We start from the raw sequence: 66698 nt of genomic DNA, 5'->3' as shown, positions 1-66698 counted from the left end.
AGGAAAAATAGTAAATTTTGAAGCAATTACTCCAAAATTCCTACTGACGATCAGAGAAGCATTATTGCAAGGAATGCATGAGCAAGACAAGAGAATTAAGATTACATGGATAATTGAATGGATTACAGGATCATTTCCCTCTCTAAAACCTACACATTTGTTTTATGCAATATGTCCATTATTTTTTCTTACCAAACATTTTGTCTTCTTCTCTAAAACTGCTAAAATTCGAAATCCAGAGATGGCTGAGAAGTTCTTTTTCTTTCAGTTATTCATCTTTAGGACTATTATCTTCAACGGTGAATTAATGCCACATATTTAATTACTGAAAGCTGGATTTTGTGTGTAGAATCATCCCCACAAACAATGATTTAAAAATACTTGTATTTGGTCTAGTTTGGTCCAGGGAATGAGACCTTTTCCTTTTCCTTTTCCTTTTCCTTTTCCTTTTCCTTTTCCTTTTCCTTTTCCTTTTCCTTTTCCTTTTCCTTCTCCTTCTCCTTCTCCTTCTCCTTCTCCTTCTCCTTCTCCTTCTCCTTCTCCTTTTTAAATTTTCTTAGTACAAGTTCTCTCCTTAAGCACAGCTCATCTACTGTTCATTTTATATTTCAGGAACTTTCTGGGATTAATCAGCTGTAAGCAGGTCATTTTGTTCGCCTATAATTGTGGCTGTGTTTGCACTGAGATACATACACAATTTTGGTCTTCAATATAAACAAAATGTCTTGGATTAAAAGCTGGACCTTGTGCCTGTAGATTTTACTGCACTTTTCAGAAGAAGGAAATATCATGAGTAGAAATCTGGCTTTTCTGTAAACTCCCACTGTGCACTTGAACAGTTTGATTGGATTGAGAGAGATTTTCCAGGAGATCCTTTTCGAAACATAGAGGTTCCCAAAATTTCTGCTTACATATGACCCCCCATAAACCATCTTTCTTCTAGATGAACATTCAGAGGTTTTTTTCCTAGCTCAAAAAAGGGTAAAAGTTTGCTACCATCACTGGTTATTGGTAAATTCTGGCAAAAAAACTACTATACTAATCAGTGTTTTAAACTTCAACATTAAAACAGAATGACAGGAAAAAAAACCTTCCTGTGACTGCTTGTCTTTAAAACTTCTGTTTTCCAAACTTGTCTCCACATTAGTAATTTGGCCATAATCCAAACAGCTTTGGACTGTATCCCACAGAGCAATATAGACGCCCATATGCAACATCAAAGCAGCAAGTTAAAGGAAAGCAAGTATGAGGCCTTCTAATTACATTACAAGATAATTACCATACATAAATCAATTCAGAGCAACCAAGGTACTTTAATAAATACATTTGCAGAGAGCACCTGTTCTTACTTTTTTTTTTCTTTTTAAGCAAAATAATGAACTTTGGGCTAGTATTAAAAAATTACGTTTCAGTGCAGGCCTGTAAATTGTTGAGTTTGTGCAGAGAGTGGGCCTGTTTGACAGTCTATGCAAGTTCAATGTAATAAATTTCTAAAATTCCTTTAGCATATGCTGAAGTAAATACTGAATGGAAGGTCTCAGAAGAAAGGTCCCAGGCAGTGGAGGAGCCAGCCCACCACATGCTTTATGCCACCATACGTTGGCATAAAGGATCAAAACAAAAGGACCTCAGGTGCCTGATAGACCTGTGAAGAGATTTCAGAAAGCTGAGAAGCAAAATGCTTAAGTCCACCTTAATCCTTTGCAAGATTCCTGTCTCAGGCCTTTTGATTTTCCTCCACTTCCCACAGTGGCTTGCCTGTACCTGACAGAGCAGCTACAATACGTCAGGCCCCTTCCAGAGCCTGGTCTTGTGCTGCGGTTCAGACATCAGGCCAAGCTCGTCTGTTCATTACAGCCTGTTCTCCTGGCTCAGTAGGAGAAGAAAAAGCAACCTGAAACCCATCCCCACCAAGCTGGCATAAAATTTCCAATCACCTGCTTGCCTTCAAAGAGACCAACAGTCTGCATCACAACATATTAGCTTCCCCTGATCTCTTGGCTTGCTTGGAGGCTTGCCTGGGGAGCTGAGATACATGTTTTCAAGTGAAATCACAGCTTGCCACAGACCACAGTGGCTTTCTTCTCGTGCTGGTGCAAACCTTCCCACCAGCCTGGATATAAACAATGAATGAGTTCTCCAGGGTGTGGACGATCTCTGGGCTAGCTAACTACATAAATAGGGGGAGGGAAAAAAGGGAAATTAGCTATTTTCTCCCCAAAAGGAATTCCTTGTGTGTCCCTGCCATCATGTACTCTCTCTCATGAGAGAGAAATAGATTAACATTAATGAGATAGCATTTTCCTGAATGTCCATTCAAGAAATGAAACTTGGATATAAAGGAGACAGGAATAACTTTGTGGGAGGAAGTCTTGTGTAGGTCCTGAAAGAAGGACCCAGGACTTTCTATACAAGACATATGCTCATAATCTGGCCCTGAAGATTTACATAAATATACTAAGTCAGAAATTCTTGTTTAAGCTACTCTTTCTTCTATGTTCATTCATGTGTGGACTGCCATACCCACACGGCTATTTGTTACCCTCTTTCTTCTCTGGGAGATCTTCCCTATACATATATATATATACACACATTTATATATACATATATATATATATTCATGTGAGTGGGAACCAGAAGCCTCATTCCTTTTGTTTCAGTCAGATGTAGGTATACTATTAGCTATTCCAACACTCCCTCTATGGTTTTAAGCAGAAATCAGTGTCTGCTGCTGATCTCTTCCCTGAAAATTTCATCAAAAGTGGCATCAAAACTGAATTTTGGTCATGTGGATTCTTATGACAATATACATTTATCCTAAAAAAAAAAAAAAAGATTATAGGCAGCTCATTTCTACTCGTCAGCATCAAAAACAACAACAACAACAACATATAGTTTAGCTACCACAACCATTTCTATATATTATGCGAAAATCATGAGTTCCTTCCTCTAGGAAAAGACATAAATGCCTGTATTTTCAAACTTAGGAGCTCTGAGACCTAAACAAACTCCCAGGCACAACTACAAATTATGTGAGCTGAGAGCAAACAGTAAGCATGGCATGACTCAGAAGAACAGCAATGAAACTGCGCATTCCTCAGTGAACTTGTGAATTATGCAAATAGAAAGTCAGAAATTAAACAAGCATCCTGCCTTGGCATTTGTAATTAAGACTCTTCATTAGCACACAAGATGCTCTTATAACATGTTTGTTAAAAAGCCTGTTTTAAGTTTTCTGCTTTGATGGGGTAAAAAGGTTTTGTCAAGTCTGAGAAACCACTGGTTTCCCTAAACGCAAACTAGATGCTGCACATTTCACCTGGGTACAGTTCAGAGTAATTTTGTATGTGTTTATGTTCATTTTCCAGTCAGCTGAACTATTGGCAGTCCTGCTGCTTACTCCTGGAAACCTCCCAGAGAATCTGCATGCTTCAAAGGCTGTTAGGAATTCTTTATATTCTTTAGATAGGGTATCTTTTTGAGGAACTCTTCTTTTTGTGATCTGCCAAGAGCAAATGAAAGCCAACAATTCTAATCTCCTCACCACAACCATACCTTTCTTTTCTCTTGTACTAAATGCCTCTCCATTTAAATTAAATGCTAATTTTAAAAGAGGAAAAAATACTTTTTTTTTCAGAGATAATTTGGAAACAAATAAAAAAGTTGTTGTTGTTGTTGTTTTGGTTGTTGGTTTGTTTTGTTTTTCAGCTTGTATCCAGATTTTAAAAAGAACATGACTGAGATGCTGAAGAAGAAGCCAAGCTCAAACGAAGCTCTGAAGAGACAAGCCGGTTTTTGCCCACATCTTACAATGCACTGCACTTTCTTGAGGCCCAGCTCACTTTTATGCCCTGGGCTCCATGGAGGAGTTTGATTTGTCTATGGAGCACAACAATAAATACATATGGCAATTTTGTAAGTACACAGTGTTTAGGATGGACATGCAAGTGTCAGCTTCCAACTTTCATTAAAGTATGGTCATGTTAATTAACTGAGAATGAGTAGGCAAAGAATCTTACAGAGCGTCTGTGACTGCATGTGATATTAAAGTGCAGAAGATTAGTAAATACCTCTGAGAAGTTGACCGAGATTAATATAGCAATTGGAATATAGTACACAGGGGAACTGTGATGGAAAAATAGATTGAAAAGTCGCTGACCTGTAGTTATGTTTTAGGAAATGGTTTGTTGTTCTGCATATTATAAATATGGGTTTTCAAAACCAGAAAGATTTCTTTGAAGTCTTTCTTCTTGTTTCTTTCAGTGACAAAGTAAATTCAACCCTATTTTGGTCATGATGAATGACCTAGTATTGATCTTACATCCAAAATTTACAAGCCAATCCAAAGTATACTGCAGGTCCAAAATCATTTATTTCATATCAAATCATATCAAATCATGGAAGATATATTAACATAAATACTTCAACATACGTAACACAAGCATACATTATTAAAATCCATATTTTGACTACAGTGACAAAATCTAAAGCAGAAAGCCAACTGCAAGCTCTCTTTGCTGCACAGACTTCCAATTCAGCTACACTTAGAGATCGTCTTTGCTCAGACAAAATAGATAGCTCTGGATCCCTTCTCCCATGACCTACTTGGATTTCCTCCTGTAACTGCAAGGTAAAGGCTGCTAGTGAGGACACATCAGTCCACACATGCATGCTGAAAAGTAGGACTGTGCGGACGTGCTGCCAGACAAGAGCTCATTCATTACGACCAGATCCACACAACAAGCTCTTGGCATGAAAGCATTTGCTGTGTCAGTGCTGGAGTGCCTGCACTTGCCCGTCTCTGTCCTGTGCTTCTTTGCCTATGGGCAGCAAAAGTCTTCCCCCTGACTTTTGACTGCTTGACACTGCTGAGACAGCATTTCACCAGGTAGCATTTTGCATGGAAATTCCTAGATTTAAACCTGAAATCCACTGTGAAGTGGAAAATCTGGCACTGGCATGACAGTGACTCACTCCTACCTGAGCCCTCACCAAGGTTAGAAACCTTGGGCAAGGCTAGAAACTCCAGGCAGGTTGTCCCCACGTCACCCAGAGCAGAGTGACAAGGGACACTTCCCACAGCTGAGCAGAGGTGGAGGCCTCAGCCCAGGTGCTCCTGGAGGAAGCCCTGGCTCCTCAGGTCTTTCTGGTTCATATCACCGTGCTCCCAGGCTCCACGCCTCGTTGGCCCATTGCAGGCATCTCCCTGGTCAGCTTCTACTCCAAGTCCCTAAGCCACCTCCATGGGCTGACACGGAGGTGCCCTCTTGTGGCACCCACACAGCACCCTCACCGTCCTGCTGCCCTTGTGCTGCAGGCCCCAGCAGCCATGAGGCTTTCACCACATTTTCACCATGCCAAGGTCAACAGCAGAGCATATGACCAGACTATCATCTTCTCAGGAGCCATTTGCGTTGTGCTGGCTTCGCAGTGGGCTGGGCCCTGCGCATCCCCAAGCAAATTGTCCAGTTATCTCATTACAGAAGGAATTGGGGTGGTCAAACTTGATTTACCCTTCATAAATCCACACTGGCTCAAATAATGTCTTGTCATTCAAAGACTTGGAAGTAGTTTGCAGGGAAATTTGTTTCATGACCTTACTGTGGACTGAGGTTAGGCTGACTGACCTGCAGTTCCCTCAACTCTACTTGGCCTTGAAGATGGCTATGACACTTGCCTTTTTCTTTTCATCAAGGACTTCCCCCTAAAACCAGTTCCGGACTTCTTCCAGACCCTCTCCTAGCCTCTCATCTCCCAGTTCCCTGTATACACACATCTCCCCACTCTCTACACTCCTCTTGGCCATGCTCTTCACTGTAATCCTTTCTACCATATTTTGCATCTCTATAGCTGCTGACTGTTCCCACACTGCTGCATTGTAGGACCCTGGTATGTCTTCTTCCTTCCTGGAAGAAGATCAGTGATAGAGAAAATGAGGGAAGGGAATTGATCTTGAGGATCCAGGAAAGAGATGAAAGAGAAGGAAAACCCCATATCCACCCTGAATATAAGAATGTCGACTAGAAAAATCTTGTACAGGTTTCTGACAGCAATTTGTGTACTCAGGCCTCAGCTAACAATGAAAAAAAAAAAAAAAAAAAAAAAAAAACAGACTTTGAAAAGACTCCTACTTCTGATGTAGGAATAAAGTAGACACTAAAGTAGGGAGTTTTCCTGTTTTGAAAATGATAGTTTCCAAATAAGCTCGTTCTCAGGAGCTGAACAAGGATGCTGGGCTGAACTGCTCAATTCGTCAGATCATCTGAGGACAAGTCTGTGAGAAAGAAATACCAAGCACTGCCATTCCTGTGTGTATCAGCATCTTTGTAAGATGACTCCTCCTTTAGGCTAAGGTCCTGGCAGAGGCTCATTAACATCATGACTGCATTCAAAAACTCGTAAATCAAAATATTTAATTGATCCACAAAGAGCCAAGAAAATTTAGTTTTGAATGTTTGATTTTCCATATCAGTCATCCAAATGAAAATCTACCTCACTGAGACAAGCACTTTGTTCTCCTGTTTAGACATCAAAAGCATTAAGAGGTTTCTTCACTGTGTTTGCCAATCCTACAGGAAAGGCAATATACACAGTAAATGTGTTATTGCCGTAAGGAAAGAAACCAAAGCTAGCTATTATGTCACATTCTCAGTGTGGAAACTACAGTGAAAGGAAAGCTTCTACAGAAATCAGACGACCTCATAAAACAGAGGCCATTGACTAATCAACCTGTAATAAGTCTGACCTTTGGACTACAGCTCCCTTTTCCCTGGCCAAGACAACCCTCACCCCGTTTCCTGTTGCTACATATGTTTGAGAAAAAGTAATGACAAGTCATTAGAAATCTAAGCCCTTCCATATTTCCCTCCTACTCGGTGCAGGAGAAGCAGAGGCAGTAACACAGGTGTCTTTGTAAAAGCTATCTATAGTGACTATGTGGGTAGAACGAAGGTCGTTCTCCACAATAGACAAATTCTTATTTTGGCAACGCTCACAGTTTTAAATGTGGTTTTAACTTCAATTTAAGTTGGCTGGTAGGCCTAACCTCCAACAACATCCACACCAGAAGGTCAAGAAAGAGGTTTCTGGCAAAATAAGATTGCTCCTGCTAAATGCTAAGGATAAACCCTACCTGATGTCATCTGTAATGGTATCTTCAAAGATTTTTAAAGATAGGAAAACCAACATTCTCAGAAGGACTTTTAAGCAGTCACTTGACATGTAACACATTTCACACAACACCCCCTATTATCAAGGGGAACAAGGAGAACTATACAAAAATATAAAAATCATCGTTCTAATCTAATGACACAAATATCAAACTATCTAAGAATTTCACGAAAGGCTGATGGGAGTGTTTAAGGTACAGAAGCACATGCCTTAAATGATACTCCCTTTGGTAGGAATGGGGTATTCTGGAAGACAAACACAGGCCATTTTTTGAAGCTGAGAGTCTTTTGAAGAACAACAGCACCTGCAGAACTCTGAATCCTAGGCAGGTTAATAACAGCCATCGGCTCCACACTAAGCCACACAAGGTAATAAGCTCCACACAGGGAGATCACAAGCAAGTTGATAGGGCCTGTATTACATGGAAAATCCACTGTAACAAATACATGTGAAAAGATCTCTTCTGCACTTCAGCAGTGCAATTTGCTGATGTGCATTCTGCAGATTTTCAGAAGAACCAAGTTCTGCAAATACCTCTTTAATACGTGGAAATGGGTATCTGTCAGTCATCCAAGTATTATCTAGCTCCTTGAAATCCAGACACAGATAAACAGCCTTGCGTTTTCTCTCAGTCAGATCTGTTCAACAGAGATTTATCCCATAACATCATTTTAGGTAATTTTTTTTACTTGATAGAAAATCATCATCTCTCACTGAAAGCAGTAGTGAGCATCATTTCTTTCTTGGTTGTGTTTTTAATAATCCATAAAACAAATCTCATAGCCAAGCGTCCCCTCAGAAATATTTTCTAAAATAAGCAGATCTGGAGCCTACATAACTGCTGTGTCTGACGGTGCTAGGCCACTACGTCCATCCCTAAATTTATATTGGGTGCATTACCACTATGTATCTTATAGAATACATGCAAAATATGAAACAAATTCACATTTTCATGCAGGAATTTTGATACTTTAGGTAGCTACTACTTATAGCCTGGGCTCAGCACAATGCAAACACCAGCTGAAAGGAAACAAATTGGTTCACACAGAGGCTTCAAAGTCAGCATCAAGCACCAACGCAACAGCCTGAGCAAATCCTCCTAATGTAGCTGTAAACATTTTTGTATGTGCAGTATATCTAAGACTACTTTCCTCCATTTCCATGTCAGGAATCCTCTGGCACAGCAGATACCTGCTGAGTAGATGCAGTTTTATGAGTTATTGTGGCCAAATGGCCAGTCATCAGGACATGTGTCCTTCAAAAGACTCTGCAGCGCACCAGGAAGATCCGTGGTGACAATGGTTTTTACCCAGTGTCTTAGTAGTTCACAGAACTTTTTAATCTCTGATTTTGTCATGCTAACTTTCTGTAGGATGTACTTTATGCTGTATATCAGAGTGCTTAATCTACTTTTAACTTAACAGCACCTCCTCTGCCATGGGGACTCTTTCTAGATTTCCCTCACAGTGGTTGGTAAGTTGCTCAGGAACCAGATACCTATTCACTCCAGATGATTTATTAATATAAACTAGAATCCACTTGGTTTTCTTTAAGATAATCCACCATGTTTTCCACATTTCTGTAACTTGCTGCTTATAACCCCCTGACCCATTTTTGTGATGAGTCAGGTGGACAGCTAAGGAAAAGAACTAGGACAGCACATTGGAAGTTAAGCTGCTGCCACCTCCAAATGAGAGCCTTCTGTGGCTGGAGATGTAATTTAAAACAGAAATAGTGGACATAGTTCCTTTTTTTTTTTTTTTTTTTTTTTTTTAATTATTATTTTTATTTTTTAAGCTGATTAAGAAAATAAATGTGTTTTGAAATGTTCAGCTGAAGCAAACTGAAAAGCATTAGCTTTTGCTGTTTGGCTTTTTCAATACTGCAAACTTTAAAACAACTCTAAAAACGTAAGGGACAGATTTCTATGAAGTTATTTTAAAACTGGAGAAAATATGGAAATGTTATGGTACAAATGCTGCATGGTTTCAATTTTTCAATTTTCATTTCATATTTTCTTCAGAGAACATTTGAAAATAGACAAGATATTTTCTAAGCATTTAAATGTCACAAAACATAAGTGTTTTGCCAAAATAGGACCACGTTCAAAATAATTCTTTTTCCACTCCTCCCACTCATTCTAAAGATGTCTTTCCTTTTGCCATGACCTTCTGTGATTTGGGATTACATCTATCACTATCTTAGGTTCCCACCTATAAAATTTCCCCGTTTCCTCTGTTACTCAGGTTATAACTTATTTGAAGCAGAGATTATTTTTTTTCGGTATGTTTGTTCAGAGCCTGTTGACACTAGTTCTTGACCTTGATCACAGTCAGAAGCAAATAACAGTCTCCTAACATCTTCCTCTGTACGAAAAGTTAAAATTTAGGTAACCTGAATGTATTGCTCAGGTGAATAACAGGCAACATATTACTGGATAGACATGTATTAATAATATGTTCATCAAAAACACACAGAAGGCTCAGAGAGATTTAATTTAATTTACAACAAAATATTTTTTTCTGTCCTGTTTAAATTCTAATGGGCTGCCTTCAGCTCATGTTTACTAGTAAACTATTGTGTAGCCCATACTGAACCACTGGGTAAGAACAAATTTGGGGGATTAATTCTTTCTAACTGCTGAGCAGATGGTATAAGTGTAATGTTAGGTAGTTTAAATGGTGGAATAGATAGATAAAGGCAGGAATAAGATTATTCCCTGGCAGCATGTAGCAACTCATTTCAGAAGTTTTTATCTGATTTTAAAACACTCTACCTTAAAAGCCTGAAACTGGGAGAATTGCGTACATTAATTATGGAGAATTACATGCGTTAATTATGAATTACACACACTCATTTTGCCATGGTCTTTAAATGCAAATGGTAATTCAGGGACCTGTAGATGACATTTAATTTGTATTTATTGCCAAGTGAGCAACAACAAAGCTTGCACGTTTGGAAGCCATAGAGCTGGAGCTACAAGTGAAGGTGGAAACTGGACTGCCCTGTGTCTTGGTGTGGTTTGGTTTGGGTTTTTCTGTGTTTTTTTCTTCTTCAAGTGTTCTTGCACAGACAACTTGAATACGCTGCCGTTTCTACAGTACCACAGTGGTGCTTTTTTAGTATGTGGAATGAATTGTTGGGATGAAAATGAGCTTTTAAAATAAAGTGATTTTCAGTCATAAATGGGAGAAGATGAAAATAAGCTTTTAAATAAAGTGATTTTCAGTTTTGAGTGGGAGTTTTTCCGCCCTGCCTTTTCCGGAGGGCGGACAGGAGGAAGACCTCCACTGCGTACGTGCGTTGTACTGAAGCGCTTTAGCTACACGCTACCGGAGAGCCACCCCTCTCCTTCCCATTTCCTTGAATTTGTGGTGAATCTGGGGCTATTTCTGCGAATTTTTGTGCTCAGCGCAGGCCCTCCGAGTCCTCCAGCCCTCCGCGGCGGCTGAGCGGGGCGCTCTCCCCTCGCCGCCCCGCCCCGCCCCGCCCCGCCCGCCGCGGGTCACGCCACCCGGCCGGCCGGCGCTGCGTCAGCCGCACAAGATGGAGACCGCCGAGGAAGGTACCGCGATCCCCGCCGCCTCCGCCGCAGCGCTCCCCGCCGCCCTCACCGACAGCCGGGCACGGCCGGGAGGGGGTGAAGGGGATCGGGAGGAGGGCGAGCGGAGCGGGACCGGGACCGGCAGCGAGCGAGTGTGGGGGGGGGGGGTGGAGCTGACGGGGCTCCCCCCCCCCCCCCCCCCCCTTCCCGGCTCCGTGCCCGTGCCCGGTGGCTGCGGGGGGCGCGACGCGAAATGGCGGCGGGCGGAGGGGGGGGAGGGAGGGGGGGTGCTGCCCTTATGTAACCGTCACCGTAGCGGTAACCGCCGCCCTCACCGCCCGTGTGGGGCCGAGGGGCGCTGTGGGATCGGCCCGGATCGGCAGCGGGGCCCTGAGGGGCCGCCGGGCACGGGATGAGCCCGGGAGACCCGCTGGGGCTGGCCCCGCAGCCTGGCGGGTGTGCGAGGCGCTGCCCCCGGCCCCCGCTGCCCTGCCTCGATGCCTCGAGTGCTCCCTTCTGCCAAGGGTAACGCCGCGCTTAGCTGCTCTACAGCCTGCTCGGAGAACCCAAAATATAAAGCGATGCAGGAGCCCAGGTGCTTCCCTCTGTCTTTTACAAGAGATGAGTACCTCGCGTTGAAAAAGTTGTCCGAAAGATTGCAGCGGCGTGTTTGTAACGCGTAGTTCCCGTTTGGGGGTACTGCGTGGCTTGAAGCCAAGCGTTACATTGCTGTGCGGCTCGAGCTGGCAGCGCAGACCCTTCATCATAAACCCAAACAAATAAAGGAGCTGCGCGGTGCTTCTCGGCAGCACAGGAGCGCTGCTTGCCATCCCAAGCAATACCTACAAATACGCGTTGTGGTAGCCGGGTAGTTCCAAGGAATAAATAGCGTCTTGGCGTCTGCTGATGAGGCACCATTTTCAGCGGGGCTGTTTATCTGCTGTCACTTATTTCCCAACTTGAGAGAACTGAAAGGGAAACAGTGGTTGAAATAAGTCAGTGTCTTTGCAGAGCGTCCATTGGGTCACGCTGTAAACAAACTGGGTACTTGTGGAAACCAGTGGTTTATCAAAATATTTGTGTGCTTAAAATCTATCAACTTCTACAACTGCCGCAACTCCTGAGCCTCTGTAGTCCCACTATTGCATGTATTGGTTAAATTAACAAAGTGACTGTCGAGATTTTGTGTATTTGGCATCTAGTCGTCCAGAAAGCCTGGTTTATAGCAAACTGTGAAGTGGATTCTCAGCAAGGACAGGTTGAGTTCCCACTGTTCCAGTAGTTGGTAAATGCATCTTGGTGGACTTAAGCCAAAAAATGTAGTTGATCATTTGTAGCAGGCTGTTTAAACCTGGTAGCCTTTGGTCGCGTGTGCTTCTACAAAACATGATCTGGTGAGCGGTGGCAAGACCAGGAAGAGAGAACAAAGCAGGGTTGTTAGTTACATTTTAGGGCACTGTATTCATTAATTAAACCTTAGTGCTGTGCCCTGCACTTGGAGTTTTGGAGTTTAGACTTTTATGTGTTTTTGTGTGTGTTTTTTTTTAATATATATATTTAGTATATGCATTTATTATTACTGTATACAACACCTTACATTTAGTATTATGCTCTTGTCAATGTTACCCTCAAAAGCTCAAAAATAGTAGCATTAAAAGTACGTAGGCTTCACAGTCACTGTCCATAAATACTGCTGGGACATGGTGACTTCTGCTGGGGTTTCAAACTTCAGTTCCCACTATTAGAATTTCATAGCACTTGCCAATGAACCAAAGAGACTTCCCAAGATTAGAAAGCTTTAAACACTAGCAGCTGAAAAGACTTTGTGCCTTAAGGAAAAGGAAAGCCGGGCTCTTAATCGTGTGGCAGAGCCCCAGCTTCTGCTGTATGTTTCCAATGGACTTTTTGTGACTGTTGGTAACCTGTTAACGATGATATTGATTCACTGATGATGGCCCTTGGTTTCTGGTAGGATTGGTGGTTGACTGAGTTGTGTTGTAGAGTTAGCAGAAAACTGAGTGGATGGTAAGAGTTCAGAAAAGAGAGGCAGTTAAGGGTAGTAATGGGGCAGCTTCTTTGCCTTGGACCCAATGTGGGAGCTGCTCCTTAGTAGCGCCTGAAAGCACCAAATAGCAGCATCTGCTGATGACAGGTGCCCCTGCTTCTTTCTAGCTAAATCATTTTTTTGCTAAACAGCCAGATCTTCAGTTTTGGATGTTACAGTGGTGAGCGTTTCATTAGAGAAATGTGATGGGCAGAGGAATGTTCCCAAGAAAGAACTGTATTACCCAAGGTCATTATTTCCTGAACGCATACATGACTAACAGGATGTCAAGTGTGTGTGCAAATAGAAAAGCAGTGTCTGTTACACACTGGAAATCTCCCTGAAAGTGACAGTATATGGGTTTTAAGGTGAATAGTTTTTACATGCTGACCCTCCGCAGAGTTTGTTGATTTGAAGTTGTGTTGCTTAAACAGTACAGATTGTTACTTGTTTGATAAACCCAAATAAACACAAAACAAGTGGGAATATCTAGAAGTTCTCGTATCCTTTGAAAACGTAAAGTTTAGGCATTTTTTAATTTTTAATTTTTTTTTTTTAGCTTACTTCAGTAAGCTAACAGAGGAAGGAAATCCTTTCCCTAATACAGAATTAATCTATTTTCAGTAAAGAACGCACCGTTCTTCCCAGCAGTTTCTGCTGAGAAAGCCAATGGACCATTAATGAGTGGGTTGGTTGAGAGAGCTCTGGGGGTCTGCCAGGGAATATGCTTTAAATTGCTTTCTGTGGTGTCAAAGAGCATCCTTCAGGCAGCAATGTCACGCCAGCTTAAGCCAGTGTAGCTGCTGGTTCCCACGTTTTCCTTCTGCCCCGTATGTTTGGTGCTGGCCCTAGTGCTGGCCAGACCCTTTGCAAGGCTGCTCTAGCCTGTCAGGTTGTCAACCTGCCGTGGGGAAGTAGCCCTGTTAGGAGTGCTGGAGGAAGGTGAGGCTGCAGCAGCTTGAGGCTCTACCCTGGCTGTAAGCTGGAGAGAGCTGCCGTGGGCAGTCACCTGCAGGAACCCTCTGCAAGAAAAAGGAATCCTTTGCTTCTTGGGGAAAACCAGGGGCTTGTGGTGTTTGCAGCAGCATGATGTTGCTTGGTACAGCTCTGGTGGAAGTACTCCTTGTGCATGCTTGTAGCAGCACCGATGTGGTGCTGAATGTGCTTCTGGTGGCCTCACTCAACTGAAGTAGCAAGCTTACAAAGTACCTATTCACATTTGTTGTATTTTGGTTTGCTTTTCCTGTCATCAAAGAGCACAAAGGAACATGCGTGTAAGGTTCAGTAGTGGTAAATGTCTTCAGTAATTGTTAATCATTGGTAAATCCCTTCTGCTCAGCCTCTGTTTAACTTGTTCAAAACTCTGATAAAATTACTCCGTTTTGAAGTTTCTAGCCACATGCAGGGGGACTATCCTTAACAATCTAGATGGTGTTTCAGGTATATTACTAGTATTAATTTCTGTTTTTATGCAGAGTACCCCTACATATTGGTGTGTATATGCTAGAAATCTTAAATATATAATAAGACAGTGTTTTTTTGTTTGTTTGTTTGTTTTGTTTTGAATGAGATGAATAGGGAGATAATGTGCTGTTGTGTTTTTGTTTTTTGGTTGGTTGGTTGGTTGTTTTTTTTTCTTCTGGTTGTCTCTGAGTCTTCATGTCTTCCACCAGATGAAATATATCTCCCAGACTTTTTCACTTTAAGTTACTTTGGCTTCATCTTGCTACATGGCAAAGTTTCTGTAGTGTATAATTTGTTTGGTAAACCTGAGTTCTTTAAGCAGAAGAGTAATAAGCTTTATGTCCTGCTCAGCAGATATATGCAGAGTCTGTCGGTCTGAAGGAACTCCGGAGAAACCCCTGTATCATCCATGTGTGTGTACTGGCAGTATTAAATTTATTCATCAGGAATGGTAAGTTCTGTCTTTTTTTTGTTTTGTTTTGTTTTCATTTTTTAAATTAAATATATTAGCATATTTCTAAAAATGGTACCTCCTAAGCCTTCATGTTAACAAGTAAGAAAAGCAAATTCAGAGGCAGCACATTAGTTTTAAAGAGTAGGTTGATTGGTTAGTTATTTTTTAACACGATGGCTCATTATAGTTCACAAAGAATTTAGTTATTATATACAAAAAGGAAGTACTAATAGTTATATGTGTTTCAGATGACAGTTTTGCTCACACATCTGCAGGAAACTATAAGCAGCCAAATCAGTATGCAGATTTTTTTCTATCTGCTTATAATTCTGAATGAAAACGAATACCTGACCTCATACCAAAAAAACAAAATGAACAAAATTTTGAGGTATATGGTCTGTTAGGGAAATGCTAAAATGAAAACTAATTCTGGTCTGTAACACACACACACACGTATGCACACACTCTTTTTGATTGTATTTTAATAGTCATTCTTTCATGAATACAGTGGTTTTAAATCTTCATTGTGTGCATGTGTGTCATATCTTGAAATATTTAAGGATTGGTGTCTGTGAGGATACATGCTCTGAGGTGTTGGCCTTTTCGGTGACTTACATTACTGACGATGTACATTCTTTGTGTAAGTTAAGTAACTGAAAACATGTCATTGTTACTCACAGTCAGCTCATCTTTTTCACTTTGGAAACTTCTGTGGCCTAAATGAACATAATAAGCATGCTAGTTTAAGTCCTCCTTGCTAATACCAATATTCTTTATGTTTGAGGGTAGAGAATTGGTGTGGGTTTTGTAATGGAGGGAAAAGGGGAGAGAGATGCAATAGTGTGTATTAATGGGATGACTTTTTGTTGCAGCTTAGTTCAGTGGCTTAAACACAGCAGAAAAGAGTACTGTGAATTATGTAAGCACAGATTTGCTTTCACACCAAGTAAGTATGTTTCACTGGTTCTATTTCTTCAGAACTTCATTTCTTTTTCTCTTAGTATTTGTGAAGTCTTTTCATTCAGCATGCTAGACCCAAAGTAATTGTTTAATTTCTGAATTCTTGTTTGAATTGCAGCTCTTATTATTGCAGACTGGTTAAGTAATACAATGCTTTCATAATGTTATGCGAGCCGTAATAGAAGTCTTTTTTCATACATTTCCTAACTGCCTCAGACCCATTCTTCTGTAGTCAGCATTACAGTGGATGGTATGTTTTCACTTTATTGATAAATTTGAGCATTTGGACCTCTGAACGTTGAGGTGAAATCACAGCAAACTTCCAGTTTGAAACACAGCTTTCCATTACCTTTGAACTGCCTGCCTGCAACACTGCTTCGTGACTTCTGTCAGTTTCACTTCAAATGGTTTTGACAGATAATGTAAACAATAATTACTCCACTTGCATTGCACTCAAGGTACAGTGTTTACCCAGTGTTACATCACCTGTTATGTTAGATTCAGCTGAATACCTTAGTCATCAAAATGACTACATCTCTAAATAGTTCCCAATAGGATTCTTAATTATATTTTGACCAACAGTAGTAGAACTCAGCGGGGCCCTTTAGCCTTGTGACAGGCTAGGCTCATTATTTAGTATTGCCAACTTATTAACTGTTGAACGGGTAAAGTGATTCTTGTGTATGCTACAGATTTTTCTCATTAAGCTCATTTGTGCCATTTTATTCTTCACAACTGCTGAACTTGGCTCTTCACAGTGCAAAATGTATAATTATTTTTTTTTGACTGATCAGTATCTGCACTGTAAAAGCAGTCTTGAGTCGGGAAAGATACTGAGGTTTGAGTATTTTAGGTGTTTGGTACGGTCAAAATAAAAGCTCCCTTTCAGTGCAGCTGGTCCCAGTTAAAAGGATCCTCCCTGTTTAGCCTTTAGCAAGGGTTTATTTATCTTCCTGTGTCACACACTGGTTGCTCCCCAGACTTAGCACCCTCAGTGGTTTTCTTCTTGGCTTCCCACATTGCACAAATTAGAAACAAACAAACAAAAAAGCTTTTTTTTTCCTACTAGACATGCTACCACCGTGTGCAATGTCAGGTACCTAGCATAGACTTCTCTGCTCCTCTACACAGCATGTCTTGTTTCATCATTTCCCTCACACATAAAATGCATGCAATGACACTTTCCTTAGTCTCTGTTATCCCTCTGCATTTGGAGGATAATCTGGATGTGCAGTTTGGAAACTGGATCTGCTTGTGGGATCTGGGAAATAGTCACAGATGCTGGAGGGAGAATGGCAAGGCAGAGAGGGAATTGGAGTTGTGGTTGATGTATATGCCTGTCATCCAAAATGAAGATGGATCTGGCCTATAACCATGCCAGGTTTAAAACACTTAGCAGTTAATTTGCCATGGCATGTGGTGGAATAAGCACATGTGTAATCAGTATCCGTGCTTCAACTGGCAGGCACTAAGTTGAGGAAATGTAATTGTGCAGTAATACCAACCAGTCCTCTTTTAGTTCAGCTTGATTTGCTTATTGAGGCTGTCGCTGTCATTCTGGCAAAAATGATCCTTTGCTAGTGTAAGAGAGTGTGTGGAGTATTCAAAAAATATTCCCGGTGTGTGTATTCTTTACTTCCTTCACTATCTTTACATTCTGTAACATCTTGGGACTTGTTTAGCACCTGGACTGCTGGGTTTGTTAGCCTTCGTAAGGGAAGGAAGTAGGAGGTTCAGCCCGCATCTTGGAAGGGGCACAAAAACTGATTTTTCTTTTGAATAATAGCGTCATTCTCTAAAGTGTCTGGCCATGTAGGCAAGTGGCCTGATTTTCAAATGCACACTTTGAAGCTTAAGTTTATATATTTTAAAATTCATTCATTTTTTGCTGTTCTTCAAATTATGAGTTCATCCAAAGCTATTTTTTTAATAGTTGTATTTTTGAATGATGCCAAGGGGTTTGTTTGTTTTTAACTTGTACATTTTCTTCCTGAGATTTTGAAAAGCAGCTATTTTATATTCTTTTCCTCCCCACATACGTACTTTCCTCTTTGTGATGTGCTGAGATGTACTTTTCTTGATGTCACACTAAATATACATAATCACTGATCCATGAAAAATGAAGCTCTATTTCCCATGAGGAGGCAGTTTCTTTTCTGTAGAACATAACATTAACATAAATATCTTCAGAAATGCAAATACAGAGGTAGACTAGTCTGATACTCAGCTACAGATGTGGATGGGTTGATCCCTTTGCTTTCTAAGCAGCTGCATTGCTGATAAGTGGTGGATGTGACACTTCAAGCTTAGTAAATACAAAGGTGGTAAAATGGAAGGAAGCTGTGTGGGGAAGGTGTTCTTCAGTTTATAAATCATAATCTGAAATAAGCTTTTGATTTATGCATGGAAAGCTACTAATTCAAGGTTTGCATACACTTGGAGTTTTTTGTTTGTATTGTTGTAATCCTAATTTGTTACTGTTCTTTCTCTTTCTTGCTTCCCTCCTTTGTTCACATGTGAGAATCACAGGATGGTCTGGGTTGGCAGGGACCTTAAAGATCACCCAGTTCCAACCCCCTGCCATGGACACCTCCCACCAAACCAGGTTACCCAAAGCCCCATCCAGCCTGGCCTGGAACGCCTCCAGGGATGGGGCATCCACAGCTTCCCTGGGCAGTCTGTTCCAGGGCATCACCACCCTCATTGTAAAGAACTTCTACCTATATCTAATCTAATTCTACCCTCTTTTAGTTTAAAATCACTTAAACTAAAAAAAAAAAAAGCCATTTTAAAGCCATTTAAACAGAAAACAGTTGCAAGCACATGTAACTGTTAGTATCAAAGTTTGCTGTCTCAGGAACTATTTATTCCTGTGAATCATATAGAATGAGCTCCTGAGTGGTCCTGTAGCAGACTGAGATTCTCCACACTGAATATGTAAGGTTGTTTGCTTGTTTTTCTAATTAATCCATTAACCTTTATACTTCTTTAGATTCTCTTAAAACCTTCTGGATGTGACTAACATGTCTAGCGTAATGTGGAAGAATTCAAGGTTCATAGACTATGACAAAGAAAAATAGGTATCTCTGCAAAATTGTTAAAATGTAATTGTATATTCATGTTCTTAAGTAGCTTATGCAAGAGCATGGCTTAGTAATTGCATGTTGTTTGTTGTAGTACTTCATTTATTAAGCTCTAAACTGCTGGATCTTTAGCTTTATACAAAATGATCTGTGAAATGTTACATGATTATACTAAAGTGAGTGACCCATTTTCTTGGGCTCGTTATCTACAGTAATTAAGATTTCATGGAAGGATATAATGGAACAATTCTTTTGCCTGGTCATTTGGACAGACTAACACAGTAGCCCATATCCTCAACCTATCTAGATACTCTAGTTTGGAAAAACAAACTTCTGAAACACAAAATACTACACGTGGGTATCGGATTTATCTGCTGACAGCTGCAGGGTGCACAAAGAACATGCAGTTGAAACTCATGAAATTGGTAATTTCAGACATTGTATTAGGGCTGTGGCTTGCATGAGAAGGGGTGACGTTTTTCTCATTTTGCATTGGGAGTCTGGAGCAAAGTCTGTGTGTATATCTCAAGAATGTAAAACGTACCTGTTTTTATTCTGATGTATATAGACTGTCATGGTCAGGGCACAAGGATGATTGAGGTGGTATATAAATGACTTGCAAAAGTAAGGGTAGATGGGGAAATCTGTGCATAAGGGGACCGTTGAACTGTGGAGATTCTATGAAGTATGCTAAGTGACAGTTTTATCTAAGCAAAGTAAGATGTTCTGCTTTTTTCCATGCTGGGCACGCATCTGTTTAAGTTATGGGCAGATAAATAGGCAGACTCAGATGGGAAAAGAGTGAGAAATGAAATGGGATACAATTGCATTGTGACAGCTGTGAGGAAAAATAAAACTGTTAAAACCATTTGAGCCGTCGTAATAAATAGTGATTTATTATTTTTTTTTGGATACAGCATATGTCTGAAGATTGTTGCTTTTCTTTATGCAGCTCTGCTTCCCTCAGTGAACAGTAAGATGATGTGTAGTAGGAAGAAACTCGTAGGAGGCATGAAATCCGTAGGTATAATATAAACTGGCAAAAAAAAAAAAAAAAAAGACATTCAGGATCATTAATTCCTTCTAGGGAAAGATTTGCATTTTCAGAATGCTGCTGGCCAACAGCATGAAAACCACAGATAACTCTCCGTTGTACTTTATTAGCTTGTTATGATCGTATATCTGAGTTCTCTGCAACTGTTTGCATGCTTCACAAATCAGCCACTTACTACCTTGTGTCAGAACTAGCCATAAGTGGGGGAGGTGAACAAGCTTGTAGCTTGCTTAAACCTGCACAACCTGTTCTAATTCACTGGGAGTAAGCCCTTAGGACACAGGGAGATTCTTGGACAGTCACTTTGGTATCAGTTGAGAATTGCTGATGATTCTTTGTGGAAGTAGGATTGTGGAGGGATTGTACTGCTGCTGCTTCCCACGGCCTTTTTTCTTTTTTTTTTTTTTTTGTAATACAAGTAATAAATGTGAAGTCTGAGGTTAACTGTTTTTATAATATTGTTACGCTTTATGTCATCATAACAGTCTTTTTTGAATACCTGTATATGTTTTTATTGCTTAGGCATTGCTCTGATAAGAGCTTCTTTCTGTACTGCCCACATCATCAGGGCTAATAATTTCTGTATCTCCTTGGAAGGAAAATTGTGTGTGCAGTGTAGTTTTTCTTTTGGATTAACTTCTGGTACTTGGAACAGGCTGGGAAGGAGAGGTTAAATGGAAAGTGTTAGTTTGTTTTATTTCTTGGTAAGTTTACTGGGAATTACTCAGATTCAGCAGATTTACCCCTATTGTGTTTGTCAAAACACAGTTGTGTGGTGCTTCTGCTAAATAGCCTCAGAGGAAATTGGGAATGCTAAGAATGCTTCCTGCAATAATTCTGAAAGTATCAGTCTCTTTGGTAAGCTAGAGCGTTGGGAATTCTTTTCCACTTTTCTGTTGTGGATTTTTTGCCAGCTGAAATTTATTGATAGCTTGCTTCCCTGAAAAGTCATTGTCTAATCGTTGTCTGCCTTCCTACTTTTTTTTTTTTTTCTAGGAGAAGGAAAATTTCTAAAGCCTGCCCTGTATTTTTCCGACTTTATTGGTGTCAGTGTAGTACCCATTATAAGATTAGTGGCATGAGCTGTTTGTTTTGGAGAAGGAAAATTAATATTTGTATTACTGAAAATGTTAGAATTGCAGGGAGGAAAAAAAAAAAATAGTGCTCTGCAAGTAAAATAGCTGCAAGCTCTGCAAGTAAAATAGCTGTTAGAGTGCACAGTTGTGACCTAAGAGTCCAAGAAGCTTCTGGTTGTTCTCCCATGGCATTGACAGCTGAAAAAAGCTGAGCTAAAGCTGTGAAAACTCATGCTCAGCCAAAATCTGAATTGCAAGCTAGAACTGTAATAGAAAAAAATACTGCTTCAATTGTCCTCCAGTAGAGAAATCTTTATCTGGAGGAACTGTGGTAAAATAACTCAGGAGATTGACTTCTCAAACTGTTCTAGGAAAGATATTGGGATGGGAATTAAGGGATGGAGGAAGGAATGGGAGGACAAGTATGAGAAGGAGATAAATGAAGGATGTAAATAGGGCAAAGTCTTGGGCCTTATACTGGTGGTGGGAAGTGGAATGTGGAGAGAAAAACATACAAGTGACAGACACAAGCAGGGGTGATTGCCTGTGAAAATCATTGGTAGAAAACTTCAGTGCTGCAGATGTTTGCACACCAGGGGTTCCTGTAGTGCTAGGAATTTTTTACATTTTTACACCTACCTGAATGGTGCAGGAAGAGTTCTATCTTCTCAGCATGGTTCTTGAGTCCTTTTGAAGTAGTGGAATTTGGGGTGGTAGTCACTCAGCAGCTGCCCACATTCTTTTTTTGTTTGCTCTGTGAATCAGGATTAACACAAATCCATCTGAGATTTACACGCACACACACACCCCCCAAACATGAGGTACAAAATTGGGAAACTTTTGAATTGCAGAAGTTGATACTAGGAGGCAGTAATGAAAGTAGGCTTTTTCTCTGGCTTTATTAGGTGGACATGATTTGGAGAGCCCTCAGTAAAACAGGAATGAAAATACTAGATAGGGATAATTTCAACAAACGTGTATGGAAATAGGGAGGTGACTAAGCACCATTTAGTTTGTTAGCTTCCTGGACTACTGTTTGTTGTACCTTTCTGTTTGGATGGCTCAAAGGGGAAGAGAAGTTGAAATGAGCTAGAAATAGCAGCAGAAGCTTTACATATTCTGAGGTGTGGCAAAGCAGAGAAACACAACCCTGCTCTCTGCACCCACCTACCCAGCTCCTGGCATCATCGAGAATCACCAAACTGTTAAGATTTGGGGAAATGTAGCTTGTCTCCTCTGAGTAGGAGCTAAATTCAGCATTTATCTGAATGCTGAGTAATAATCCTAAAGCCTTTAGAAAAATTGGTTTGTAGAATTACTAGCACTTATAGCCACTGCAGCTTTACTGAACTTTACTGAGGATGGGCATCTTCACTCACAGAGGGGACTGTCATGTATGAGTTTGGAGTAATTCCTAAAACACATTTTTTGTTTTTGTTGTTTAGCCATTCTAACTTCTCCCTAACAATTACATCATTAATGCTTAGTTAATATGTTGTTGTGGCCTCTTTTGGAGTTCCAAAGAATTGATCAAAATATGTTTTTTGAAAAATGAAAAAAAGTAAGCTTCAGAGTATCTGCTGAGTTCAGTTTTGTCTGAGTGACATAATAAATCTGTGACACGTGCACATCAGGTAACTGCTCTTTCAGTATCCCTAACAAACGTCTGCTCATCCACTTTTTAAATTATCAAGAATGTTAGTTCAATATGAGCTGAGTGTTTGCTAGCAAGTCTTTAACTAGTATTTTCTATGGTACTACCAAATTGTAAATTGGCAGACATCAAAACACGTGCCCTACTTTTGAATTGCTATTCTGTGTTCTCACACCTGTGCTTCCCTAGCATATTATATTTTAGTCCTCTTCTTTTTCTTTGAAATTTAAAACCAGTTACTGTTTGTCTTACTGTTTTGCTGTTACTTCAGTCAGATACAATCCACATATTGTTGGAATGCACCAAACTCCACATTCTTTGGTATATTGATACTGCTCTGCTGTGTTCTCTTCTTCTCTTTACAATACAGCAACTCAGGGAAATATCCCTGGAGAGAAAAAAGGTCTGTTCACGTAGGGGCTTTCTCTCTGAGATTAGTAAAAGGGTGATTGAGAATGCAGGTAGAAGGGATGTTCATTAGAGAAAAGGGGGATGCAGGTAGATTTCATGAAGCGGTGTTTCTCAGACTTTTAAGTCAAAGGATTGTATGAGAAGGAAAGGAAAAAATCCCTTATAGTTCTTAAAAAAATGACATTGTTTATGTGGTTAAAAGTATGTGAAGTTTTTTTTAATTAAAAAAAAGTTTAGTGGTTAAATATATTGAAGTCTCCAAGTTCAGCTGTTCTTAACATAACCTTTAAACATCCAGGCAGCAGTGTCTGTACACTTAACTGTAGTTTATCTTCTTCGTTCAAGTCCAATATTGATACCGTACATTAAGACTTCTTGGCATCCAAATTAGTGTGTAGAAGCTATTTAAATGTAATGAAGTTATTAGAAGTAGATTTCTTCTAATTGTTTAACGCATAATGAAAACTTCAGGTAATCAGTGTCTGTAATCTGAAAAATATGATTTCATATTTTCATAGCATGTGGGGAAGGATAGGTTACATGTAGAGATATCAGAGGTAATTTGATAAAAGTGAAGATATGCTCAAGGTTAATGACCTATCAGGCAGCATTTTATGTACTGACTGTGGTAATAAAAGTGAAAGCAAAAGAAAAAACCTTGTCACCCTTTTTCTTGGCTTTTGAATATGGTGGAATTTATGTAATACATATGTGTTGACTTAAAAGTTGAGAAAATTTACTATTTTAAGTGTCTGTGTAGACTGAGAGACTTGCCTCATGTTCCTTACTAGAAATTTATATCCATTGAAAGTAAAAGCCTTTCTACATAAATTTCAACATCTGTAGTTAATTGGTTGCCTTCATTTTTTCCTGTTTTTTTTTTTTTTTTCTGTGCTTTCACTTTGCTAGATTTTGTGCTGTTGGTTGGCAAGTGGAATCTAAATTATCTAGCACAAATAAATTGACAGAATGCAAAATTTGTAATTTATCTTGTTCCATGTGCTCTTTTGTTGAACTAGATTTGTAATTAACAGAGATCTCTTTCAGGTAATATTGAGTTGGAGGACTACTGAATTCAGCATCTGCTTTTTCATGCAGGCATGAGCTTATTTTGAGATAATTAGACTCTGCCATTGATGTAATAAAGCTACTAAGAAAACTCTTAGTTAAAAGCTAGCTTGGAACCTATTAATTTTCCTGTTGAACTCAGTACACAGTGTAACAAATGTGTCGTGAAGTTTTTTGTTATTTGTTTGCAGTGATCTGTTGGGAATCTATAGAATATGCTTTTTCTTACAGTAGGCTTTTTGTCAAGTACAAACATTTTGTAGTTGGCAGGACTTTTACATAAATGCTTCTTTAAAGGAAAAGCTGTTTCATAAGTGCCTTTTCTACGCAGTTTATTCCCCAGATATGCCTTCACGGCTTCCAATCCAAGACATCTTTGCTGGACTGGTTACAAGTATTGGCACAGCAATACGATACTGGTTTCATTATACACTTGTGGCCTTTGCATGGTTGGGAGTAGTACCTCTTACTGCATGTAAGTATAAATTTTTTGCCTTGTAACACTCTTATATACAGAAGAATGTGTTGCTTGCTGCAGAAATATTTTGTATGGCCAAAAAAAAGACCCACAACAAATAGTTCAAAGACATATCCAACTTACTTTCACTCAGAAATTCTAGCTATTTGACTCTTGAGCCAGCCCTGCAATTCATTTAAGGTGTTGAGATAGGACAAAATACATAAAGGGGCTTTTAAACTTTTGTTTCCCTAAAATGCATCTTCAATTATCATCTCTTAAATCTGCATGGAAGTTTTAATTTGATACTCTTTATTAACATTTAGCTAGAAGAAGAACTGTCTTTTTTTTCTAACAATTAAAAATGAAAGTGCAAATTTTCTGTTGGTATGAACATTATAATTCTTCATAGTCGTAAATAAAGTGAGCAGTGAAACTGCATAGAAAAATTAACTAAAGGCCTATAGATAGTAAAAGAATTTGGCAGAAAAAGGGAGGAAGTTTAAGTTGCTGCAATATCTAGTTTGAAATTTACTTTTCAAATACAAACATTTCAACAAGGTAGAAATACCAAGAGGATGAAAAAGAAGGGAAAAGGAATATAGTGTTCAGTGAAGGAAATGATTGGAAAGGCATCTCGACAAACAGAGTACCCCTTGAACAAAAGAGCAGGAAGCCGGTAAATGAACCTCCCTAGACAGTTTCTCAGTATGTTCTGTGCTTTTAGTAGTAGCTGATGCTGGCTTAGTTCGAAAGTAGCACAGTACCAAGGTCAGCTGTAAAAAGGTGATCCTGTTTCTGCAGCCTGTCCTTTCTGTGCAAGAGAAAGAACTTCTCTGGACATGGAGTAAACAAGATTACAAACTGCCCTAGACCAAAGCAAAAAATATTTTCAAGTCTTTCCATGGCTGATTCTGAAGTAGGCTATACGTATGGGTAAACTCGTTTTAAGATTGTGACTGAAAAATGGCAGTAAAAAGCTAACATTAACTAGTATTAAGTGACAAAGCAGTGATCTGAAACACCTAGCCAAGAGTTTCACCATTTCGTTATCGTGATACAAAATGCGTATGCAGGTTCAAAATATGATTGAACAAATCAATAGGAAAGAAATCCAACAAGGATTAATTAGCACAGGTATTTTGGCAGTGAAACATGGGAGAATGTACTGAGGAAGTATACTGAGCAAGTACCTTTAACCTGTTTCCATACTCTTCCTTAGGCGTTTGTTGATGTGACCAGTGTTGGAGACAGGTCTAATTGAATATTGGGTCTAACAGCACGGCAGTTCTTTTAATGTCACCTCATCAAGTACAGCTTTGTTCCATGTGTCGTATGTGGTCTTGAGTTCAGCTGACACACCGGAAGTTAAGATTTTTGCTTGTGCTACAAGTTATTTAGAAAGTCAGGTGAAAAGAAGGTACCTGTGATCCTTCCCAAATGAGGTCATAACCAGAAACAACTTCATACCATGCTTGTGTTTCTGTTTTGCAGGTCGTATCTACAAGTGCTTGTTTACTGGCTCTGTGAGCTCACTACTGACACTGCCATTAGATATTCTGTCAACGTGAGTACTTCACCAGTTTGTTACAAATTGCCTTCCTCATCAGATAACGGTGAAAATGGTCCCTCAGTGTCCTTCTCTTCCAGCTTTTTATCTTCCATTGTCTTACACTAGGAACTGTCCATTTCCCTTTGCATAATGGGATGTTTGGCACTCTGCTTTACAGCACAAATCATTTCAATTTGAAGTTCTGTTACTCGATAGCTTTGGAGATGGAAAGCTGGGTTTATAAAATGGGTCCTGGTTAGTGGCTTGAAGATCTATATGTGATGTTAAGAAAACTTATGTGGCAAAATTGTTTAATTATTATTAATAATAATAATAATAATAATCTCCTTTAAGTACTTCTACAAGATTTTATAACAGTATAAACCCAATGCTACATAGTAGAATGTTAGTATATATTACTATGTATAACAGTGGTATACTGTTTGCTTTGCTCCATTTTTATATTCTGAATTTTATCTATTCTGAATTTCTCATGTAATAGAGTTTTTTTATCTGTTTGCATTTTAGTTAGCATTTATATTTTAATGTTTCAGTCACCATACATTGTTGAGTATTGTCCCCTTTTGTCTTTTTTAAATCAATATAATTTAAAGAACTACTAAATTATCAATACAACAGAATTTCAGTTTTTTTCTTAGATCTGTTTTTTTTCATTCTCTTAAACCTGAGGAAGTGAAACTCGGTTTGATTAGAATCACTTGCAAGTTCAGCAGATGCTGAATGAATGTCCTGTCTTGTTTAGATAATTCATCTCATTTTTTTGTTTAAATTACCTGCAGTTGAGCTATTTGATTTTTAGGCACTGGGGTGTGTTACATTTCATTAATTTTTGATAGTCGGGAGAGATGCTCACTTGAGCATGTCTCTTACAGCCTATGGAATCTATATTTAGGGAGAGAATAAAGGATTAAAAGTTTCACACACTATTAAGATTTGACACATATTTCTTTGACAGAGTCTATTTCCATAGCATCTCATGTCATCTTTTCATTTCTGGTCCCTGTGGTATTCACCGTGTCGTGCAGGCAAAAGTGTTTGTGTGGCTGCGTGGAGAGTCAGGCTGATACTTCACAGGGGAATGGCAAAGTACAGTGATAGCATATTTCTTCCTTATTTTAAATGAATTAGTGTCATCAGGCTGTTCCCTGAGCAAATTCACTGTGGCTAAAGAGTAATGCAAGGGTGGAAATAATTGGGAAGGGATACCCTGAATAGGCATGAGGGTTATTTAAGTCAATTTAAGTACCTATTGCATTATTTGGAGCCTAGTTTCAGCTAGCTAACTGAACTTTGTTTTTCTCCTGCTTTACAGTTAGATACGACTTGATAGATTAGGATTTTTAAAGTGCATTGTGGAACAGTAAATGTCTGGTGTAAAAGACTACCTGAAAAGTAGAGTCAAAGGCAAACCCAACAGTTCCATTTGTTTGGTTAGGATAGCTCAGCAGATAAAATGTTTCAGTGGATGAAATTATGCATCTTGCCATTTAGACAGATCTTTTATTGTATTGAATCCAGATTCTATATCTAGAAGGAATCGCTTTGATATAGCGATTTAGCTTACTTAGTGACAATTGTATTTCATTTGCATACCTTGGAAATAGTTTTTCCTGAGCTACACTTGAAGCTTCTCTTCATCTTGCGTCACCACTTGTTTCTGAGGAATATTTCTGTTTAAACAGTAATTTAATTTTGAAAGCCAAACTAGAGGGAAATACAACGTTTTTCAAATTAGTGTTTGTCTTGGCGCTTAAGATCATTTTTATACAGGTACTTAGAACCTTCCTAAATGAAACCTCCTTTGAACAGATTTTTAAAAACTAAATAAAATTACATCTACATAGTTTCTTTACCTAGATAAACTAATAAAATCAACTTTTCACACAAATGTATGCTTTTGTTGATTTGAACTAGGAATATCTGTGTTAGTTAACAATGACTAAGTGCAGTCTTAATAAACATTAATTATAAATTTATTTTGCTTTTCTCTCTTTATCAGGGAGAACTTACTGGCTGACTGTCTGCAAGGTTGTTTTGTGGTGACATGCACTCTGTGTGCGTTTATCAGCCTTGTTTGGTTACGTGAACAGATTGTCCATGGAGGAGCACCACAGTGGTTGGAACAAAATCAGCAGCAGCCACTCAATGGTGTTGGTCAACAAAATGAGGTAAAACTTAACTGCCCAGTAGTTCATAATAAATTCAGGAAATATGTTGATGTGAATAAAAAACACTCAGGCTGGGCCTTGTTCGTTTGTATAGGTCCTTGATCAGAGGGTGTAGAATATGGAGGCAGATTCATCTTGTAGTATTGAGTGACAGAACAAAAAGTAATAGGCACAAATCAAAATAGGAATTACATAACGCCTTTTTTACTGTAAGGGCAATCTGCTGCCGAAACAGGCTGCCTAGAAGAGGTGATGGAGTTACCAAAAACCATATGTAAACAGCACTGAGCAACCTGCTGTAGCTGATTTAAGTAGGTGGGATGACTAGATGACCTCTAGAGGCTACTCCCAACCTCAGCTCTTCTGTGAAGAAGTCTTGAATGTCTCTCTTTCTTTTTTTTTTTTTTTTTTTTTTTTTTTTTTTAAAGAGATAAATTGTTGCTTCTCAATGCTTACCTAAATAACTAAATACTATTTGTTACACTTTTTGTTTTTCCTGGATACAAAATAAAGTATAGAGAGTATGATCAATTTACCTGAGTGCTAGTCACCTGTTTCTGCAGGCTCAGGCTGTTGCAAATGGTGGTGTTGAAAATGCTGTGCTTGATCAACCTGCTAACCCAGCTGCTGAGAATGCAGTTGTAGGCGAGAACCCTGAAATTCAAGAAGAACAAGTAGATGAAGAAGAGGAGGATAATGAAGATGAAGAAGATGCTGTAGTAGAAGATGCAGCAGATGCAAACAATGGAGCACAAGGTAACAGGTGACTCAAAACAGTAATGTTCTAATTTTTTTTAATATAAATGAAACTTGAAAAATCAAGCTGTCGTAACTCAAGGAAGCTAATTGTATAACTTCCCACTTCTTATTATTTACCTTTTGGTTTTGCAAATTTCATATATTTCTTTTGAGTATTAAAGCATTTGCTTGCTGAAAAGCTATCAGCATTCGTGAGTTGAACATTACGCACATAAGCCCTTTTGTTCATTTAAAGCATAGCATGGAGTAGTTGAATCTGGTTTGGGGTGAGTGGCAGCTGTAAAAATGGTTCTTGTCTCCTCAGATGACATGAACTGGAACGCTTTGGAATGGGATCGAGCAGCAGAAGAGCTTACTTGGGAGCGAGTGAGTAAGAATAACTTCCGTGACTTATTTCTACATATTTCTCTCTGATTTATACTTGAAATGATTTGCAGTATTTCTGTAATAAAATCCATCAGGGATATATTTGGATACTGTTCTCTAGTGTGAAAACTGGTAGTAAGAGTCCTCTACAAACCTGAAAAGGTCATTGTATTAGAAATAAAATATAACTATACCCCTTAAACATCAAAAAGTCATTTCATTGATGTGTAGTTCAGTAACAGCTTAAAATCTATTAGCAGAGACCTTTCTGAAGTCTTCAATTTGGTGAGGTTTAGAAATCAATTACAGTTCGCATTAAAGATGCTAGGTCAAATGAACAGTGCGTTGTGTTGTTGATTATAGTTCAATACTTTTATATTCATGAAAGCATCGATAACATCAAAACTACTAAAGAAACCTGAAATTTTGGTTAGGTACTTTATTTATGTATTTGAAAAACACAGATATACTTCATAAAAAATGATGGAGTATTTTAATATAATACTGCTTCTCTTTTGTTTATGGATCAGAGGTCCCATAGTTAGACATGAGATGTACGCTGTAATCAGGCAGCAGTGTAGAGGCTCAAGAATTAGATCAGATATTGATCTAAGTGGCTTAGATCAATATCTGAGCTCAAAGCTCACTGCACACAACAAAATCTACCTGAAGATAGATGAAACGGCTTCATTTTGTTTACCGTTACCACTAGTGCCCAAGGCAGACAGTTGTTTGTTACAGTTGTTGCCTTGAACAAGGTCAAGAAATTCAAGTTACATCACGAGGGACAAGCAGCTAAGTACCAAACAGCCACTCACTCACAACCCCCAGGTGGAGTCGGGGGGAGAATAGAGAAAGTGCACGAACTGATGGGCTGAGATAAAGACAGCTTACTAGGTAAAGCAAAAGCCATGCAGACAAGCAGAGCAAACCAAGGAATTTGTTGCTGTTTCCCATCAGCAGGCAGGTGTTCAACCACTCCCAGGAAAGCAAGGCTCATCATTAATGCATGATGTCTTCTTGAGAAGACAATCATCATTCTGAATGTCCCCACCTTCCACCTTTTTCCAGTTGGCTGTTATTGCTGAGCATGACATATGGTATGGATTTATCTGTTTGATGAGTTTGAGTCAGCTGTGCTGGTTGCATCCCCTTCCAGCTTCATGTGCACCCCCAGCCTCCTTGCTGGCAGGGCAGCACAAGAAGCAGAAAATTCTTTGACTCCGTAAGCACTGCTCTGCATCAACTAAAACCATCAGCTTGCTATCACCACTACTTTCATCAAAAATCCAAAATACAGCATCGTATAAGCCTGTATGAAGAAAACTAATTCTATCCCGGTCAAAGTCATGTCAGGGACAGGTCGTGATCTTTGCATATATCTAATGGAAAGATGCTTAGCTTGTTTGGAGAGGTATTCAATGAAAAAGAGCATACATACACTCAGGTTTCTGAAGCCTTTTATTGCATACATCAAGAGGAAAGTCTTATTTTTGAACTTAACTTATGTTCTAGGAAATGTTGATATATTCCTAATGGAAAATATTTTGATGTCTCCACGAATATATAAATAAATTTTAGGAAAGCTGCGGAACCATTTCTAATCCTATTGCTGGTATAGGCAATAGATCTCTAACATTTAAGATCAAAAGCAGGGGAAGGCTTCTCTGCTGTTTCATCTTGTGAAAATAACATGCAAGCTTTCTGAATTTTCAAGAATCTCTCTGCATCTTTGTTTACTTGGTACAGTATGTACAACTTGTAGCACAAAACCCTGGAACAAATTAGTTTTGAGCCTGGAACTTTATAGCAGTAATCATATGAGTGTCAGGACTAAAATAGTAGAAAAACCTTGAAGTGTGGAGAAATAGACATCCTATTTTTGGCAGTTCTGTGGATGCTTCCTCTAAGAGCTGTGCAGAATGATGGTGGATTTGTTTCCTGTCTTCCCTAGCTGTAAACCAATTCTGTTCTAAATTTAGTAGCATACGGAATAGCAACATTATCCAGTTACTAGTTACTTTTTGCATCGAAGGTTAAAATAATACTCTTCCACTTCTCTCAGTGAAACATAAGGTCATATTTTGAAACTAGGAAGCAAAATAAAGTTGTTCCTTGTTTTAATAGTGTATTGTTTAGGTGATTTTTAAATGGTTCAAACACTAAAATTTCTTACAGAATTTAACAAAGACTTTTGTATTTATAATGTCTTTGATAGAAGTAGCCTTATAAATTAGGTGGTTACATGGGTGGTTTGTCATATATAGGTACATATATATTAAGATAGTCTATATGGTTATCACTGCCTTTCATCAGCTAAGTATACTGTATTTAATGAGAAATTAGTTTCTACCTTTATCATTAAGAATTTGTCTCTGGATTTTGTTGAGTGAGCAATAGAAAAACTCTTGACTATTGGACATTTAAAATTAGAGTGTAAAAGGCTTCTCTGATGCCAATATTAGACATGTTACTTGCATTTTTCTGATGTATAAAGATAACTTTCTTATCTTCACAGATGCTTGGGCTTGACGGATCCCTGGTTTTTTTAGTAAGTGAAATCTTGCATTTCAAGAATTTCTATAACAAGCTTGTCTTCAAATATAATATTTTTTTTTTTTTTTTAAGTCCTCATTTTCATTTAATGTAGATTCTTTAAGGAGATCTTCATGTAATATCATGACCAAGCAAATTGTATATTTTTAGGAGTTTCACTTTGTTATTATTGAAGTAGTGAAGTAGTGCCCTCATTTTGCCTTCTCTAGTTTGCTTTAATACCAACAAAATAGCATCAGTGATTTATTTTTTTTGGTATACACCAGATTTTAAAATGTAAAATATTTAGTTCTGTTTCTTGACTTCGTTGGCTTTTTTTTCTTACCCCCTAGATTTTTTTCCCTGTTGCATGTTATTTTAATTGATATCAGTATTAAATCTTGTTTAAGATCTTCACAGTAATTAGCATAATGAAAATTATATCTTTTGAATTGATTCAATTTTTTTTTCTGGTTAAGAAAATTGAGCAAAGCATTCCTTAAAAATTGGCTTTTTAACACTTGTCTGTTGGCGAGCCCATGTTGATTATCTCCTTGACAAACTCTTATGTATATTGCATATCATCTAGTGGGCAGTTTCTTACAGTTTACTTCTAAGATTGTCTCTGCTGCCCATCCCACCTGCTTGCTGGGGATACCAAACGTTGAGTTCAGAGGGAAGGGAGTGCAGAGTCAATGGCAACAAACTTTAACTCATCACAGTTACATTCGTCAGGTATCATCTGATAGATCTCTATTTTAAAAACAGAAGCCTTTTATATTTTAAAGGGAACAACAAGTTTTGCTGTCTTCCAGCGGTGTAATTTTTGCTTTATTTTGTGCGCGAAATAAATAGAATTCTTAAATATTAATCTATTTACTAGATAATTTAGTGAATAAACATCTCATGTTTGAAATAAAGTAGCTTACATGATTAGTAATTGATCTCAGTAATAATTAAAATTCCAGTGTACTTACAGCTGAGTTCACATCTTAGCTAAAAGTTCTAATAGTGCTGTCAGTTCTAGAGTTAATGCTGTCAGTTTTGTTGATAGGTTTCTTTTTACAAACTAATTGTTAAAACTCAAAAGAAACTTTTCTTATTTATAAAACAAATATTCACATACATTTTGTGTAACTGCTTTTAAAGGGAACAATTTATATTGATTTTAAAATTAAAGATTTTTCTGTAAAAATAAAAATGTTAAAGCCAAATGCTAATCTTCTTATCCAGGTAGGTATCCATGAAAAAAAAACAGATCTTTTCATAATCTGCCCTAACATGAGATGTGCAAGTTCTGGTAATAAGAGAGAGTTAAAATATGTTTAGATAAAAACAAGAAAGTGAAGTCGCTTTTTTTAAAATGACTGACATTTATGTACTATTTTCTTCTTCCCTTCCTCCCCCATACTCCTTGCAGGAACATGTCTTTTGGGTGGTATCTTTAAATACATTGTTCATACTTGTGTTTGGTAAGTATCATTTGCTCTTAGTTTAAAAAAAGTTATTTCTTTGTAAAGTAATAATTCAGCCTAATTTTAAAGCTAAACAGATGTTGTGACTTTTAAAAATAGAACCACAAATGCACTCAGAATACAAATAATAAATCTTCATTGCTTTTAGCATTATCATTTAATTCCTTTAAGTGTTTAGTTTGAAATAGGAAATCTAGCAAAATTTTAATGATGTCAGCTAGATCAAAGGACATAGCATTTTTGGAATACTGGTAAATTAAAGGAGGAACCTCGTGGAATTTCATTTGTGAGCAATTAGGAAAGAGTTGGGTACGTTTCTTTTTATAGTTTTCCTTAGATACAGGCACATCACTTTTTAGATCAAGAATCCATTTTTGGAGCTCGAAACTGGAGGGAGAAGGCAGGAAGAATGTAGCTGGCTCTGTAAAGTTGTCAAATATAATTCCATTTTGTGTCCTAGACAAATACTGAACAGCTTTACTTAGTTCATACAACTAAATTAGTCCGACTTATTTTTTTAGGCAGGTGGTGCTAACAAATTTAGAAATGTGTATTTTTTGAGATCCTCCTGAGAGGCATTAGACTGTGGTTCAGCTTCAGTTCTGTTTGTATGTTGTACCTCGAGTGACATTGGAGAATAACAGTCCTTCGCTGTGCCTTAATTTTGCCTGATTCACCTCTGCTACTGTCTTTCTGAATACAATGGTCAGGCTCATTTGTGCTGTTAATTTGACACAAGTTTGTATAGAAGCAGCATTATTTTACATGCAGGGTAGGTCATTTTATAGTCTTGAAGAGATACTGGAAGCAAAATTTCATTTGCTCTTAATTACCATCATAAAAGTAGGTTGGTTATGATGCCTTTTTTTTTTTTTTAAGTGGTCTTTCTTGGCAAAAGACATAGAGCTTTAAAAACTGAAGCCATACTGTAGATAGGATATTTTCCCTTTAAAGTAAAGCTCACAATATCAAACCAGTGTTTTGAGCATTAAGTTACTGAAACAAATGAGATCAAAATAAAGTAAAAAGAATCATAATATAAATTTTAATTCACTATAAACTATAACTTTTCTAACAAGAATGTAGGAATACACTTGAGTTCTTTCGTTCTGACAACTACAGATTAAAATTAATTATTAATTGGCAAGCTTTTATTTGCTATGAAATTTAGGCTTTTTCATAGCTGATAACTCTGAAATACCTACATCTTTTATTTAAATTTAATAACAGATGAATAATAAGAATAATCACCGAAGTTGTCATATAGATGGTTTTTCAGTAGCTTGGGATGTGTTTTTCAGATTGGAGACTAACAGAATAGAAGGTGAATGACTTTCCAGAGCAAGTGAGACGGAGATCTGGGAATTTAATTTGTGTCTCAAACCTATTTCTAGTATCTTCCTCGCTAAGTAATGCTGCCTAACTTGGAATTGCCAAATCTTTAGTTGTTAGTTTTCGCAGTCGTGGTGAGTTAAGTGTCACAGGAAGTACTTACTAGTAGATAAAACAGAGGGAAAGAATTTGGATCTTTGGAAAGAACGTTACTGGTCCAAAAGTTCTCCTATGTTGTTCTCTTCAAGTTGATTATGTTTTGAGTTAATTCTTAAGTGCTGTAGCTCGTTACAGTACTCAGAGGGATTCCTTCATGTTTCCTATTAAAAAGGGTCAATTAAAACTTCTCTTTTAAAGAAAGTTATTTTAGAAAACATGATAAACTGTGTACTGTAATCTCATAAAACATTCAAAATAAAAAACACATGGCTTCGAAGTCATGAATTTCCTGTCTGTAGGAGTTGTAGTTATGTTTTTTTCATCTGACTTTTCTCCTGTTCTCACTGAAGAATTTGAGGCCTCTGCCTATCTTTCACATTTTTGCCCTTCCCGGTAACTGATGAGTCTTTTTTTATTTTTTTTGAAAGGGCCTTAGATTAACAGTTTCTGATTGTTGTTGAAGGTAGTGCATGTCCTGATAAATCTTTTTGCAGTTTTTTAATACATTGGTTTGTATAGAAATGAGGAGAAGAGAGAGAAAATCGTTATGCTTTTAGTTTAGGGATATGTTTGGTCTACAGTAGTACGCAGAGTGGGTTATCATAGAATCACTTAGGTTGGAAAAGACATCTCAGGTCACCATTGAAGGCAGTATAGGCAAAAATTAAGGTTATAGACAAAAATGAATGCAAAATAAGCAATAACTGCATTTTTTGGCTCTCTTTTACTTTCTTGTTACATCCCTCTAATCCCATAGGAAAGTCAGCTTTGAACTCTTGAGTCCTTTGGAGCTTAGTTAGACCACAGAGTGAGCTAAAATGACTGTTTGATCTTGTTACAAATGCAGAGATGTCCGGAAGCAGTGAAAGTACTGCGTGTTTGAATTCATTCCTCCTGAGACCTCAAAACTGGCAAGAGCAAGTTCTCAGGAATGGTGATAGTTCTTAATACAGTAATTCAGGGTAGAAGTAAAGCCTGAGATGCTCAGTTTCTCTGTATCCCTTCGCTGGACTGTTGTTTCTCCTTGTCATCTTCAGAGCTTTCATTTTTCATAATCCTAAAAGTGAAAGCAGTAAAAGTGAATCGGAAGCGTGGGAAAGTAAATATTCGTACTGGTTCCTATAGCAGTGTATGTATGAGAATGATACAATCTAGTATGTAAGACTGGGGAAGGGAATTAATTTACACACTGCAATATGAGCTAAGAAGACTGTCATCTTAGTTTGTGCAGGTTTATATTGTTCGTAGTCTTTCAGTGTGAGTTCTAACCTGACATCATAAAATAGTTGAAGTATAGCACAAATATTTGTGTAGTTATTTGAGTTTTTTTTATCAAAATTGATGAGAATTGGAATAATTACCATGTTGATATAATGTGGAATAATTACCAGAGGAATAATTACCATACATCCTGCAAATAAGACTCTGATTAGCAGTTCTCATGGCCTTTTTTTTTTTTTTTTCCTTTTTGCTTACATTATGCAGCATTTTGTCCATACCACATTGGTCACTTCTCCATTGTTGGCCTGGGCTTTGAGGAATATGTAAGTGCTATTTTATACTTTCAAAATGTAAAAGCTGCCACTGTTCGTATAATCACAGTATTTTTGTAGGATCTTTACACTTTTATTTGTGATACGAATTGTAACCTGGAAAGTCTACAACTTCTTGTAATCTATGTTTAAAAATGTTCTCTCACTCTTTCACACTTACTCTATTATTTAACTTTCAAGTGAGGTTTCTTCCTTTTACAAAAATGCATGTATGGTCTTCTTTGTGGTTTTGTTAACAGCATCTTGTTCATGTACATTTTTAGTGTGTAGTGGGTAACTTTTACATTTGGTGATGGTAGTTAGTGAAGGCTAGGAGGAGGTGTAAGATAATGCTTTGTTTCATATATGGATTCTAATGATAGAATATACTAAGTTGAAAGGGACCCACAGGGATCACAGAGTCCAACTCCTGGCTCCACACAGGACCACACAAAAATCCAACCATGTGTCCGAGAGTGTTTTTCAAATGCTTCTCAAACTCCGTTGGGCTCGGTGCTGTGCCCACTGCCCTGGGGAGCCTGTACCAGTGCCCGACCACCCTCTGGGTGCAGACCCTTTCCCTAACCCCCAGCCTGACCCTCCCCTGTCCCACCTCTATGCCGTTCCCTCGGGTCCTGTCGCTGTCCCCAGAGAGCAGAGCTCAGCGCCTGCCCCTCCGCTCCCCTTGTGAGGGAGCTGCAGGCCGCCATGAGGCCTCCCCTCAGCCTGCTCTGCTTGGGGCTGAGCAAACCAAGGGACCTCAGCAGCTCCTCATACATCTTGCCCTCCAGACCCTTCACCATCTTCATTGCCCTCCTTTAAACACTTTCTAGCAGTTTTTTGTCTTTTTCATACCATGGCGCCCCAAATTGCACACAGTGGTCAAGGTGAGGCTGCAGCAGCACAGAGCAGTGCAGGACAATCCCTTTTCCTTGACTAGCTGGCAATGCTGTGTTTGATGCAACCCTGGACACAGCTGGCCCTTCTGGCTGCCAGGGCACACTGCTGGCTCATATTCAACTTGCTGTCAACTGGAACTCCCAGATCCCTTTCCACAGGGCTGCTCTTCAGCCACTTGTCCCCCAGTATATCCATGGTTGTCCCTTCCCTGGTGCAGAATTCAGCACTTGCTCTCATTGCACTTCATGTTGGTGATTGCCCAGCTCTCTAATTTGTCAGGATCTCTCTTATAAAAACATAAGAGATATGGCCCTAAAATGGAGCCTTGAGGAACCGCACTAGTGAGTGGCTGCCAGCTTCATGTAAGCCCATTTACTAAAAGCCTTTGAGTCTGACCTGTCAGCAAATGGTTCACCCATTGTATTAGGTGTTTGTCTAGATGTATGCTGGACCTTTTGTCCAGAAGGATACTGTGAGAAACAGTATCAGAAGCTTTCCTGAAACCCAAAAAGATCCCATCAGGTGCCTTCCCTTAGTAAACTAGTTGGGTAACGTTGTTACAAAAGGAGATTAAGTTTGTTAAACAGGACTTTCCCCTTCTGAATCTGTATTGGTTGTTACCAATGAATAGTTGTCTTCCTGGTGTTTTTCAGTAACTCCTAGAATAATCTTCTCCATAAGTTTACCAGGCACTGGTAAAATTTACCAGTGAGACTGACAGGCCTCTAATTACTGTGGTCTTCTTTCTGCCCTTCTTGAAAATTGGGACAGCAAAAAGGATGTTACACGAGTGAAGAAAAGTGTTATGTGGCTTTTCCAGTAAATGGAACGCTTTCTACTCTCGATGGAGCTACCAAAAAAGTAGCAAATTAAAATATGTAAAAACTAAATTAACTTGTCATTCTTCTTGAAGAGTTGAGATTTGGACTCTGTCTTAATTGTGTAAAATAGAGATGTAATCTTCTAAGAGACTGATAAATCTTCCCTTTTTTTTTTCCCCCTCCAGGTTCAAGCATCTCATTTTGAAGGGCTGATTACAACTATAGTTGGATATGTTCTGCTGGCAGTGACTCTAATTGTTTGTCATGTATCCTTTTGCCGTTAGTTACCTGATTCAGGTTTTACATGAGTCATCTTTCTGGAGATATTTTGGGGATGCTCAGAGGTGTTGCAGATGCAACTGATTCACCGTTTTGCTCTGCTTTTTCTGTGAAATTAGAAGAAAAGCTTTCAGTTTTCCTGGACCTTTTTCAAGTTGTGAGTGGAACTGCATTCTTCAGAACCGCTCTACGTCTTTCATGAAACAAAATCCTAGGATATTATGGGGGGTTAAAAGCATACTTGAATGCCTCTGGGTAAATTTTGAAGGTCTATCCAAGAAGACTAGTGAAGAAGCCTTCCCCCCCTCCACTCCCCTTTGGTAAAAGCCACATAACATAATATTTTATATTAAATTAAGAAATGCTGGGCTTGTTATAAAGTGCTTTTCAGTATTTTCTTGACAGAACCATTTAGGGTTTGGCAGCGCTTGTTAAGTTCCAGCGATCACGTCGTTTGTTAGGAGTTTGCTACATTGTTGTCAAGGTAATCCCTTTTTTTGTGTAGCAAAACAAATAAAACACCTTTTTTGCATTTAAAGTTATGTTATAATTTTCTTAATTTCTGTCAATCTGAGTTGTTCTTTACTTTTTTTTTTTCCACCCCTAAGGTTTCCTTGTTAGTGGTGGTAGAAATTGGTGTGTTTCCTCTCATCTGCGGCTGGTGGTTGGATATATGCTCTTTGGTAGGTATAGAAATATGGGATAATTTATTTTTTTTTTTAAGTGTTTATATTTAAAGGAAGAAAGTTCTAATGAGAATTGTTGATACGAGTTGGATGACACATTTACTGTTTTTGTAAACATAATGTTTCTAGGGTGAGAAGGTTGGGTTTCTTGTAGGCACGTAATTTTGTTTGCCTTTATGTGACTCATAATACTAACATAAGTTAACCTAGTAGAACTAAGCTAATAAGATTGTAACCATTTTTACTGCATTTACAAGACCACTGTGATAATAAATTTACAGGCAAATTGGTGCACTGAATATTTATGGTAGCTGTCTTGCACGAGATGCTAATGACTTCATGGTATAATAGTTACATGATCTCTTTTAAAAAGATTCTTGCTGTGTTTCCTTGGAATTAAAAAGGACAGCTTAGTAAAATTTGAAAAGATTTTCCAGAAAAGATTAATTCTAAACAGAGAAAATTAATTTCTTCTACCCTTCGTAGAACTGTAATTTTACTTGTTTTATTCCATCACAGTGTTACTCTGTTGGAACTGATTTATAACGTATGCAGTGTATATAAATGCTTGAGTTGGCTTTTTTCTTCTCTCTGTATGTCATGGATCAGAAATTGATCTTCACTTGCTGTTCTTAATGTATTTACTTAATGTTCATAAGTATTCTTTTTATTTAAATGCTATAATTATTTATGGATGCATGACTCAGACATCTAATTTAAATGTCAAATAGTGTGTATGCACTAGGATAAACAAAATAAGTAATTGTAGAAGTTCGCCAAATTTTATCTATATTTGTTTATTACTTACCTTTTAGGAAATGTTTGATGCCACCCTGAAAGACAGAGAATTGAGCTTTCAGTCTGCACCAGGTACCACGATGTTCCTGCACTGGTTAGTTGGAATGGTTTACGTCTTCTATTTTGCATCCTTCATTCTTTTACTGAGAGAGGTAAGTCTATAAGGACAAAATTGTTAGGCAATATTAGTTAGAGAAGCTAGCATGTTGAGCTGTTAGATCTTTTGCAACTGGGTATTGCTGCCATTGTGTTCTCTGTGGATTTCAGTTTTGTTTGAAAATGGCAGCAGTAGTTCCTACTGCACTGGAAAATTATGACAGAGTATTCAACGTTTTCAGATTACAGAGTCTTCAAAAATTTCAATTGTTAAATATTAACACTTGAAGGCGAAGCTTGTTAATAATTTAGAGAATTATTGCTTCTCTAGTCCTCTATGAAAATGCTTTCCTTATTCTTTTTCTATATCATTTTGTTGAACCATGTTATATTTATACACCTGTTGTTATTTTTTTTAATGTGTAGCAGAGTTACATAGAATGTAACATGAATGATATGAAATACAAAGATAATTTTCCCTTGATGATTGTTTTCTATTTCCCACTTTAGGTATTGAGACCTGGTGTCTTATGGTTTCTCAGGAATTTGAATGATCCGGACTTTAATCCTGTGCAGGAAATGATTCACTTGCCCATTTATAGACATCTCAGGAGGTTTATATTATCAGTGGTAAGGACTTTTCTTACAAACTTCTGTACTTGGAAAGAAAACTTCATCTGCTACTTTTAACTCCCATATACAATACTACATACTTAAGGAAAAACATTTTCACCATGAAGGTGATCAAACTCAAACTGGTTGCCAACAGAATTTGCAGCTTTTGAAATAACGAAAACTCAACTGGATAAGGATCTGAGAATCTTGATGCAATTGGGTTTGCTCTGAGTAGAGGGTCAGACTAGTTTACTTTAGAGGTTCCTTCCAAAACAAATTATTCTTGAATATCTTCCCTTTACACAAAATTGCAGCAAATGTTTGTGTATTCAGCCAACAAATGTTTATTATTATGGGTATTGTAAATCACTTAACTGCTTCATGATGCTCCCAGTAATTGCAGTAAACATTTTTGGCTAAATTCAGCCAAAAGCAGTGCAGAAAAGGTAGAGTAACTTTCTGGTTAAGTTTTGTGTTGAATTGCACTGATGTAGCCAGTGGTGTCTGTTTCCAGATACCATTCCATGATACTGGAATCAATGAACTTTTTTGTGATTTCCTTTAAATTCGTTTGTGTAAAGTCTGCTTAGCAGGGCAATAGAGGGAAGTGTCTCAGGCTATCTTTAAAATAAGGTCCTGCGAACTGTGAAAACCGGTGTACTGGAAAGTTATTTAACACACAGCATTACATGCACCTGAAGTGCTGTGAGCAGTGAAAGCTCATAGAGAGATCTTAGCACTCTCTATTAGAGAGCCTGTCAGAACATTAGAGGAGTTGACCTGTTTGCCTTTAAAAATATTTCCTTTGTAGATAACCACAATATTCTAGTTCCATTAAACATTGTGTCACAGCAAGTGGCACAAATATTGGCAGGCATCTGCTTGTTCCCAGAGGTCTTAAACATACGTTCTGTGACTGCATTGGAACTGGCTGTTACTTGAACTTCAGCTTACGGTTTGCTTAGCTAATTAATTCAAGAACTTTTGCTGGCCTCATGCTGGAATACGAGGCTCAGGATGGTGATGGTTTACAGGTTGCCATTTCAAAAAACATCAGACCTTCCAAGTTGTTTCTTTTTCAATGTTTTTGAGGAGGTTTTTGTGTAGAACATGAACTATTAAGTCCAAAAACAGGATTTGATTTCTTCCTTGCATATTAGGTATGCAATACTTGCTGAATTTTTATTCTCTAGTGGCATTTTTGTATACTGTGTAAGAATGTATTTAAAAATAATTAATTTTTAATTTGGTTCCTTAAGGAAGTGGAATTTATAAAAGTGTGTGGTTTCCATACTTCCCTCTTCCCCCCCCATGCTTTGATCTTTCATCTAGTTGACGAAATGAAACCTCAAAAAGAGTTTTGATTTTTTACAAGTTGCTTGAAAACCCAGCTGCTAGGAAAAGAGAGAAATCCAAAATTCATACTCCTGGTGTTGAAGGGGAAAGAAACTAGAACTGTTCAACATTATTCTGTCAGTGCTTATTGAGCCAAAATCCTGTTTGGTGCTCAAAGGTGTTCACCACGAAATGCAGTGTATTTGGTCTGCCTGGGGTGGAGTTGATGTTTCTTCAGAGCAGTCCACGTCCTCCTGCAGTTTGGATTTGTGGCTGAAAGTGTTATAACACACCAGTGTTCGTGGCTATACTTGAACACTGCTTGCACAGAATCGGGGTTTTCCCTTTCCTTTCTGCCCTGTTCCCTCAACCTTCCAGCAAGTAAGCTGAGTGTGGGTAGGGTTTTAGGAGCAGGAGATAAACCTGGAACAGCTGACCCACACTGACAAAGGGATGAGATTCCATGCTGTATGGCTTATGCTCCGTAATAAAAGCGCAGGGAAAGGAGGAAGAAAGGCAGAGTTCATGGTTATGGCATTTGTCTTCCTGAGCATGTGCCCTGCTTTCCAGGAGGTGGCTAAACATATGCCTGCTGATGGGCAGCGGTGAATGGATTCTTCTTTTTATTTCACTTGCACATGCAACTTCTGCTCTCTCTATTATTGTGGTTATCTCAATCCACAAGCCTTCTTTCCTTCCTTCTGTTTTCTCCCCATCCAGCAGGAGAGGGGAATGAACTAGCAGCTGGGTGGATGATGGGCAGTTAGCCCAGGGTGGGCAGCAGAGGGTTGGTTGAATCTGCTACTCAAACTAACTGGTTACCTTCCTTGTTGCAGATTGTCTTTGGATCAATTGTACTGCTCATGCTCTGGCTTCCTATACGCATTATTAAGTATCTTCTGCCTAACTTTCTTCCATATAATGTTATGCTCTACAGGTACGTATTTCGTTTCAGAAAGATGTTTTCTCAGTGCCCATGTAACTAGAAGAAAAATGTATTTGAGCTCTTTGAGCATTAATGTGACATGTTTTCACAGCTAAACCAAACTGTTCTAGAAAAGTAAAACGTCAAACCATGTGGATACACAGTATAACTTGTCAAAAAGCTGTTAAGAAAAACAGCAGGCATTTGGGGTTATCTCCATAATGATAACTGTTTACTTTCTGTATTCCTCCAAAACAGCTTTCTCTTAAACTTTTTCATAGGGAGGTTAGTGTGTTTGTTTTTCATGTTCATACCTGATTATGAATAAAAGAATGGCTGTAACTGCATTTATTTTTAATGACAAGGTTATCGTTATATTATTGTTAGTATAATTCAGTGTAACAGATTACTAACAGAATGTTGCCTGTGTTTGATTTCCTGCTCTTCCTGTTGTTTCTAGTGATGCTCCAGTAAGTGAACTTTCCCTAGAGCTCCTTTTGCTTCAGGTGGTGCTCCCAGCTTTGCTAGAGCAAGGGCACACAAGACAATGGTTGAAAGGCCTCGTACGAGCATGGACTGTTACTGCTGGATATTTGCTGTAAGTGCAGAAAGCCAAAATCAACTCCAAGGCTTGTGTCCATCTTAGCCCTTTTTCAAATGAAGGCAGCATGCTTTCAAGAGAAATATCCCAACAAGTAGCTTTAACAGTTGTTTTATAGGTAGATATCTGATTTAAAAACAAACAAACAACAACAAAAAAAAGTATAGTAAGTTCCTGTGTAGGTACTTCCTTCTGTGTTGTACCTCAGGACTAGTCCAGTAATTTTTTGGTACGTTATTAGAGCACTTGCTTAGTAAAATTATAAAAGTCTGACTAACAGGTTGTTAACTCTGTTAAATATGTTAAATATTAAGCTGAAGACGCTGATACATTAAAATTAGGTGTTTTAAAGGTAGATATCACTCTCTCAAAAGACAACTATAAGTGTGTCTTTGTAACGCGAAGTAAAGGAGTAAATGCACAAAATGAGGTTCTTTAATTTTGACTGCAAGCCAGACTTAATGTACCTGAAATGATTTTTGAATTCATGTTGTAGTCAAGAAAGAAAAAATTGATTTTGTTGCTATATTTTTTTTAATTTAACTTCAGAGTAGATTGGCATTCTCTTACCAAGTCTAAGCTGTCTGAGACTCTAAGAAAATGAATGAGAGAGACTTCTTACTCCATTGTAGTCCAGTGTATTTTTTCAACTTCTCATAAGGACCTGAAACTGTCACCACCACATTCTTAGTTTGTATTTTGGAGAGTTACTCTTGGAATGCATTTATCAGTGTTTTTATAGTATTTAAACGTGACAGAAGAAGAGAAATGCAGATATGATAGAAATGGGTTTGCTTTCTTCACTATCACAGTTGCTAAGAACAACTGCAAAATATTTCTGTAGCAATTACAGTTGAGCAAAGATTAAAATTCTTTACTTGGGTTTTATTGAAAAGCAAGCAGTGTTGTGAAAATGCTTTCATTGTCTGGTATTAGAATATCTGCATGCATCTCACTGCTATAAAAATTCTGCTGCAGCTGAGGAAAGTTAACTTCTAAACATTCAAGATCTATTTGCTAACGAGGTATGCAGGGAATATGAATAGAATGTGTTTTAAATAGATAAACTGGTTCTGGGGCTGATGTTCTTAAAAAGTTGTGAACGGGTTTTGAATGGTTTGGAATCTTCTTGAAAGATAGTGTAAACGTGTCTATGGTAAAGCAGTATTGTCCGTGTGCTGTTGAGGTTTGAAGGCAATTGTTTCCAGTAGAGCTTAGTAGCAGCAAAATAAAATCTTAGTTGAACTGTCTGCTTACGTGAATGGGAATATTGATGCAATTTCCCTTTTATATGCACAACTTTAATGCCAGGTTATGTTTTAAAGTAAACATGAGTGATCTTTGACTGTATTTCCACTGTTCTAATCTGCATCCGCACTGGCATTTTCCTTCCATAGTCTGTGTTTAAGAAGACATGGAGTAGTTCATCAGAAAATGGTTTATTTTACTTTTTCAAGATTCTGCCAGTATTCCTCTATAAGTTTTGTACTCATTCAGAGTATATATTATGGCATTTATGCATCTGTAAGATTTTCATTCATATCAAACAGGACAAAACTAAGATTTTGGTTGTTGCAGAGACCTCCATTCTTACCTACTTGGTGACCAAGAAGAGAATGAAAACAATGCGAACCAGCAGCCAAACAACCAGCATGCTCGCAATAACAATGCCATTCCCGTTGTGGGAGAGGGTCTTCATGCAGCCCATCAAGCCATACTTCAGCAAGGAGGACCCGTGGGTTTCCAGCCTTATCGCAGGCCTTTAAAATTCCCACTCAGGGTAGGTATATCTAACAGATTAAGAGAAGGGCATTTGAAAAATAGCTGTGGATTTTAATTTTTTTAAAGATTTGGCCCACACCTTCTCAGAAGTCAAGTGGCAGATCATGTTTTGTGTTTGCAACTTCTTGAGTTTTAGACTTTTCATTATATTCTCACGTGCAGCTTTTTTCAGCTTTATAATGTGACCTTCAATTACTATTTTATTTATAGATGCTACACTTACTATTGTGTATTTTATTGAACTTCATGTCTTATTTTCCTCATGATTAGTAATGGAGTAATGGTGTAATAAACTCCAGCAAACAGGTGCCTCAGGAAAATCTGTAACAAGGCATAGCTTTCGAGAGGGTGTACTCCAGTCTCGTAGCTGAAGCATGTTCTAAACTCCTTTCCTTTGTTGTAAAGTTAAATGGAAAACTTCTGTTGTGTCTGTATTACACAGAAAGGTGTTAAATTACTTTAAAGTTCTAAATGTCTGCTATTAGAAAGGAGATGCTTCTTGGCAAATACTTAACAGTCAAAAATAATATGCAAGTCAAACTAGATAAATTGTTTTGGTTGTACCAGATCTCTGACTGAGTTAATCAAATGTAAATTTCAGGAGAGCTCATTTACCGTGGCTTCAGATACAGCTCAAGGGTGGGAATAGTGGCTGAAGTTAGAGCAGTGTACTGTTGGCCTCTGAAGTTTCCTTAAAATGCTTAAGCTAAAAGAAATCTCACAACAGTGTACAAAGGAAAGGGTTTTTTTGTTTGTTTGTTTGTTTTTCTGTAAGACTCAACTAAGTAGAACTGAAAGCAAATCTGGAAGGATTTCAGGACTTAACAACAGTTAAGTCTGTGCCTGTTCTAAGTCGGGGCTTTTTTTTTTTTAATTCCCTCCACTGCTATTTTTACTCTTTGAAATATCTCTCTGCAGGAGAGCATGAGCTACAACAGTTCCCACTGTTGCAGAAAGAACAGTGGGAGGCAGTAACTCAGGGATGAAAGGACTAGGGAAACAGAATGAATTTGCCCCCCACATAGGAGATGCTGCTATACCTGTTTAGTCCTACCAGGAAGTCAAGGCATGCTTTTGACTCAGACCAATTTAATCTAGCATAAATACGTTGTTCTTACTGAAAGGAGTGGTCCCAGTCTTACTTCTACGGCAACTGCTCCTTTCTTCCCTTCTTGATATGCTGATCAGTAAAGTGGTCCAGATGAAAATGGATGCATACACACAAGGTGTTGGTTAGACACATTTGAAGATTCAGATAAGGTTATGGTGTTATTTTTAAAGAAACTATATTGCTTGTAACATTTTGAGTTTGAGTCAAGTTCATACAAAGTTGCTGGGATGATGGACAGGTTAATTGAATTTAGTTTGGCTGCTAAGGAGGCAATTAGAGGGCAGTCATATCTTTTGTGACCTGCTAATATACAGCAGCTGTAGTGTGGATATGCTACTTTCAAGGGGAACAGGTGTGTTAAACCAGAGGCTTGGAAAGTCCACCTTTCTCTAAGTGCCTTTGTATTTTTTTGTTGTTGCTTGTTTGTTTTGCTTTGTTTTTGTGGATGCTTCTGGATAAGGATATGGGCTGAAATCATCGCCCTTTTAAATCATTGCATAGTATAAGTTTTCAGTAATTTGGGATGCTGACGTTGAACTGATGATGATAACTAAGCAGTTACTTGTTCAGCTGCCAAAGATTTTCTGTTCATCTGGTGTACTTTTCTGTGTCTAACATTTTAAGTTGTTCTTCGCAGACTCCTTTCTTATAAATAGTTTTTCTCTTTCTTCTTTCAGATATTTCTTTTGATCGTTTTCATGTGCATAACGTTACTGATTGCTAGTCTTATCTGCCTTACCTTACCAGGTAAGTTCGTTATTGTAAAACTGTGATGAAAAATGCAGACTAATGCTCAATAATAGCAGATGTTTCCAAATCACACCATAAAGTTAAAGAAGAAAATATGGAGAAACGATGTCTCGTTTTGAAAGGTACACCATAAAATTGTAGAAGCCTAGAATTTGAATGATAGAGTTAGTACCTTTACATAAATGACAACTCAGTAGAGAAGAGATCAATATTTACTTTACTTAGTTACGTTTTTTGTTTTGTATTTTTTAAGGGAGAGCTCCAAGTGTTGAGACTCTTTATAGTAAAATTGTGAGAAAATTGATACCCCTTGCGTTTGCTTTGCCATTTAGAAAAGGAAAATAAACAGGCTGTTACCTGGATTCCTACAGTATCTTAATTAAATATTTCTGAAAGTGTTGCCACGACAGGTCACTAGGAGACTTTTAAATAATATATGTGCTGCTTCCAAATGTATACGAAGAAGCAGTTTTAACCAAGTCAAAAGTATTTCAGAGTTGTTATAAATAATTCGGAACAACTTAAGACATGTAAATTTGTTGGAATTCTCTTAAATCTGGCTACCATAGTACCATGTCACTTTTACCTCCTTTTATTAGTGATCCTAAAGTCAATAATATATTGAGGTGTGAGTTCTAAATTTTGTAGTGGTTTGAATAACATTACATAAAAGTAATTCCGTGGTAGTATTAGTGAATAGAAACCCTATTTAAAAAATGAAACAGCAAATGTGCCTTGCCATTTCATTAGAGTGCTTCAGAAAACCTGATAGTAAACCTTAAAAATAAACAAATAACGTGAGGCAGTGAAATAGCCTAAACATCACCCGTAAGATTTCAGTTCAAGCTTATGCAGTGATCCATTATTGCCTTTGAAGTTCTGAAGATTGCTATTTAGGCTCTGAATAGCACAACATTCAGTGCTTTGTTTTGTGCTAGGTCAGGTGACATCTTTGGGGTAATGAAATTTTAGAAGAAAATATCGTATGTATGTATTCGGCATCATCTACATGGTTATTTCTGTAGGGCTTTGCATGTTCATGCTTTATGGGTATAGTACCAAAACACCATTTAATGCTAAAAACTATTTGTGGATTGATAATTAGCAATGAATTTGGTAAGTATCGTTATAGGCATCCTTCCTTAATATATCAAAAGTACTTAAAAGTGTTTGTGTTTTCAGTATTTGCTGGGCGATGGTTAATGTCATTTTGGACGGGCACCGCCAAAATCCACGAACTGTACACAGCTGCTTGTGGTCTTTATGTCTGCTGGCTTACCATCCGAGCAGTGACTGTGCTGGTAGCCTGGATGCCACAGGGCCGTAGAGTCATTTTTCAGAAGGTCAAAGAGTGGTCTCTCATGGTGAGTCTTATGAAATATTTCTACTGAAGTATCAAGGGGAAAAAAAAATAAAGTAGATTACATAATTGTTCAAATTTTCCTTGCCAATTTTGCCCTGTAATGTACTATATTTTCCTTTTTGAAGCTCGTGCAGGTTACATTCCCATTGCATGGGCTAACTTTTGGAAATGTTAAGCAGTGTACATGATTTGCATATATGTTTGTTCATGTCTTTTTTTGTTCCTGTAAAAGTGAGTATGTTGCATATTATCCCATATGTGATGCATCCTCAAATATATCGACATTTTCACATGCACCTGAAAGATTAACCGTTGCTTCATTAGTAACTCAATGTTGTCAAACAAACAAAACAAAACAGTAAAATAACAGATAATGAATATGTCTCTGAAAAGTAACTTGGTGCATGTTTTCAGGAAGATCTTTATAATCTGTCTGATCATCCAGAGTGTTGTTCAGATTAAGAATTTTATAGAAAAAATCCTTTTATTTTCAGGAGTTCTTGCGTAATATAGTTCTTGTGTAATATTCTACCTGTTCCTTAATCTGAACGTCTTAATTAGGTCATACTAGTTTTGTATCTGATTTTTGGGTGACATACGTAAATTAAGAGAGAATTCTAGAATGAACAAATATTCAGGCATGTTATTGTTAGTAATTCTTTTGCTTAAGTTAGATATATTCCATTATGGATGAACTTGTAAGATTTGGTTTTAACTGGAGAAAAATCTGTAGTTTTGGAAAGATTCTTCTAAATGCTTGGAAAATATGTATGTTCTTCTACATCCTTGTAAATGTCTTGGAAAAGTACAACGTAATAATGCCATTGGATGGTATTCCTTACTGATAAAATGCAAGTCTGCGGTTTAAAACTATATGGATAGTAATAGGTACAGTCATGTCTTTTTCTGGAGAGGGCTTAGAATAGGACCTGGTCCTGAAAAATTCTTATTGCAGATCTTTTATGTTTATAATTGCTTTTATGGGTGTCTATGTATATGTGAATTAGAAGTCTGTAGTGTTTTTTTTTTTTCTCCAGTTTTATCTGGTTTCGTAGTTCAGGTTACGTTTTGAAGATTTAAATATAACAAATCATGACAAACATACTAATTGCATGTCTTGGATGTTTTAGATAATGAAGACATTAATAGTGGCTATACTGCTAGCAGGTGTGGTTCCACTTTTGCTTGGTCTTCTGTTTGAACTGGTCATTGTCGCACCTTTGAGAGTTCCTTTGGATCAAACGCCTCTCTTCTATCCCTGGCAGGTCAGTTGCTCTCATTCTTCTGCTGCTATTGATCCATTTCTTTACTTCAGATTAATGTTAGTCTGTTGCTGTAAGTGTAAGGCTTTAATTTTCTAGTTACTAGCAGAAGCTGATTTTCCCAGTTCCAGGGAGTTGAGTATTTTATAGATGTTAAGTGAGGGTGAGTGTCCTGTCTTTCTTAGGAGATGGCAAAAGATGATGCCTCTTTCAAACAAATTCCTCTGTAAATAGAAAGTATTTTTTTCATTTCCAAGTAATATTAAGAAGTTACTCTAAAACTTTTCAGTCATCAAGGTATTTAAAAAGTTATTAATGCTAACTAACCCATTTTTATGAAATTAGGACTGGGCTCTTGGAGTTCTGCATGCCAAAATAATTGCAGCCATAACTCTGATGGGTCCTCAGTGGTGGCTGAAAACTGTTATTGAACAGGTAAGAAAAAAATGTCAATGTGAATTACCTGTAGAGTATGTTTTGACAGATTTTTTTTGAATGTGTGAGTCAGAAAATTAAAATCACTGTTGTAGCAATTAAGTAATTTGAATAACTGAGTAAAACTCAACTAGTCTTGTAGAACTCCTTTAAGTTGCAAATCCAAGTCCATTATGGTACACATAAGAATAAAAATAAACCTCAGAAACTGAAAATCAAGAAAATGCTGTGTGTATGTATATGCAGTTTATCAGGTTTTTGTTAAAGTGAGATACAGTTCTTCAGATGAATTCACATGTGTTCATATTGGGGATATACATAATGTTCACTGCTCAAAAACAAAATCTCTGTGGTCACTGGAGCTGTAGAGATTCCCTCATGCATACACAAAGATCTGAAAGATAGTATTGCCTTTCCCCTTTGATTAAGTTGGTATGAGTGGTTACGAGTTGCACAGCTTGTTGCGCTTTTTGGCACAAGTAATTTTTCCTTGAGTGCAACCTTTAAGTTCTACACTTGCCTCAATAATGTATCTCACTTGTTTCTTGGAAAATAACTTTTCAGCCCTGCATCAAATGTAATGGCCATGGTGCAAGTCTTGACCTCTGTACAAAAGGTTCCTGTCTTCATTACATGTAGCCCAGAGTCCCAGTTGTTGAACCACTTGCTGATCATTTTAGGTGTCACACTGTAGAAATGTAGCCTTAATTTTCTGAGTACCTCTTGCTTCATGGCACAGCTCCTTTCATTTCAAATGCTTTTTTTGGGCCTGTTTGTTATACATGTGCTCTTCTGAGTCATCCTTAGAAATAATTACACCCAAGCTGTGGGACAGAGGCCCTTGTCTAGCTCCGTGTGGTAGCTGTTTGAAAATGATCGTGTCCCATGATTAGTCATGTTCAGACATCAGCTTCTAGTCATAATTACAGAAACCCAGGAGTTGGGGAGGTGCTGTCTTCACAAGCAGAGGCTCTGGTCTGCCCAACTGAGTACATACATCCAAGAATATTTTAGAACTTCTTATTTTTGGCCTCCGTTGCCAAATATAATAGGTTTGCTTTACTAGCAGCCACAGGATCTTTCAGCACACTTAACAGCACAAAGCAATCCCAGGTCACAGACAAAACAGCCATTCCACAGTTCTGTTTAATAATCTTTTGGGTAGTCTTTTACACTGCTGCAACCAAATCCCAACACTATTTCAGATTGTTATTCTCCAGGGAGCTATTCAAATGATTTCCTGAGACACTCATGGTGTAGATTGGCATTTTTTTTTTTTCTTCAACTCTGACTGTCATGGGTTTCTTCACGTTGGGAATATCGTTTGCATCTCATGAGGAAAGTTGTGTAAAACCTTACTACTTTAACCACAAGGTGTGGCTGTCTTGACTGATCCATTCTATTTCTATCTTGTTCTTCTTAGGTATATGCAAATGGGATTCGCAACATTGATTTGCAATTCATAATCTGTAAACTGGCAGCACCCGCGATCTCTGTTCTGTTACTTTCCCTGTGTGTACCATACATCATAGCTTCTGGGGTGGTACCTTTGTTAGGTATGTATACATCGTGAATACCTGATTATCTTCTGATGCTGTAGGGCAAGGTAAACATATCTGTGGAAATAAAACATCAAGCTCTAGGTTATTTAAACAAACAAAAGAGCCAACACTATTCTGCCAGCAAATATAAATGCTTAAGGGTTTCTGTCATCTTAAGTCTGGCGGTTTTTTTGTTTGTTTGAGAAATTCAGTATGTTATTCTGACTGGCTTCCTAACACGCAGAATACATCAAAAGTATGGGATTAAATAATATCTAACTGCAGAAATGTAGGTATCTAGCTGGCTTGGGAAAGGGATGTTTTATTAGTTTCCTTTGACAGTCAACCTTTAATTTTATTCTTTCTCTAAGAGCTATAACTGAGCTGAGGACATCTTTTCTGACTTGTCACATTTTGAAGGAAGGTTAGAAAAGTGAAAATACTGGTTTTGGTTTGAGACTTCCATTCAGTATTAAGGTGTTTCCTTTTTTTAAGTGTAAACATGGATTTTTATTTTATTTTTTTTCAGACTTTCTTATCCCCTTATACTTGAATGAAATAAGTTGTATTAGAAGAAAGATGTGCTTTTTCATCAACTGGCTGCTTTTTTTTTGTTGTTGTTGGTTAGTTTTGATGATAACGGGATATTCAAGAAGTCCTGTGTTACTCTTCAGTCTCTCATTTGCATGCATACTTCTACAGTGTCAACTTGTTGTTGATACGAGGTACACAAAAGTCAATAAGGAAGAAAAGCTGATGAGAGCCACTGTTTGCTGGGGATTTTCACTGTATTAATGGAAAGCTTTCTGCTGTAATGCTTACGATGACCAGGACAGACAGTTGTCATGTTGGGTATCTGGGATATGTGGACATGTTACTTCACTGCCCTACCACTGAAGTTACAGTATAACAAAAAGCCGAAGCAGGAATACATGTTACCTTCAGCAATGCCAGATTATGTGACGGTTGTATTTTCTTTTGTAGGAGTTACTGCTGAAATGCAAAACCTAGTTCAGCGTCGAATTTACCCTTTTCTGCTAATGGTGGTGGTTTTGATGGGAATCCTCTCCTTCCAAGTCCGCCAGTTCAAGCGCCTTTATGAACATATTAAAAATGACAAGTGAGTATATAGTATGTTTTTGTTAAGGGTTTTTAATTTATCCACTTTAATGATAACCTTAGATTGAGTTTAGAGTCTTAGGGCTAAAAGCGATTTTAAGAAGTTTTTTAGACAAGTGACTTTCCAAGGCAGATTTAACAGTAAAGTGTTCTTGGCAAGTGTTTTACCTGTTCTTCAGGCAGACAAGCAAAGGAACAAACTCTCTTTATAAATGGAAGATACTCCCCTATGTCTAACTTGAAGGTTTGTTGGTTTTTTTTTTTTTTTTTACCCCATATGATGCTGGTTGCTTGTCTGTCTCCTCTCTAAGCCTTGAAGGGCAAGTGAGTGTAAAAACTTATTACATATTTGGAAGTAAAATCTTACATCCATCTGCTGCTTATAAAACGGTTTCTTCAACATTTTCTGCATAATGTTTTTTCTTATTCTTTCTAATTGTTAGTCCAATTAACCTGTTAAAGTTCAGGTGAATGGATAGTTTGTCTTTACCAAATTTTGCACACTTCTATGATGATTTTACTAATTATTACTCTGCATTACTCAGATGCATGATAAAAACTATTATTTTCCCATTGTTTTTCTGGTTAGCCTGAATAGTTTCTAAGCTTTTGTTGTTATCCGTATTACCCATGTTTAAAATGCTTGTTGTTCTCCAGTCATTTAAAAACATGCCCTTCTCAAAGTTGATCAGTAATGCATCAGGTGTTACAAAGGATCTGTTCCAAAGCATTTTGGTATAAGTATGATTTAGTTTTTTAGATTTGAGTGCAACTAACTGATCAAATTATTCTGTAACTTTTTTCTATTCTAGACAATTCCATTTTTAAGTTACTAACCTACTCCATTCTCTGTTTCTACATTACATTTTTATGCATCTTATCTTAACATTTTTCTGAAGTTGAAAGCAACGAGAAATTAAATGTCCCTTTTTTTTTTTTCGGCAGGCATGTTGTTTTCTCACTTTTAACTGTTGAGTACTAGAACTTTTGTTTCCATCATGTTTCTCGTACATACAAGTACATACTTCATAGGGCCTTTTCCTTAAGACATTTTATTTTATGTCCCTTCCTAATTAGTGCAGTGTGCAGTTCCACTGCTTTGGGGGTTATTTGGAAAAATAGTTTTAAACCCCAGCAACTAGCTTTCTTAGTTTTGTTTTGCTCTTTTTTTTTGTATAAAAAAGGAATAAATGTGTTACATGTTCATGTCCTGAGTTGCCATACAACAGATCTGCCTTCCACTGTCTACAAAAAGAGTCAAATCTAAAATGAACTTATTTGAACCTTAAACGTTCTGAAGTTACTGATGCTTTAAAAGTGTGTGGTGTAAATGTACAATTAATAAAATCTATAAATATTAGAAGAGTTTTTACTAAAATTAAACCCTAGGCTGCTCAATGTATATTTTAGTACCTTGAATTTTATCATGCATTTTAAATCTTTGTTCCCAACATGCCTTTATTTGTGCATGTATATATATATTTTTTTTACAAATGTGCTCTCAGCTAAATGTTAATATATTTTAGGCAGAACTCATTGAATTGCAACTTGAATTAATATTGCAAGTTTCTTTCTTGCAGCCTACAAACCTGTGAAAATATCTAAGTGTAAATTACTTTGATATTAAATGAACTTATCAAGGAAAGTATTGTAGCCACCCTTGTAGACAAGAAGGTTGTGTAACATAAGGTAATGATCTGATTATGATTACAGTACGCAAAGCAGGCATAGTCATGCTAACCTGTAGAGATTTATAGTCTAGAAATATGCTTAATTACGTCTTTTACATAACAAATTTCAAAAGAATATACAAATTTTGTGACGTTCTCCAACGTGCAAACAATATGTCATGGTTTGATTATGTTGAAGTGGGAAAAGGTGCTAAAGGAAATAGTAAGTTTCAGTTGGCAAATTCATGGGAGCATATGGTTCTTTTACACATAGAACCAACAGACAAATAGGAAGCACATAAAAGAATTTATATGGCAAAAAGTAGATGTATGAAATGATATAGAGGAGGTAAGGAATAATGTGAAAGATGAAATCTGCTAAGCTGATGAGGCAATGTGATGTGGAAACGGAATTTAATAAAGTAATCGTACAGCCCTTAGGCCCAACCCTGACATGAAATAGCATGAGAATATTTTCTCTCCCTTTAAGAAGGACTGAGCCGTGGTAAAAGATCTTCATTTACAATACTTACTTTTTTTTTCCAACAAAGGTCTATTTTCATTGGATATATGAGCTGAGCCTCTTGTACTCGTATGATGCATGTTCTGCATTGTGCCAGATTCTTTACTGGAGTTAGAACCTCATTAACACTCATTTCGTTTTGTATTGAGTTGTTGTTACAGATGTTTTGTTCATCTGGGTGAACACTGCAAAAGTGTTCATAAAAGTATCATCTAGCAAAAGGGACTGGCTTTACAAATAATACTAAACACGTTCCTTTTATATATATTTCAAATCTGATTTGAGTTGTGTATTTCTGATACATATGACTCCCAAAGTTAAGGCTCTAAACACAACCCCATAATAGGTATATATTCCATTGTGAAATACCTGAAAGTTGAGGAAAAAAAGATGCAAAGATGAAGACTGTTGAAGGCAATTGTTGGGGTGGGGAGTCATGTGTAGAATAACTTTTACTGACATGAGAAAGCTCCTTCTGCAACAAAGGAGATAGAGTGGATTTATGGTACAGAATTGTAGTAACTTCTGTTAAATTATTGCTGTTTTTTAATAATTTCAGATACCTTGTTGGGCAACGACTTGTGAATTACGAACGGAAGTCTGGTAAACAAGGCACGTCAACAACTCCACCTCAGTCTTCGCAAGAATAGATGGTCATATTAAACATCTTGACCTTCCCTTTGCCTTTACATGTCCTTTTTTCATAGACTTTTCTTCAGTTTTTGGATATCTCTCCCAATAATACTCTCAGCAGTGTTTCGGCTTCTGTTTGTAGCATCCAGATAGCAGTTAAGGCACTGTTCCTTATCTGTGTGTTCTGGTGTTATCAATGCTGTCTGAGGTCTGTATATGTGTAAATAGAAGTATCCTGACACCCTAAAACCTTGGATTAAAAAGAATGTGCATTGTACATCTTTAAAAAGAAAAAAAGTATATTAATTTATTAAATCTAGTTGTCACTTTATTTTGGACTGTTGTTCTGTTGACAAACAATGTGCCACAAAGCAATAGTGCAAAGAGGCAAGATGTTTTTATAAAATTTGGAGCTTACTTTATGGTGTTCATAACAGTTCTTATTGTAGTAAGATCATATGATTTTTCATGGATGGAAAGGCCACACAGAGAATATCAGAAGTAAATAGCTGTCTTAGAGTCAGCAGTGAAGTGGCTGTGGTGAGAACATAATGAACTATGTCTCTTGCGGTCAAGTCTTTTTTTTTATTATTATTTTGTATAACACCAAAGCTGTTGTACATTTTCTATTGCCTGATTGTTTTTCATGTGTCTGAGTTTGTAATATTGTACAGTTACTGTTAAATCAAGAAAAGATGTCCTTTTCTGAGAATTCAGATGTACTTGTTGAGGCTCAGCTGGGTTTTCTGTTTGTTTGGGGGTTTTCTGGGGCTTTGGGAATCAGGATTTCCTGAATTGAAGCAGTAAGTAAAAACTTACTGAAGCTAGGTGATGGAAGCATTTAAAGGTACCAAGAAAAATTAGATAGGTTTACCACTTACCAGTAGTAGAATTTTTCAAGACCTCAAGAGAAGGGATGAACCTTATCTGATGTGTTTGCACAGAAACAAAGAGCATAGTATAAGCAACATTCTGACCTGGTCTTTAATTAAAGAGTTGGAAATTTTTTTTTTTTTGTTCCTTCTTTCCTGTGAGTTACCTAAGTTGCAAATTACAGTGTGAATTTTATATTATACAATTACATTTAAAAATATATATATTCTTTCAGAATTGGTCAGCATGAATTTTTTATGGGAGTAACCCTGAGGAAGTCATGCATCACATGCCATTGATTGCCTCTGGGGCAGGGGAATATATGTTATTATATATGCTATTAAACAGGCAAAGAAAAGTTAGGTTTCTTTGCAAGGACACAAACAAGAGCCACCAAAACAAGTTTGTGTTATTTCTATATAGAGATAGAGTTCTTTTGCAGTAATTTTTAATGTAGATGTTTTGAAGAAAATACATACCAGTATCACAAGGCTTTAAGTACCATCAAATCTAGTGCTAAGGTTGCAATACTTTTCTTAGATTAAATGGGGAAATGCAAGTATCCATTGCAGTAATCTGAAAATCGATGGAATGATTAAATTTGCTACTTGGTACGTTGTCCTTCAGTATTCTGCACTTAACTGTATGTGTATCTAATTAATACTTGAGAATCTGGCAGGTGCTTGGAGCGTGTCATCTCCTTTTATTAACGTTGCATCTCTGATCTGATGTGTTCTGCGCTAATTTGGTCCAGGCTCTGGTGGTGGTGGTGCATTTCCCAGTGTGCGGGCTGTCCTGTTGTAAGGCAGTGAGCACACCAGCCGAAAGCATCAGCACCTAGTGTCAGGAGGATGGGGCTGTCACGGTCATAAGGACAGAAACTACTGTTATACAGAACTATTATTTTCCTGAAAGCTTTGAACCCATAAATACTAGCTTTTGGAGTGATTTATTAGGATTTTTTCCAGTGAAATGAAGTCATGGAAAAATAGCCACAATATTTCTCTCTAATTCACCTTTGCTGCCTAAAGGCTAAATTGAGTATTTACCCCCGAATATTTTTGATGTGCATAAATGTTGCATTTGAATATTTACAGTGGCGTACGTTGTGGGACAAGTATTTTTCACAAGATTGCATTCACTGGTAACATCCATCCTTAGTTATGCCACAATTCTGTCCTTGACAAATCTTTTGTAAACAGTTCCAAACAGATCTTATCACTCAAATATTGCCAGCACTACTGTGCATCATGCAGAATTTTCAGTTCTTGTAACATTGTGTTTTTATCCAAACTGGTCTTAACATTAAAATTTATTAAGAAAAAGCCTTTGTGCTGTTCCTTATTGCTGTTGATTTTACAAGTCATGGCATGAGAAATAATTACTTGGTCCAGTCTTGTAATGTGAACTTGTAGCTATTTTGTGGTGGTTTATGTTATCTGTACTTGCTCTTTGTTAATGAGAGCTGGTTTCAAATGAAACTGTTGTTTGGTTTTGCACTACATTATAGATGATGGGTGTAGAGTGAAATTTCTGAAACTGTCCCTTGTAAGATTCCAAAGAAAAATCTCATCTGTCTCCTTACATTAAGTGTGTTTGGGGGAAGAAAGCTGTATAGAACAAGAGCTAAATGTGACATAACTTTTTTTTTTATTATTATTGTTTTAAATTTTAATAGTTTGCCTTACTGTGCTGTGTACTCTTCTGGGATAGAAACTTGATAGCAAGCATGCAAGTGAACTGGCTGTTGCTAGGACAGCTGACAGGCTCTGTACCAGTGGCTTCCATCTGTGCTAGTGACACAGCGTGCAGTGGGGGAGAAACTGTGTGCAATTTCATCACAATTTGTGCTGACCTTGGGTCTGGAAGGGGGGGGCTGGAGATGTGTACTGGCTTAATTGTGTCCCCTCTGTGGTTTTGAGTGTCTAATGCTGTTAGTAGGTCTACAAGCCTTTATCCGCGACTTGTCGGATGGCTTTATAGCCATCTCTTGCGTAACGAAGAAGTTAATTGCAGCATGGCTTTGACTGTTTTTATACAGGATGTTTTATAATTGATTAAAAACAGTGAGAACTCTGCATCTTTTCTCTTGACTACCCCTTCTCCACTGGGTAAAGCCTAAGTTACTTGTTTACATTTCTGAGGGCCCTCTGGAACCTGTAACTATTTTCCGTCGGCTGCCTCCTCGGCGAGGTGCAGGCTTCAGCAGAGATTGCAGCGCTTGCATCATTTTTCAGTTGAGTGCATTCGTCCCTTGCTTCCCCCTGTGTGTGAGCAAAGGTCTTCATAAAAATGTTCACAGCAGCCCTGTTACTCTTCAGAGAATTCTGGGGAAAAAGAAACAGAAAAAAATAAAAAAAAACACCTTTACCTTGTGTTTACAGCTGACAGTAGCTTCTTGATTCCACTGTCCAGCGGGCTGATAGTGTTGCTGCCCTGTACTTCGCTGTCTGTCCATTTGTTGGTATCTAGGTTGTAAATTCTTTGTATCATCCGAGCAATGACAGGGGTTCTTGGCAGAATTTGTAATAAAAGCATTAAACAGGGAACTGAGCCTTGATAATACAACAAAGTTTAGGATGCAGGAATAGAAGCTGTCTTCAGAAGCAGATAAATTAATTTTTACAGTGTCAAGGTAAGTTAGCTCTCTTTTCCTCTGATATCTCAGTTATTAATTAGACCAACTGGAACTGAAGAATTGCAAAGTTACAAGAATTGTATTAAGTCTGGGATTATTCCAGTGACAAGCTATGCTTGTGCTTTTAATTTCTTTGTTTAGAAGTCAACATCAATTGGGAAATGAGATGCTGAAATCAAAGTTTCCTAATAATGGGTATATTCAGAAGATATTTCCAAAGGTCAAATATTTTTCCAAAATAAACAATGCTTGGAAGTCAATAATAATAGGGGGATGGAGCAGCAACAAGACTTCACAGCTGTACACATTGGTTTTGATGCCTAGATGCTTGCTTGCTGTTGATGCTTGTTGACTACTGTCCAGTGCCAAAGCTGCATAGGCTTTATTTTTTTTTTCCTTCTGTACAAGGAGAAGTTAAACATATTTGGAGTTGTCTGACATCAGGTTTGAAGGTGGGAGTTAACCTTACTAATGGGATTAATATTAGCTCACTTGGTCTTAAGTATGGGTCCTGCTCTTGGAAAATATGTTTTACCAGAAGGGAAGAGCTTCCTTGTTGCTTACAAAAATACAACACTGCAAAACTTGAGACTTGTTTATGTTGAATAGAATTTGTATTGGAGCCTTGATAGTGAATATCTGGCATTACATGTTAAGAATGTGCAAAATCGGTTAAAGGTCTCAGTTAAGTTCAGTGTGAATGGGCTGAACTTAAACATGCTGCTGCATTGAAGTGGAGTTTTAATAGAGAATACTTTGGCTAGTTGTGATTAGGAGTGGTGGAAGCAGGAAGAAGCTGAAGAATTTAGAAGATAAAATCAGGTGATCCTGCTATAAACCAAGTATGTCCATAGATACACTTCCCTTCCTTGTAAAAATCATTTAGTAATTGGTAAAGTGCAGGGGTAAAAGTGCTCAGTGTCTAAGGCAAGAATTTGAAGTACTTCCTTCACTTGAAGCTACACTTGGGTATATTTATACCCTGTGTTATAACAGTTTTATCAGCTTTATTTTGTTCCCAAAATTGCCTTTAAAACTTAGGGCCAAGATTCTCAAAATGTTGTATGACTGTCCCTCATGATGTGTCTTTGTGATCTCTTTCCTTCTTCACCAAAAGGTTTTTTTTACCTACCAGCCAAATGACTAAACTCTGTAATCCTCAGTTTCCTTAAACAACCTAACATTGACCTGTTTCATTGGCAGCTGTCATCACACCATGACTCCATGAAGCTGAAGCCTCACTCCCTTACTTACCTGTTGAACCTAATTTTACTCACTATTTCAGAAGTGACTGCTTTCTTATACATGTATCTCTGAGAGGTCAGGATGACCCCAGAAGATTCTTGAGAAAGAGGCAAGCATTGGGACCATCTTCAGGACAGGCAAATCAGAGGGTCCAAGAAGCAACAAGCTGACCAGCCTCCCCTCCTTATCTGGGAAGCCTAGGGACTACATCTGCCTGAAGATCCCTGAGTGGCACACCAAGGGCAAGATGACCTCTGGGAACATCCAACCTTGTTCAGTCAAGTTCAGGTGTCCCCCAGGACAGAGACTGTGCTGCCTATCTGGACACCTCTTCTGTCTGAGTACCCTTGTGGGGACAATCTTTTCCTTTTGTCCATGGGGATGTCTCCATCGGCAAGTGTGGCCTTGGGGGTGTTTGCCTTTCCACTGAGAAGTCTCAGGCTTCATCTTCTCTACACTCTCCCAGTAAGCAGCTGTAGGCAGCAGTCGGGTCCACCCCTGAGCCTTCTCTCCTTAATGCTGACCCAAGGAGCTCCCTCAGCCTGCCCTTGTACGCCGTGTGCCCTGGGCCCACGCTGTCTTGAATGCCCTGGGCTGGGCACACTACACTACACACACTGCACGCACATCAGTATCTTTCCTCTACTGGGAACACCAGAAGGGGATGTGGGAGTCCAGACACAGTCACTAAATTGTCCCCAAAGAAGAAAGTGGCTCTCTGTTATTTTTTATCAGTTTTTTAATTTATTTTTTATTGCTGTTTATTGAATTATTATTATTCCTAATGAAGCCCTTATTTCTTCTTCTCTGTGACGCTGCGCTCCAGCACTTCTTCCCGGCAGATGAGAAGTCTTCTGCTTCTTCAGAGGAGCAGCTGTCTCCCTAACAGCTTTGATCTGCAGCTCTTCTTTGTGTTCTGCCATGGAAGGTGCGGCTTCCTCTTCAAGCAGCCATGGGGCAGCCTTCTTGTCCTCAGACAGAGACATCGCCGGGCTCCAGGTCCCAAGGTCCACCGTGGCTCTCTGAGGGGTTCCTTCTGCCGCCCTGGTGCAGCATCCCAGAGGAAGCCAAGTCCCCTCTCGTCCACTCCTTGAGACTCCGTGCAGAAGAGATGACACCTCTGGACGAGGTGGGGGTGGGGGATGGAGGATGGGGGACAGGAAAGGGAAGGGAAGGATGGCCGTGCTATGAGGCACGGCGGCCGGGCCGTGCATATGGAGCTGGTTGGCTGCTCCTGCGGTGCCGCCGATGGATCTTGGCGGCAGGGAGCCCGGGCACGTCGATCTCCATTGCCTCATCTGGAGGTGGATCCACCTCCATCAGGTCTTCATCCGGAGGCAGATCCACCTCCATGGGCTCCACAGCATTTGCTGCACCGTAGGGCACTGCTCCTCTGCGACCGGCGCCGGCCCTCTTCCACTTCCTCACCAGAGGCAGTGGCCTCATTCTCTTCGATTTCAGGACTAAGTCCTCTTTCGACCCACCTAAGGGTGGGCAGCCTCCACTCCAGGTCCTCTTTCTTCCATCCATGACGGCTGTCAGAGGGCCTGGAAGCTCAGCGAGTGGCGGGCCCTGCGCAGGGGCCTTTTATAGGGCCGGGAACAATCCGGGGGGCAGATGCCACTGTGACATCAGGAAGCCTCTGTGACGGTGGCCAAGGCATGGCCAGACATGGCTGTGTTGGGAGGTGTCGGTGGCCTGAAAGACGCCCTCACGAGGCAGGAGGAGGAGGGTCGGGGGGCAGAGGGCCCCTCTCCTGGGGATGGCTCTCCCTGGCCATTTTGCCTGCCAGAGAGACAGGCTGCCCCTCGGGCACAGGGCCTGCCCTCCAGCTCCCCTCCTGTGCCCTGGCCTCCAGCCCCCTCCTCATCCTGTGCCTGGGCTCCCTGTGCCACAAGATGGTGGCAGCAGTGTTTCTGGAGGGGCAGGGCCTCCACTACCCCCCTGCCACCGACCGGGCTCCCTGAGAGTGGTGCAGCCCCCCATGCTGACAGCATCTGAGAGGGGGCAAAGCACCCAGACATCCTGCAGATGGGCAAGGGAGGCACGGCCAGGTGGTGCCACGTCTCCCAGCAGTCAATAAAAGCTCTGCTGACGCTCAAGTGCTGCGGGAGCCCTTACTGTATTATTAAACCATTCATTAATGTGGTAGATAAAAACTCCGTTGCACTGAGAATCTGCCGTGGCATCACAGAAATCATAGAACCATAGCCTCATTTAGGTTGGAAAAGACTCTTAAGATCATCAAGTCCAACCATCCACCTAACTATCGAGTCTACTACTAACCAATGTGCCTGTGCGCCACATCTGCACATTTCTTAAATCCTACAGGGATGGCAACTCCACTGCTTCCCTGGGCAGCCCGTCCCAATGCCTTACCACCCTTTTCTTGAAGAAATTCATCCTTATACCCATCTAAACCTCCACCGGGGCAACTTGAGGCTGCTTCCTCACGTCCTACCATTTGTCACCTAAGAAAAGAGATTGATACCATACTCGTTTCAACCTCCTTCCAGGCCATTGTAGGGAGTGGTGAGATCTCCCTTCAGCCTCCTTCTCTCCAGTGTACCCTGCTTGGAAATGATGCAGATATGCCATGACAGGAAAACAATAATGTGATGTAACGTAGCATTGGGCTTTTCAACTTGTGGAATATTTCTGTTGTACTGTTTAGAACATGTACCACAGTCAATTTCCGCTTTAAAAAAATCCTTTTTTACCAAAATTGAATCTTGGCAGTGCAGTCTATGAAATGATTACTAAAACATGACAGAACACAAAGATGAAAAACTCTTAGTGTAGCATTCACTGCACTGACTCCGTGTCATTTTAAGTTCCTGATACAGTTTTTAAATGTGCCTGGACAGCTTGAACTGTATCTCTGGTACTCAGCAAATAGCAAATGACTGTACTTAAAACACCTGAAACTGCACCAGCTTACATACAGAGTTCAGTGAGCAATGCACTTAGGCATGAAGGAGGCTGTCACCAGCCTTTTATTTCTTCAATATAATGCAGGAAAAACCTATATTTTCAAAGCTAGGCTTTACAGCTAATTTCTTATACTACTATTGCAGTGTTTAAGCACCTCCCAGCCTTCACCTCCTCTTGTAGTGTCTCTGTAAGATAGAAGAAGACACCTTGGACACTGAGATAAAACAGAATCACAGAACCAGAGCATTACTGAGTCTGGAAGGGCCCTCTGAATATCATCTCGTCCAAATTCCCTGCTCAAAACAGGGTCAACTAGAGTAGGTTGCTCAAGGTCATGTCCAGTTGTCCAGTCAAGTTTTGAATATGTCCATAGATGGAGACTCTACAACTGCTCTGGGCAAACTGCTCCAATGCTCACTCACCCTCACAGTAAAAAAAAAAATACATATACATATTGACAAGATCCCTCTGATCCTTCTCTAAACTGAATAATCCCAGCTCTCTCAGCCTTCATCATATGAGAGACGCTCCCGTCCCTTTATAATCTTTATTACTTTCCACTTCACTCTTGCTTCAGTAAGTCCATGTCCTTCTTGTAGTGCAGACCGGGGGAGGACCCAGTGCTCCAGGTGGGGCCTCACCACTGCTAAGTAGAGGGAACATCACCTCCCTTGACCTGCTGGCAACACTGTTCCTGATGTAGCCCAGGGTCCTGATGGCTTTCTTTTTTTTCAAAGGCACATTACTGGCTTGTGTTCAACTTGGTGTCCACCAGGACCCCCAGGTCCTCCTCTGCCAAGCTGCTTTCCAACCAGTGCTGGTGCATGGGGTTATTCCTCTCCAGGTACAGAACATAGTATTTTCCTTTGCTGGGCTACTACTCTAAGAAACTTCCAGGTCCAAGGAACTGGGATATTTTCATGAGTAAACAACGGATTAGCAGAGCTTTGAGAAGTCAGCGTTGGGCTTTGCACCTTAGTGCCCACAGGCATGCAAGTTGCAACAAAGCCTGTGGTAGCATTTTGTTCTGCCCAGGCTAATTGGATTTGCTTGTTGCTTCAAGTTGTGCCGTAGCAGAAGACAAGACTACCTGTTATGTTACAAGGAAATACTGGAGGAAAACCGACTTGTTTCTTTGTGCTTTCCAAAACGTTAAATATAAGGTGTAAAATTAAGCCACACTGTGTATATATGAGTGTGAACATACACAGAGGGGACATACTTGACAAGCAGAGGTATTGTGGTACCAGTACTCTGAAAACTTCTGATGCATACCTTGGAAACATTTAGTTGGGATAATATATCACTTATTTACTGGCTTTTTTAATTATTCAAGAAATTTGACAAACTAAAGCTCTGCTCCTCCCTATCTAGGAAAAAAAAAAAAAAGGTAAAAAAAAAAAAAAAAAAAAGTAAAGGCTAAGTATATTTAAAAAAAATGTTTTAAAAGCAGAAACACAATTGAGTAGTACCTGAAGAGAACAAAACCAAGGGTCTGGGGTGGTTGTTGGCTTCTGTCAAACATTTATAACTATTCCATAAAGACGCAGTCTTAAACTGCAGAAAGATTATGTAGGATCTAATATTTGTCATATTATAGTATTTGACCTATAATAATCTTAAAATTTAAACAATCCACAGTATTTATTTAAATTGATTTTTATCTTCATTACTACTTGCAGAATCCTTGGGGAACATCTCACATTTTCATTGAAAACACTGAAAATAACATCGACACATCACAGGCAACTGATTTATCACCGTCTGAGGGATAATAGTTGCAATAGTTATTGGAGGATTATTGAGTTTATCACCAGGCAGACTCGAAAGAGAAAGTTAAAGCACATCTGTAATACGACATAGAATTGTAGAGAACAATACGCGGCTTCTTATCACATCATGTGTATACTGATGTTAAAGTTAACAAATCTAATTATATTCACTTTTCTCTCTGTTTGCAAAATGTAGGGTACGCACACTATTAAAAACATATCGTCACTGTAGCAGAATTTCGCTTCTGGCAATATCATAACTCCATTTAATATCCTTAATTTAGTATTTTATGTTTAACACGCAGCTCTCTCTGGGTTAAACAGATCTTCAGGTAGACTTATTAAAATTTTGAAACTCTGCATCTGAAATGGGCTCAGATACTATAACATAAATAAGTTATTGTGCTCCATACATGCTATTACTCTGCTAATACTATCTGCAAAAACAAAGATACTTATGTGCTTATATTTTATTTGGACTTCCTGAATTTCCACAGAGTAATGCAATAAAACATGAATAACCATAAAATATATAGTAATACAAACTGAAATTTTAAATTTATATATGTTTTGTATTTTGCTAAGTCATTTTAAGTTATCTCCAACATATCACAATTGTCTTGAACTGTAATAGCTGTGTCACCCAGTTTAATGGCAGAAAAGTAGCAGCTGCTATGGTTTTGGTTAGTAGAATTGTTAATCTTAAATCTCAGAAGAAAAAATACCACAGATTATTTCTTTATTTATTCATTTATTTATTCATTTTACCCAGAGGGATTGCTGAGGGACTGAAATTTGATTGAATTGTCTCTGAGTACAAAGAAGTTTTGCTCGCACTTGAAAAAAGCAATAAAGATGAACTTGGTGTCAGGTAGCTTTGACTTCTGGTAGACTTAGTCCACTGACAACTAACCATCAGCTGTCTAACTAGATGGTTAGACTGAAGCTAGTCCTTTAACTGCAGGAGAGGGAGGAAAGTGGAACATTAAAAGTTGACCTCACAAATGACAGCTGTTGAAGCTCACATTGCAGGGGGCAGGTTCCCAGAGTTTCCTTTCTCCTGTTACATCAATTCCTACATCTAACAAAGGTAAAGCAGTCAGGAGCTGCAGGGAATCCTCCCACTGCCATGGGCCTCCTGGGGCTCCCTGCTCTCTGCGACACATTAGGTCATGCCCTGGGGATGCACTGATGTGAGCATAGAGGTTCAGAGGGGTGTGTGGGCCACACAGCAGGGAGATAGGCTCCTTGAAGACCAAGTTGGGCTACAGGGCACTCCCCAGTGCTGCCAGGTCTTTTCCTTGTCTGGAAATCAACTGGTAAGATCCAGTTCAACTCTAATTTGTATGTGTGGGCCAGAAGTGAGACCAGATGAGATGAAGGATAGACATGGCCCTTACCACAGCACCAAAATACTGTCCACTAAAGTGCAGTAATGCCATGGATGCTTCCTCACTTAACCCCATTGCCTAAATCCCCTCTGCTCTGTCCCGGGGAGCAAATACCATGGGAGGACTGGCATGCATACAGTTGAACCCTTCCTTCAAAAAACAGTGTGGCCTGACCCATCATGATGACCCATAATGGCGAATAGTTTATGATCCTTGCTAACTCTATACTGTGTCCTGGCACTTTCTCAAAGAGTACCAGCCA

General features: G+C 38.5%; 1 protein-coding gene across 2 annotated transcripts; it reads left to right on the top strand.

Annotated features, from left to right (window-relative positions):
- The first annotated feature begins 10673 nt into the window (after positions 1–10673).
- On the top strand, positions 10674–58513 carry MARCHF6 (membrane associated ring-CH-type finger 6). Of its 2 annotated transcripts, none has more exons than XM_082752600.1 (26): positions 10674–10735; positions 14577–14673; positions 15549–15622; positions 24314–24457; positions 25934–26006; positions 28012–28180; positions 28744–28936; positions 29244–29305; positions 31824–31856; positions 33261–33312; positions 36292–36350; positions 38245–38325; positions 38754–38822; positions 38947–39021; positions 39840–39974; positions 40429–40548; positions 42705–42805; positions 43254–43391; positions 44973–45174; positions 46965–47034; positions 48220–48401; positions 49531–49665; positions 50008–50097; positions 51521–51653; positions 52623–52758; positions 55510–58513. In XM_082752600.1, the coding sequence occupies exons 1-26, from the start codon at positions 10717–10719 to the stop codon at positions 55598–55600; spliced, it is 2733 nt and encodes a 910-aa protein (XP_082608726.1). In that variant the 5' UTR covers positions 10674–10716; the 3' UTR covers positions 55601–58513. The 2 variants fall into 2 exon arrangements, with proteins under 2 accessions (XP_082608726.1, XP_082608725.1); XM_082752599.1 differs by having other exon boundaries at positions 10704–10735; positions 14574–14673.
- The last annotated feature ends 8185 nt before the right edge of the window (positions 58514–66698 follow it).

This window comes from Aythya marila (genome assembly GCF_965140915.1).
Source record: "Aythya marila genome assembly, chromosome: 2".
NCBI classification, from domain to species: Eukaryota; Metazoa; Chordata; class Aves; order Anseriformes; family Anatidae; genus Aythya; species Aythya marila.
This window is presented reverse-complemented; position numbering and strand designations above follow the sequence as displayed.

What these genes read in the sequence shown, in the direction of transcription:
- MARCHF6 (XM_082752599.1), top strand. An exon ending in TATAATGTTATGCTCTACAG is followed by an intron (nt 42,806 to 43,253) that starts GTACGTATTTCG and finishes TGTTGTTTCTAG; the next exon opens with TGATGCTCCAGTAAGTGAAC. An exon ending in TATCTGCCTTACCTTACCAG is followed by an intron (nt 47,035 to 48,219) that starts GTAAGTTCGTTA and finishes TTGTGTTTTCAG; the next exon opens with TATTTGCTGGGCGATGGTTA.